General features: G+C 37.5%; 1 protein-coding gene across 1 annotated transcript; it reads left to right on the top strand.

Moving 5' to 3' along the window:
- Positions 1–7369: 7369 nt before the first annotated feature.
- LOC124261213 (retinitis pigmentosa 1-like 1 protein) lies at positions 7370–63451 on the top strand. Its single transcript, XM_046695537.1, has 24 exons — positions 7370–7639; positions 8214–8283; positions 9518–9621; positions 14767–15009; positions 16044–16145; positions 16551–16613; positions 17466–17531; positions 19742–19807; positions 21137–21202; positions 24048–24113; positions 28775–28840; positions 29640–29705; positions 30387–30452; positions 31375–31440; positions 31829–31885; positions 34201–34272; positions 34779–34856; positions 36391–36471; positions 39270–39383; positions 48500–48670; positions 50206–50391; positions 50962–50989; positions 54863–54993; positions 60403–63451. The coding sequence occupies exons 1-23, from the start codon at positions 7370–7372 to the stop codon at positions 54970–54972; spliced, it is 2277 nt and encodes a 758-aa protein (XP_046551493.1). The 3' UTR covers positions 54973–54993; positions 60403–63451.
- The last annotated feature ends 2399 nt before the right edge of the window (positions 63452–65850 follow it).

The following is a 65850-nucleotide window of genomic DNA, read 5'->3' as shown; positions in this document are numbered from 1 at the left end:
TTAGTTGTATAAATCTTGGGGGGCGGTGGGGTAGCCTAGTGGGTAAAGCGTTCACTTGTTATGCCAAAGATCCGGGTTCTATTCCCCACATGGTTACAATGTGTGAAGCCCATTTGTGGTGTCCCCTGCCATGATATTGCTGGAATATTGCTAAAAGCAGCACACAGCCATGCTCACTCACTCACTCACTCACTCACTCACTCACTCACTCACTCACTCACTCACTCACTCACTCACTCACTCACTCACTCACTCACTCACTCACTCACTCACTCACTCACTCACTCACTCACTCACTCACTCACTCACTCACTCACTTATGGTCCCTGTCATGATATTACAGGAATATTGGTTAAAGCAGTGTAAGTCTGAATTCATGCTGTTGTGAAGTAAACAACTGAACTTGTAAAAATGTGAAATCAGTTCACATGGATCGAGGGGACAGTAGAGTAGCCTAGTGATTACAGCATTTGCTTGTCACACTGAAAACCCAGATTTGATTCCCCACATGGGTACAATGTGTGAAGCCCATTTCTGGTGTCAATTTAGAAATTATTTAGAAATTTGAACTACGAAAAATTTCTTTAACCAATAAGTTGAAAACTAATTTGATATATCCTCACAATTTGAACATAACATAGAATAAGCAGGCCCCAGTACCAGGTAATGTGTCAGAAAGAACTCTTTCATATCAGACTGGTGAACTGTTTGCAAGCTAATTATGTTTTTTGTGATTATTAACCCTTTCAACACCACAGGCCGCTTAAGCGGCCACAACGTTATGAGTCCCCAGACACCGGAGGCCGCTTAAGCGGCCAGGCAGTAGTCACGTCAAAATGAGACATAATTTTAGGAACTTACCTGACTTATGATTCATATATTAAATCCATCACATTTCACAATGTCTGGAAACACTTATTAAATTTCAATTGATCATATATTATCGGCAGAATTAAAATTATAAACTATTTTTCGCAATGTAATTGAAAACAACGATTCTCGGACACATGCTTCGGGAGCGGGTCAACAATAACATTGTCAAAGAGCAAAGTAACGATGTTTCGAGGAAATGATTAAATAAATAGAATAAACTAATGAATAAAATCAACAACAGCTTTCATAAAAGTTGTCAAACGTACATATAAAATTACTTTTTCCATCTTTTTGTGCGATCATGTAATACAAGTCAAATCAATGACAAGTGACATCTCGGCTCTCGCCGCCTCAATCTTCATGCTCGGACACGATGTTTAATGTGAAAATATATGCATGAAGCATTTTTGTCACAGGTCATAACCTAGCACGATACGTCCAATAAGTCCCATAATTATGTATATGTAGCGATTTCTTGCTTAATATGTTCAGAATAGCATTATTTTACCCAAAACTTTCGTCTAAATCTAACAGTTTTCGTTTACGAGGACAGTATCCATTGCCGTAATATGATTGGCTGCCTTAGGTCACGTGTCTGATTTTGACCAATCACGACCCTTAAAACAGACTGTAGCGAAAAAGCGTCATTAGAAACCAATTTTTATCCAATAAAATCGCTTCTTACAACTGTGAAAATATACTCGCAAGGGTTCAGTGATGTTGTTGATGTTCAGAGCTTTTCGAACGATACCGGCATCAAACGATTCGCCTCCCATGTTATTCATAATGAAGCTTCAAAACGGAGGTATTTTCCGTTGTTATGTCATGTTACCGAAAGGAAAGCCACAGATATCGGGAAATAGGCGACCATACATATTATTTAAGAAATCTTTTTATAATAATTTTCTGATTACGTAAAAGTGAAAATATAAAAGAAAAAGGCACGGGCATGTTATGACATGTCACAAATGGAAAAAAATCGCCTTAGTTTTTGCTTCTTTCGTGGTTTATCTGGACGTTATAAATGTAAGCTTGCATTTTCATTCAAAATAATTTTATTTAAGTTGTAGTTGTATTATTTGAATAATATTATAAAAATAAACTTCATATTTATCAACAGTAGGATTAGATCTTTTAAATGGTGTATGGGATGTAGTAGCAATAACGTTTTACAAGCTTATAATTTCCTTCATAAACATAGGCTTCATCTATGACCTCAGAGTCTCGGGGAACTCGGTGTCATGGCAGTAAATGCCTCTGGTTGACTGGTGTTGAAAGAGTTAATGATAATTCCAACAGTTTTACTCTTGGATTTCTTATTATGAAATCTGTACAACCACAAAGTAGTTTACGTGGTGTAATTGCAAGAAGCTGCCTCTGATTGAAAATGTGCCTCATTATTGTTATCTAGGGTCAGCATGATGAACTAGAGGCAGAAAATGGCCGTCTGCAGCAGGACATGCAGAAAGCACGAGATGACAATGCCAATGTTGAGGCTCAGCATAGACAGGAATTCAGCCAGATGAAGCAGGAGAAAGAGCTGGAAATTGCCAGCCTGAGGGGTAGGCAATATAGTGTTATCTCCCCTTACTTACTTCAAATGAGATGTGTATGTGCTGGATACTGCCTTCACCAGGGGTAGGGAAATATCGTGTTATTATCTCCCCAGGCATCTACCAGCTCATGTGTACATGTGGTGGATATTACCTGCCTCAGGGGTAGGGAAATATCAAGTTATCTCCCTGACATTGTCCAGCTCAAGTGTACATGTGCTTGATACAAGCTTCCTCAGTGGTTGGGAAAAAGTGTTATCTATCCTGTCATCTTCTGGTTCATGTGAACGTGTGCGGGATATTACCTGCCTCAGGGGTATTGAAATAGTGTTATTCTGTCAAATGGCGTCCTCTTGCTGAAATGTGCATGTGTGGGATATTTCCTGTCTCGGCGATGGGGAAATATGGTATGATCTTCACTGACAGCCTCCAACAGTTGGAACTTAGGGAACAGAGAAAAATTGTGGTCTTGTTACTTACTACAACACCCGTGAAGATCCGGGTTAGAATTGACCTTCAGCAACCCATGATTGTCGTAAGAGGCGACTAACGGGTGTCAGGATACTGATGATGATGTCAATCAATGGGTTGTCTGGTCAAGTCTTGATCATTTACAGACCATATAGTTGAAATATTACTGAGTGTGGTGTTAACCCCCTGGATGCCACAGGGACATATATGTCCTTCCCCTTCAACCCTCAATTTCAAGTCCAATAAAAATCAAAATATCCCACGCACACAAATACACTTCACAGTTTCGAATTCTGTGGGAAATTTCCTGTTTCTTGATACCATCCACTATTATTTTAGACAAAGCTCAAGTGCTGAAAATGACCGGATAAATTTACTGTTTTTTAGCGCATAACAAACTTTGGACAACATTTAGCAGTGTCTATTTCTCAAACCGCCAAGGTAGTTGCACTTATATTTATACCAACGGATAGGAAATTTAATATTCTACATTTCTGTGTACTTTTATAGCCGTATGTAGATCCAGGACCACGCTGATAATTCTCGCTCTCGCACAACGCTTCACTTTTCAAACCGTATGAAAATGTGCGCCTGAAAAAAACTCAGCATCAAGGGGGTTAAACAATAGACACAAAAACCCAACAACAAACTTACCACAGAATAATAATGTTTTCATAGCTGCTCGGGTCAGATCTCACCAATAAATTGACCATCACCATGTTTACTTCTCTTAAAGGGAAACTGGTAAAAATGTTACAGATCAGATTGCCAACATCCAAAGGCAGAATGACAACCTCCAGAACGAGATCTCCACTCTCAAGGCCCAGCTCGAGAACAGCCAGGTAAGGCCTGTGGGGGTCTGGTAAGGGAGGTAAATCTAGGATGTTATCACCCATTCGAGTGCATATCACATCATATGATTTCATAGATTTTTTCTTTGCTACAAGAGCTGAGAGATAACTTATTTGGTAGAATATTGACTGAGTGTTTGAAATGTGTTAACACCGAGCTCAGAAATATATCTATAATTTACTACATGTATCGCTTGCTAACAACAGCTTCAAAAACACCATTCATTCACTCACTCACTCTACTTGCTACAAAGGCCCAAACACATGACTTGTTTCACAGGTTCTTTGGGGGAAATGTTTCAGTGTAGCACAGAAACACAAACAATGATGTTATTTTGTGTTTTTAGTTGTCATCCGAATAATTGAAATAATCAAAGATTGGTCGCAATGACTAAACAACCAATCAATCGATCATGTTTCTCATAATCGAACACAAACAATTTTGGAACACTTATTTGCTTTAACAATATGTTTCACAAGGTTGGTTTTGTCTGTGTCATTAAATTTACATTTCATAAGCACTACCAGCCTGTTCCAAATCAGGATTGAATTTATCTTAAAGACTCCAGGAAATTTATGTTCCTAACATACGAGTCATCCTTTAAAGATGTCAAATTTGCATAGGCATTTTGTTCAGTTTGCAAAAAATTCTAAAGAACTACTTTATTTTTGCTTTATTTTTTGTGCATTAACAAACATAACCAGGAAAATTTCATAAATGAAACTAACCTATTATTTTCGATGATTGATCGGTTGTTATGAACCAATCATCAATTATGAGATTTTAACCAATTCCCAACACTAGTGGTTTTCTCTCCTATTGTGAAACAATGTGTGTTATTTACATCTACTTTGGGTGATTTAGGAAATGATTACAATTTTTGGCAAATTCAAGAAAGGGATCTGTGAAACAAGGACTGGTTATTTGTTTTGCCTGATTAGATAGATTTTGCTGTTAGTTACTCAATATGTGTGTTTTGATTTTGTATTTTGTTGCTTTATTTTATATTGCCTGTTCTATACCCGCCTGTTCTATATTCGATTTCATTCTTTAAGATTATATTTTTCCTTTGTCAATTCAATTCCATTTACACCCAGCTTTCACAATAATTTCTATTTGTTTTATTGTTATGAAATCTTCAAACTTAGCTCCTTCCTTCCCACAGCTTGTACACATATATAGATATTAGTGGTCAGCCAGTTCGTTATGGAAATAGTGTCAGTGTATCGGTTCACCTGGCCTGGTGGTTGGTGTGAACTTTCTGCATGGTATGTTGTCCTCGGGGTTTCCTGGGTTGGAATACTTCTCCACCATCTTGTGTTATAAATTGGGTGGTATGTGGTGGTAACCCAGCAGTTAAAGCTTTTTCTCATCACACAGAGACCAGGGTACCCCACATGGGTACAATGTGTGAAGTCCATTTCTGTTGTCATTTGCTGTGATATTGCTGGAATATTATTAATAGCGGTGTAAAACCCAACTCACTCACAAATGGCATGGTCAGTTGGTTGACAGGGTGTCATATCCCGATAACATACGTCATTGCTTATAAGAGGCAATGCTGTTATTATGCCGGAATGTTGCTGAATGTGCATCTTTACATAAAAGTAATCCATTAACTTTGATTACCTTTTTCGAGACTACTGCAGGATACAAAGCTAAAATATTGTCTGAAAAGGTGTGATTTTAATTCTGGAATGAATCCCTTTGCAATTTTCAGGTTCCCCACATGGGTGCAATGTGTGAAGCCCATTTCTGGTGTCCCCAGTGTGATACTTGGTGGAATATTGTTAAAAGCAACATAAAACTAAACAAACTATACTCACTCACTCACTCATTAATTTTGGGATGATGTAATAAAGCAAATGGAAAACTTCACAACCTACTCAATTTTGAAGTGTTATCTTACACTAAAGAAAAACAATGGCAATATATTGATGATATCTATAAACGTATAATATATATTGGGAAGTGTATGTGTAGTAAAGATTTGAAAGCAATAGTGAGCTACAGTGCTTTGGTGAAACTATCAGTAAATGTTAGCCTTGGCTGATTGGTCCAAATATCCGCCCTCTGTCCCTGACCTTTGAGCTGATTGGGTTTCTCTCTGTGTAGAAACAGTTAATAGTGGACCAGGGTACGGTACGACGCCTGGAGCAGGACATCTTTAGCTACAAGGTGCCAGTTGTCAGTTTATATTTAAAGCAGTTCATCCTTCCTAGGCAATAACAACCTTTCTGACAAATGGCGATTATTTTCTCCTTGTCAAATTAGATTGATTGTTTGTATAACTAAATATGGACACTTTCAACTCAAAACATGTTTCAAAACTAAAATAGATCAGTGGAGAGCATTATTTTGATGGTTTTGTTTGCGTTTCAGAAAGTTTTAGAATGTGTCCATCACATTAGTATAGATACAGCATTTCTTTTAAATATTTCAACCATCCATTGCCCCTTGAAACTTAGCAACCTTTGCCATATGACTGTATTATCGAATAGTATCGAATACACTCTGATTACTTTGAACAGTATGGCCAAGAAAGTATGGAGAATAAGAGTGTAATTTATGTGCTCCCAGTGTCATCAAAATATGAACAAGATCTTGGTAAATGGTCTTGATGATACACATGTATCAATCTTATGTTCAATATTTCCATTTGTTCAGAAATGTTGTCTGTTAAACCCTAAGTGATACATCAGTGTTAAATATGTATTATTGAAGCGAAATGTCTAGGAAGGATACAGCTCCTTGCAATAGAATACAAGCTAATTTTGAAATGTCATTTACATGCAAACATGTTATATATGAATATCACATAGATGGAAATAAGCAGTTGGATTGACATTGGCAAGGGTTGAGAAGTCTGTTGTTTGCCATTTTATCAATGTTGGGGTTGTTTTATTTTCATTAGAAACAACAAAGTGCAGACCAAGGTATGCTTCATCAACTGGAGAAACAACTGGTTGTGCAAAAGGTGCTTGTTATCTCCCTTGAATGTAATTCTTGCCACTGGGTGAACGTAATGGTGGTAGTGTCTTGCTCATAAAAATGATGGAAGGCATGATTGGGTCAGAACAGGTTTTGTGTCACTGAAGTAATATTAATTGGAGCAGTTTGTGATAATGTTGCCTAATTTTCTTGCTGCAAATTAATATCCTGCATCGCTTGATGATTATATTTTTGTTGCTTTTTTTTTTGTTACCTCCAACACCCTTTCACTCTTTAATACTTTTTGTTGTCACTAATATTTCTACTTTTATTTTTTAATATTGGTATTGACTGTTTAACCATGCATATAGATCTGTATGATATGTTGCCCAGTGGCATGAGGGAGTTACCTCCCTTAGCTGTAATGGTCAACTTATTAAAGGGTCAGAATATAATCTTTGGTTCAGATACGTGCTCAGATGGATCATGATCATGACTTCCAGCAAAGTGATAAATGTTTCATATGGCTATGCTACCTGAAATATTGTGAAAATGGTGTATGACCCAATCCACACATGGTCAGTAGCCTAATTCCATCCTTCAATTTGTTCCTCTTCAGCAGAATGCTGCAGTAGCTGCCAATGCACAAAACCAGCAGATGCAACAGCAGAACTTTGTACAACAGCAGAATGGTGCACAGCAACAGCAGAACATTGCACAGCAACAGCAGAACTTGGCACAGCAACAGGCAGCACAACAGGCAGCCCAGCAGGCAGCAGGCAGCCCAGCAGGCAGCCCAACAAGCTGCTCAGATCAACCAACCAGGTGGTGTTCAGCCTAATGACCTTGTTTATCAGGCTCAAGGACAAGGGCAATTTCAAGGACAGGGGCAAGGTCAAGGACAAGAGGCTGTCCAGAACATGAACCAGAATGTTAACCAGGACAATCTCAACATGAATGTAAGTACTGTGAAGAGTCTGGCTTTACTTGATGCTTAGGGGCTTGTAAAACAGTCATTGATGCTCTGTTGTCAATCCCTGGCTCTGATTTGGGCAAGTCTTGTGGATTGTGTCCAGCTGTGTCATACCAAAAGATGGTCTTTGTTGTTACTCTGCCTGGGACGAGGCATTAAAGGTATACAACAAGGACGGATTGGCTCAGTCACTAAACTGTGAAGGCAGAAATCTATATTAAAATCTGTCTTCATGTGTCACTGGCTACTTTTAGACTAGCAATCGTCTGAACTTGTACAAGTAGAAACTCACATGATTTTGAACGCACACTCATGTATGCACAGTATGATAAGATCATCTTGAACAGAGTTAAAGCCCATTTCACCTCACCTCATTCAGTCGTCTTCTTAGGTTTGAATCTAATTCCTTCACTGATCATGTTTCTTGGTTTGTCAGGGTTATACAAATTGGCTCTCTTTGAGAATATTTGAAAGATCCCAGTGATCTTGCCGAAAAGGATTAAATAGTCATGATGTAAACCCAAGCTGATTTCTAGTTTTACTGGCCAATCATATTTCAGGCTAATGTACCAAATGCTGGACAGGATCCCAACAACCAAAACCAGATGGCGGGAGCTGACTTGATGCAAGGTAAACAAATTGGTCTGGTGAAGCTCACTCTGCAGAGTTATGTCCCTTAGTAATTCCAGGATCTGTGAATTATATCATTCCCAGATATGCCATAGTAATGATCTTCAGTTTTTCTTCACCATATCTGTACATGTGGGTTTTCACCAAAGTTTTAAAGGTCTGACACCTGCATTATTTCTGTAGTTACTCAGTCATTAAACTGATATTGACTGAAATACTGTTAAACGTGGCAATAAATGCAATTCTTATCATTACGGCATTTCTCATACAGAAATACCTTGGCACACAAACATAATTTAGTTCGATCCAGGTATTCTTTAAATGTAAATGATGAAATTGGCTCAGACACTGTCAAGTATCAAGTGCAGTATCTCCAGATGAAAGGGCTAACTCCATTGGGATTTTCATGGATTATGCTTCTACCTTTGCCACTGTTGTCACATAGGCGGGCAGTGTTCATGGTGCACAGACAGCCTTGAATATGATGCATGTTCAAGAATACTCATGTGTGGAAGCCTGACACAGGTTTTTACCTGTTGGTTCCTTTGGCTTCAGAAATGCTCCAGGTTCATTCTCTTACATGAGAATTTAATCATTTTTAAGCAGACACAGCTGAATTTGTTAAGTTTCACAAAAGTAAAAGTCAGTCAAAGCCACGGAAACGCCTAATGCCTCCTCTTCCAAAGATGGCAAAGTGTGTTCCATCAGTTGGTAGTGATGACTCCAGTTTTCCAGGGATTAAAAACTTCAGGAATATCATCTTGGTTGACTACCTCCTGAAAGAACAGATCATTTAAAGGTCAATATTATTCAAATCTGCTAAGGCAAATGAATGGGTATGTCAAAGCTTGATGTTGTAGCTGAAAGTTGCTAAATGTATATTTTTTATCTTCACAATGTGCATCACCTGTGCTCTCTGATCAGTGCATGACTGGTTAGAAACTCAAGGAAGAGATTTTGTTCCACCTCTTCCCAGACCTGTAGAAAGAACTGTCATTTCTGTTGTGGAGGACATTTTACACCAGGGGGATCCAGACATCTCAGCATCATTGGCAGTGGGACAATAAAGCAATCAGCTCCCATCAACACTCATCGTACTTGCGCTCAGAACTTTTCAGCCACTCCTCATTTTCCATCTGGCATATTTGTTGAAGTTGTATTGCATGTTAACGGGACACCTTCTCTGTTTACCTGATTATTTGCTCAAAAGTATATCTTGTTAATCATCTTGTAGGACAAGGTCAAGGTCAAGGTCAAGAAGTTGTGAACAATGAACAACATCAAATGCATGCCCCGAACATGGATGGTGCTAACCAAGAAGCAGCCAATCAGAATCAGGTATTGTGAAACAAGTGTAATGCATGGACAGTGCTTCCCTCAAGATGGATTTGTTTTTTCTGATTTTGTCATTTCACACTGGTCTTGTCTTTTCTTGCAAAACTGAGCTACAAAGATGGTTGTATAAATATTGTTAAATGACAAAGGCATGTACATTGAGACCCCGGATATCTGGACACATTCATTTTTGCGTAAATCATCTGGATAACTAAATGTCCGGATATCTGGATTTCTGTCATCCAGGGTTTGGTGTTGAAATGGTAGCATACACTTCTGGATTAAAATCACTTCCAAAACAGCATGGACATTTTTATTTGCCAATTACAATTCATGCTGTGTTAGATAGGCCAACTAATCACCACCGATACCCTGCAGGTTGGTCATTAATCAGGATAAGTAGACCTTGTCTTGTGTCAAAACACGTGGGACATTCGCGCTTCACTTCATAGGCTCAGCGGAAGATCAAAGCTTCGTGTGGATAAGTGAGTCAATTTTGTGTTGTGTTAACCGGTTGGTTTGTAAAATTTACAATCCGGGAATGGAAATTGCATATCTGTTATAAACAGTCAATTTTATAATGTAAGAGATTGTATTTTTATGAAAATTGACCGGAAATCAAGTTTCCCAGATTTTTGGGGTCCAGGTATCTGGGGTTTCACCGTACTATATTCACCTTGGATAAAACATTGGGAGCATGCTTAGATACATGTAGTGAGATTCTATCATTTATGCTTAAAACTATTTATTCATTTCTTCTTTCTGTTTTTATTTGATTCTATTTCCTGCATTTTTGCATTCATCAGTTTTATTCAGACACAATACTTCATCAAACAAAAATGTCTTCCACCATATTTGAAGATAGCATACAGACCACTTTGTTTGTGGCCAGCTGTGATATGATTTGTGTGAAGAAACACCCTGCTTGAGTTGACGTTCATCCAAGTTTACATGAACAATGTATTTTCATCAAAATCAATGGGGTAGTTTTCTTTTTAAAAAATACCTCTCTTGTAGTCTTGCTTACTCTAAATTTGTTACTTTAGTGAATTTGAGCTCTTTTCTTTACTTAGGATCCTTTTACTCTAAAGTAATGGATCCCTTATAAGGACCAGAAATGTTTATATTTATTAAGATAAGAAGGATAAAGATGCATTATGACAGACAGAAAATCAAATTTTAAACAATATATTGATCAGCCCAGTTCATCTTTAACATTATCTTGATCAGTTGCAGGTCTACATAGGTAATTTTAATCTACCGGTAAAGGTAGTATTGTGAAATGAGTAGTCGTCAGGCTGGGTTATTAGTTTATTGCCAGACTTCTCAAAGAATATTGTTCACTGCCGTAATTCCTGCCAAAGACACCTTCAGAGTTTAAAAAAGAAATTGGTATGATTGCATGCCATGATGTGAACAGAATTCTGATCCATGGTGATAGTTAATATGTATACATCAGCGTGGTCAGACTGCCCTGCCCTTGCATTGCTCCATACACCTTCCCTGCTGGTCACACGTTACCCTCACGGTTTTATTGCTGCCACCATCATGGATTGGCCTTCACAAGAGTCTTGACAATGTTGTCTCCAGTCACAATATAGTCCTTTGTGTGTATGTCTTTGGGAATGCCATGATAGTGACTAGAGAATGTGTTCAAGTGACTAACTAGGGATGAATTTACATGTTTCGTTTTATGAGATTGGATCTTGATTGCAGACGGGCAGTAAAGCATGCAATTTCCTTCTTGCATTCTCACTGAGCTACTTATGTGACAGTTATAATGAAATAGAAACACAAATGAACAAAAGATTATATAATAATGTAGGGGGGAGAGTTTTCAGCATGCAAGTTGAATTCCTTGCATGGCTGCAGTGCTTTGCGAATGGGTTGTCACTGTGTGGAGCTTGTCACAAATTAAGGGAGATAATCTTGGATGCTTGGGGTTCCAAACTGACCCAAACAGAAGCAAGAAACAAGAGACTGGAATAAACTAATTCCTTAAATAACAGCCTGCATGAAGTGTATGTCTTTGTTGCCATTGTCGCAATTAACCTCATGTTTTATTATATGTTGTCTTTGTAATTTGATATTGTGAGCAAAGATAAATAGCATTGTGTTGGTTTGGGGGCAAAATATGTTTCGTTTTTCCACTTATCCTGGAAGATGGAAGCTTATATTTCAACTGACAGCTGACAGGTGCCTGGCATATTACACACAGTTCATTGTCATTTATCACATTAAAGACAAGATGTTTCTATTTTTACCATTCTTGTTCATATTCATATCTGTTGTGTGGATATCCTTGTCATGACCTTCACCTTGACTGCACATGACCTTGACCTATATATATTCCATGCTTTGCACTTTTGTTCAAGTAATAAGTGCCAAGTTTGTTCTGTATGGTTTAGGTGAACATATTTCTTGAGGTTCTCAAAAGATAATTCTCTGCCATCCATGACCATGTTAAAATCAAACTAAAGGACGTGAGATAGGATAAGTATTTTAAATATACAATTTATCCTCAAAATTTTCAATTATAGGGAAGGTCAGTATATTTACATGTAAAAAAAACCAAACCAGGTTGTAGTATTGTTTGGCCTTATTCAAATCAGAATTAGCTTTTCAGCATCATCCCAACTGGTTTTATGAAAGTGTCATGTCAAACTCATTCCGGAGACCTTCCTGTCAGGTTATGCTCCAATTAGAGAAAATGCCTCTCATCAGGATATGCTATCTTGCACAAGGGGATTCCCGGTAAAATAGAACAAGGTTATTCGACAGATCAGGCGCTCATACCCTGAAGATATCTTCTCTTGGATTAAGCCAAACCCAACAACATTACATGTTGTACAGAACCAAGGATTGTTTCTTTGAGACTGGATTATTTAGAAGCTGCCATCATGTACTTGCAATGTTTGTTAACCAACAAACATATCTCACCTTCAGAGCCCATCTGTATTATTCTGTTTGACCAAGTAATAACTACATAACTGTCCTTGCTTGGGGATCTAGATCTGCTTGCTTCTGTGTGGTTTGAAATTTGGTTTTTCTTGTCTGCATGCATGCACTTGCTTCACTACATGAGCTTCCTCCAGGTCAAACCAGCGGTCGGGTAGTTGTTCCCAGGAGAGTCTTGTTGATGTTGATGTTGTGTTTTGGACAAATATTATATTGTGATGACTTCTTTGTGGTTGAGGGAAATTTTTCTTTTTTAATGTGGATGCTGTTGAAACGGAGGGAACAGTCATGGCAATGTGGAAAAATTAAACAATTTGTACTCTTACAGGACTTGGGAACTGGTAGTTCATTATGGGATATTGGGAGTGGGGAGTCATCTATTATGGGAAGAGGATGGGCATGAAAAAATGGAACTGTAGAACTATAACCAATCCCACCCTACACTCCTACACCCCAATGATGGATTACTTGTTCCTTTTGTATTTTATCAAATAAATAATAGGTATAAAGTAACATTTATTTATTTATTTATTCTTTATGGTTGATTTTTTATTTATGTGTTACTGATATATCTGTAACCTTAGAAACCTGAATAATTACCCCAGTGAGCACCATATTAGACTGTTGGCCTGACTTACATAGATGTCGACCGCCTCCCAAGGGTAGTGGTTCGAGTGTCCGCCCGGAGAGCGGAAGGTCGCGGGTTCGATCCCCGACCGTCTCATACCAAAAGACGTTAAAATATGATACTTGTTGGCCATTGCCTGGCGCGCTCTGCTGCTTTGGTTTGTAATGTCATTGTGTCATCAGTACTCATAATGACAATCACTGCACTGTTGGGTCCTATCTCGCTATTTGCAGACCACAAAAATATAGCTGGAATATTGCTGGAGTGTGGCATAAAAGAACAAACAAACATAAAGGAACAAACAAACTAAATGGTTCTCCAAACTGACAACCGTCTGCAACAGGCATCACTTCTGGCTTTTCAGTAGACATGCTGTAATGTTTGGTATAGTCCTGCAGACATGGTTACATGTAGTTTCAAGGTTTCAAAGAAATTTAAGGAAGAAGGGAACAGTGTAAAAAATATTTCCATATTAGTGACGCACTGAGGCAAGATTTATACTAATTGTGTTTTTATATTTATTAAATATATTATCCAAGCTGTCAAATTTTCAGTTTCGTCAGTCTCAAACTTGCAGTGATAACATACTTGTGCATTTTGGGAGCCTTAGAAAGAAAAACCTGAAATTTAAATTTTCAGTAAAAAATGTTCCACTAAGGTAAAACTGACTCAACATATTAAACATTAAGAAAGACATTAAACTTTGAGGGACAAAATTGGTGAAGTTAGATAGACAATTTTTATTGTATCTATACAAGCGACTTCAGCTAAATGTATCATGATGCACCTAGATTGCGCTTCCTAAGCTTGACTTTACCATACCCATGCCACGTGCTTTTAGTTCCATCCACTGCATCTCTTCCTTTTAATCAGTTGTCACCACTCGACGCTTTCTATAATTTGTAAGACAATCTAAAAATTATCAGTTGTTTTTCCCAGTATCTGACAATGTTAAAAGTTCTCACAAACCAACCCCATACTGCAGTCGTTCAATCAAAGAAGAAGCGTAGTCAGTGAAAGAGAGCAAAGCATTCAAAAAGTTAAAGTGGGTGGTTCATTATGGAAAAATGCCATCTGATTTACTCTTGGATTATTAATTTTGATCTCTCATAATTAGTTCTGGATTCACCAGTTATGGCTTCCTGTTGTGAGATACATAATGTGAGTGAAATAACTGATTTTATAAGATTGTTTGTGAAAAGACTTGTCCCCCATTCAATTGATGTCGTTGTGAATCCTGATGAGCATATAAGTTCAGTGTGTTAAATAGCTAGCATTTCAATCAAAGAATACATACACTTAAAATTTGTAACCATGATTTATATCTAAAACCATACTAGATATTTCAAAAAGTTAAAATTGGTTGTAAAAAGCTAAAATTGGTTGTAAAAAGCAACCTGTCTCAATAACTCATGTAAACTTACTTTAGAGTTCCTTGGGCTTGTCTGGTTTTACAAAGATGGAACCAAGGCAGTCGGATATCTATGATTGGGGTACAGGTCTAAATGAACTTGTGGTAATGAATGGCTCTTAACTCTTTTCTTCCTACCATACTCTTCAAGTCTGTAGCAAGCAATCTCTCTGGCCAGAACAACAAGACAGCAGTGGGTCAGCACAACCCAGCTGAAGGAAGACAAACTGAAAAGCCCCTTGATGATCTCAAGCCAGTAAAAGACAAGGCAGTAGAAGCCAAACACAAAACTACCTTAGCGCCAAAGTCCAAACTGGACTCCCTCTTTGGGGACGATGCTGCCATTAAGTCTCAGAAAAAGGAATCTTTCAGAGATAAACTGCTTGGCCTGAAGGTACTAAATGGTTCGCTTTTAAGAAATACTTATGTGAAATATAATTATTTTAAATTTTGTGGAAGGTATTTGTTTTGTGGATGTTAATATATTTTATGATTCAACTTTGTCACGTGTCTAGTGTCCTTGTTGTGGTCATGCTTCTAGTCAACTCTTGTAATCTTTTATGCACTATATCCTCCTTATAAAGCAAACTGATAACTCTGTTGGAGTGCAGCTATAGGATTTATAGCTTTCTCTTTGTTCGGGAGTTCCTGTGCATTATCATTATACATTGAGAATCTCACCCAAGTGTCTACTGATATCAATTATATCAACACGAGTTGATAAAGTTACAAATATCCGAGGCTTGCCGAGGATATTTTTACCTTTATCAACGAGTGTTGATATAATTGATATCAGTAGACACGAGGGTGAGATTCTATTTATCATCCAAAATCATTCTTCGTTAATTTTCAATGAAAAATGTACATCTCTGAGCATGGTACTGCCATTAGACTTGCAGTGCAGCGATGTCATAGCATTGTGACGTCATCAAGTACATGACGTCATAGCATTGTCAGGGCATTGTACAAAATCTACTGTCAAAACGATATCTCCTAGGAGATATCGTTTGATCTCACACAAGCGATATCTCCTGTGGAACACAGTTTTGGATGATAAATGTATTTATCATTCAGATGTTACTCCAAAGTATGTATTTCATAGTGGTTGAGGCCATTAATTTCAAGTACAAATGCCGGGTCATTTGATTGGCTAATTGGAGAAGGTAGATATCATGCTGAAGGTGTTACACCATAAACCACATCATTGCTGGTGTTTTGAAGCTGCATAACCTGGTTTGTGGGCTGTTGGGTATGCTTGTGGTTAAAGTGTTGGCTCATCACAAAGAAGACCCAGGTTCAATTCCCTACATGGGCACACTATGTGAAGCCTATTTCTGATGTTCCCCACCAGGATATTGCTGGAAGACAGTTACCTAACTGATTGTGAATTCTGGCCACTAAACTCACATTGAAGATGACTTCTTTCAGCGGAATGTTGATGGTGATGTCATTGACAAAGAGGGTCATGCTGACGATGTCAAAGTGGTAGATGTCTTTGATAACCTCAAAGTTGATCCAGGAAAGCCACAGGTAGAGACCTCTGACATTGACCCTCTTCACCTTTCATAAGTAACTTTGACCTTCCCATATGGATATGCTGTGATGACCCCTATTTAATCCAATACACCTCTCTCACACATTAATGCACTTTTCCTCTCATCAATCCAAGTGTGCTTTTAGTATTTAGCATTCATTATAACAAAATGGTGTTAAATATATCCATGGAAAGAACATTGCAGATTGTGAAACTGTCTTTGCCTTTGAGTCCCTTGATTTAGAAAGGTTTATGTCAAGATTTCATTTAGAAATAAATATTCTTTGGAAAAAAATCATCTTAATATCCAAATGTACGACTTCTGTGAGAAATCAATATATTTGACACATACTCGAAAAGGATATTTATGATTGTTCATGTGGCTTTGCATCAATTAACAGGAAGTGAAGGAAAAGGCTTCTGGGAATAACACAGATCCCATTGCACCAGGTCATGATGAACAGGTAGTAATAACACCAATACAATCAGAAGCTGTTGTGGTAATAAGTTTTAGTGCATTTGAAAGACAAAGTTTGATCCTTAATGTAGAAATAACATTCCAGTCATTAAATGTCAACTGTGGATCCTGAATCATCATAGTACATGTACAGTTCTTGAGCATACACTGTGATACAGTGACTGAATGGTGACAAGTATTTTCAGAAACTACTTAAGTTTACTCTAGACTTAGTTAGTCCAGAGAAGGACCTTTTGAGTGTATTTATTTCACATTTAATAATTTCATAATCTGATGGCATGAAGCCACCTTTGTGCTTATAACCCTTATCTGAACTTGTGACTCTGTGTGTGTGTGTGTGTGTGTGTGTGTTATGTTATATTAGTATATAGGGGTAATAACACTGTTATAGTTGTTATTCTTCTCATAAGCCTTGTTTTGGATAAACGTTGAATTTTAACCTCACGTTAGCCGACCGTTTTGAGAATTATTTATATTGTTATGATGAAGAAGATCAAAAGCATGATTCAGATGATATGTTTGCTTACCAAATCTGAATGACAATGTGCCCGTTCTTCTCAGATGGCTAATAAAATATTATCAGATGCATTTATTGTCAAGCATTGAATCTTTGAAAATGGTTTTGATCTCAACTTGGATGTTGGATTGTGTGTGTAATGTCTGAATGTTTTGTGGGTCTTCTTGTAAATAGCAGTGGATTCATGGTGTCTCATTGTCTATTTTGATGTCAAGAAAATGACACCAGTTTTTGTCTTTAACCATGAGAATGCCTTTAAACACAAGAAAAATACATCTATACTTTCAACAGATTTGATTGTATGTGACTTATTGACTGTAGGCGGTTGGCGTTGCAATGAATTCTACCAAGTCGGATGGAAATGAAGGGAACGTGTCCCAGAAAGAGGTATATTGGTGCTGGAAAATAATTTTTACTCTTCTGTTTCCTGTAGCTTTATTGACTGTCTTTGGTACCAGGGTCCTCTTATTTGTTAACCTTGAGAACAGCTAAGCTTACTTTTTAGGCTTACTTTTTGATGAGAAGGATTCTTATTGGTGAGAATGATGAAAATTCCAAGCATGATCAGGATGTGCCAGCCTACCAAAGTCTCATTAACAATAGCATTGTGTCCTTTTAAACTGTCCGGTGAAAGATAGCTTTGTAGCTTTGTGGGTGTTATTATACAAGTATAATTGTAACCTTCTCTATAGTTCTGAATACATTCCTTCATTGATTCCACCCGACAAGTAATGTCACTGTCCCTGGTTAGCTGCGGTAGTTTTACCATGCCACCCTCAGAACTGTGAATTTGTTTTACAAAGTGGCCAATATTTCCTGAGTATGATTGTTATTGTTATGATGATGAGATTTTTGAGCATGATTAAAATGAAATGTCAGCTTACCAAAAGTCTGAATAACAATGTCATTATGTTGTTTTAAACAGTCCAGTGTAAGATAAATATATCCTTTTTTTAGTGTTGAGCATATCTTCAGCTGTATTCAAATGTTCCTGTATGGTGGGAAACTCTTTGATGTTGATGATATGTATGCTTACCAAATTTGAATAATAATGCTCCTAAGCTTCCTGAAAATAAATGGAACATGTCCCAGAAAGAAGTATATCAGTTCTGGAAACCATATTTTTACTCTTCAGCTCCTTGTGTCTTTCCTGGGTGTTTTCTACCCTTGTACATAGTTCTGAAGCAATTATTTAATTCCTTCCACCCACCTTCACGGACCCCATGTCAGTTTCCTCATTTTTACCTGTCTGATTAACTATGTCATTGTGTCCTTTTATACTGTCCTGTGTAAGATACGCACATCTTTTCTATTTTGTTAACCGCCATATAGCTGAAATATTGCTGTGTGCGGTGTTAAACAACAAACTTACCTCAAATCATTTGACTGTCCTCAGTCCCTGGTCCTCTTATTTGTTTACATGGGTATCACCCTCAGAACAATGCAACTATGAAGAATGCCAGTCTTTTGTTGGGAAGGATTGTTATTGTTATGATGACGAAAATTCCAAGCATGATTAAGATGATATGTATGCTTACCAAATCTGAATGACAATATACCAATTCTTCTCATGTGGCAACAGAAGATGAGATCGATTCATTGTGTCAGCCACCTTATCTTTGCCAAAGCTTTCTATCTCAAGTTGCTCAAAATTTTGAGTGCAGATCAAGTGTGCATGTGGGTCATTTAAAGTCCTAGAAACGGGTATATCAGATCTGGAAATCATGTTTTACTCCTCTGTTGTCTATGAATGCTTTTTAAAACAAAAGGCCACACTATATGGCTGAAATAATGCTGATACGATGTCACTCGCTTATGTAAGAATAGGCCTTGCCTCCAATAGTTCTGAATACATTCTTCCATTGATGCCACATGATAAGTAATGTCACTGTCCGTGGTTTGCTGCGGTAGTTTTACCATGCCACCCTCAGAACTGTGAATTTGTTTTACAACTTGGCCAATTTTTCCTGAGTCTGATTGTTATTGTTATGATGATGAGACTTTTCAGCATGATTAAAATGAAATGTAAGCTTACCAAAAGTCTGAATAACAATGTCATTATGTTGTGTTAGATCCGTCCAGTATAAGATAAACATATCCTGTTTATAGTGTTGAGCATATGACAGAACATCTTCAGCTGTATTCAAATGTTCCTGTATAGTGGGAAACTCTTTGATGTTGATGATATGTAAGCTTACCAAATTTGAATGATAATGCTCCTGAGATTCCTGAAAATAAATGGAATGTGTCCCAGAAAGAGGTATATCGGTACTGGAAACCATTTTGTTACTCTTCAGCTCACTGTGTCTTGCCTGGGTGTTTTCTACCCCTGATGCCATTATCAATTCCTTCCACTCACCTTCACTGTCCCCATGTCAGTTTCCTCAGTGTTATTGTTATGATGATGAAAATTCCAAGCATGATTGAGATGATATGTTTGCTTACCAAATCTGAATGACAATATGCTTATTCTTCTTGACGTCAACAAAATGGCGCAAGCTTGTATCATGAGAATACCTGTAATCACAAGAAGAATACATCTAAACATTCACCATATGTTTGATTCTGTTTTGAATATATGGTTTTGTTGACTGTAGGCAGTTGGCGTGGCAATGAATGCTCCTAAATCTCCTGAGAATGAAGGGAACGCATCCCAGAAAGAGGTATATTGGTGCTGGAAAACAATTTTTACTCTTTTGTTCCCTATAGCTTTATTGGATGTTTCATACAGGTGTAATTATAGCCTCCTCAGTAGTTCTGAATACATTCCTTCATTGAGTTCACTCGACATGTTATGTCCCTGTCCCTGGGTCAGCTGCCATAGTTTTACCTTGCCACCCTCAGAACTATGAATTCGTTTTACAACATAGCGAATCTATCCTGCAAAATGCTGATTGTTATGATGATGAGATTTTTGAGCATGATTAAAATGAAATGTCAGCTTACCAAAAGTCTGAATAACAATCTCTTTATATTCAATGTTAAGCCCAGTGATGGAGCTCATGTCTGAAGATCTTGAATGTTATGACAAAAAGTGTTTCGCTGTTTTAAATAATCTTTATGAAAACCTTTCTTTTGTTGCAACTTATTTGAACTTGTGCCAATCTTTTGCGAGACTGATTGTGATTGTTATGATGATGAGACTTTTCAGCATGATTAAAATGATATGTAAGCTTACCAAAAGTCTGAATAACAATATTACTATGTTCTGTTTTGAATAATCTTTTATGAAAACCTTTCTTTCCTTTGTTGCAACTTATTTGAACTTGTGCACAATCTTTGAAGAACACCAGTCTTTTGCTTTGCGAGACTGATTGTGATTGTTATGATGATGAGACTTTTCAGCATGATTAAAATGATATGTAAGCTTACCAAAAGTCTGAATAACAATATTACTATGTTCTTTTAAACAGTCCAGTGTAAGATAAACATATTCTTTAGGTAGTGTTGAGCATATGACAAAACATTGTCAGCTGTATTCAAATATTCCTTTGTGACATAAGAACTGTTCCTTGCAACCTAATCACAAGTGATTTGACTGTTCCTGAGTCCTCTTCCTGTTCACAAGACAGCATCCTGAGAACAGCAAAGTTTACTTTGAAGAACACCAGTCTTTTGTTGAAAAGGATTGTTATTGTTATGATGATGAAAATTCCAAGCATGATAAAGATGATATGTTTGCTTACCAAATCTGAATGACAACATGCTTATTCTTCTCAGATGGTCAGTTTATGATAGTGAGATCCATATATTTTGTTTGCCACTAAATTAAGTTAATAGTGCATTTTGTTCTAAAGTTTTTTATAAATTTTTGTGGATGTCATTACATAAAAGTACAGGATTCATTGTATGAAGTTGGGGTCGCATCTGTTGATGTCAACAAAATGGCGCAAGCTTGTATCATGAAAATACCTGTAATCACAAGACGAAAACATCTAAACATTCCATATATGTTTGATTCTGTTTTGAATATATGGTTTTGTTGACTGTAGGCAGTTGGCGTGGCAATGAATGCTCCTAAATCTCCTGAGAATGAAGGGAACGCATCCCAGAAAGAGGTATATTGGTGCTGGAAAACAATTTTTACTCTTTTGTTCCCTATAGCTTTATTGGATGTTTCATACAGGTGTAATTATAGCCTCCTCAGTAGTTCTGAATACATTCCTTCATTGATTTCACTCAACATGTTATGTCACTGTCCCTGGGTCAGCTGCCATAGTTTTACCTTGCCACCCTCAGAACTATGAATTCGTTTTACAACATAGCGAATCTATCCTGCAAAATGCTGAATGTTATGATGATGAGATTTTTGAGCATGATTAAAATGAAATGTCAGCTTACCAAAAGTCTGAATAACAATGTCATTGTGTCCTTTTAAACAGTCCTGTGTAAGTTATCTAAATACATCTGTTTTCATAGTGTTAAGCAAATGACAGAATATCTTAAGCTGTATTGAAATCTCCATGTATGGTGAGAAACCCTGTTTCTTAGGGGAGAAAATTTACTACAAATCATTTGACTGTCCTTGGTCCCTGGGTCCTCTTATTTGTTTACATGGCATCACCCTCAGAACAATGCAACTATATAGAATGCCAGTCTGTTGTTGGGAAGAATTCTTTTTGTTATGATGACGAAAATTCCAAGCATGAATAAGATGATATGTTTGCTTACCAAATCTTCCTGAATGGTGGGAAACCCTGTTTTGGGGGGAAAACTTGCCACAAATCATTTGACTGTCCTTCATCCCAGGGTTCTTTTGTTTGTTTACATGACAACCTCAGAACAATGAAACTTTCTATAAAGAATTCTTTTTGTTATGATGACGAAAATTCCAAGCATGAATAAGATGATATGTATGCTTACCAAATCTGAATGACAATAAGCCTATTCTTCTGTGGCCAATAGAAGATGAAGAAATGCGTTTATTCTGTCATCCTCTAAATCTTTGCCAATGACTTTTGATCGCTACTTGGACAAGAGTTTTCGCATAGAATAAGAGTTGTTTGTCTTTTAAAGGGAACAGGTCCCCAAACAGGTGTATCAGGGCTGGGAATCATGATTTATTCCTTTTTTTGTTCCTTATCATTTTCTTGATTGGCTTTTATTAGAATGGTCCTTGCCTCCAATAGTTCTCAAACCATTCCTTAATTGAGATAAAGAAATGAATTCATTTTGTCATCCTCTGAATCTTTGCCTATGACTTTTGACCTTTACTTGGACATCATTTTGTGCATTGAGTGAGTGTTGTTTGTATTATAAAGGGAACCGGTTCCAGAGACAGGAAAATCAGTGCTGGGAATTGTGTTAATTGCTCTGTTGTCTGTGAATACTTTTGATAGAAGAGACCACTATAGGGCTGAAATAATGCTGATATAATGTGAAATATTAATTCACTCACTTATATAAGAACAGTCGTTGCCTCTAATAATTCTGAAGTCATTCTTTAATTGTTTCCACTCCAGAAGTGTTTCCACAGACCTTTGAGTCATCTGCTTCAGTTTTACCATACCACCCTTAGAACTGTGAATCTTACTTGCAAGTTTGCAGTCTTTTGTGAGACTGATTGTTATTGTTATGATGATGAGATTTTTGAGCATGATTAACATGATATGTCAAGCTTACCAAAAGTCTGAATAACAATGTCATAATTTTCATTAAACGGTCATGTGTAAGATAAACATGTCCTTTTTATAGTGTTGAGTATATGACGGTGCACCTTAAGCTGTATTCAAATATTCCTGTATGGTAGGAAAACCCCTTTGGTATGGATGATATGTATACTGACCAAATCTGAATGACAATGCTCTTAGTCTTAAGCTTCTTGAGAATAAATGGAACATGTCCCAGAAAGAAGTATATCAGTTCTGGAAACCATATTTTTACTCTTCAGCTCCTTGTGTCTTTCCTGGGTGTTTTCTACCCTTGTACATAGTTCTGAAGCCATTATTTAATTCCTTCCACTCCCCTTCACGGACCCCATGTCAGTTTCCTCAGTTTTACCTTGCCATCCTCAGAACTGGAATCCTGTTTTTCAACTTTTTAATGTTTTGTGAGACTGATTGTTATGATGATGAGATTTGTGAGCATGATTAAGATGATATGTTAAGCTTACCAAAAGTCTGAATAACAATATCTTTATATTCAATCATAAGCCCAGTGATGGTCTGAAGATCTTGAATGTTATGACAAAAAGTGTTTCGCTGTTTGAATAATTGTTATGAAAACCTTTCTTTTGTTGCAACTTATTTGAACTTGTGCCAGTCTTTTGCGAGACTGATTGTTATGATGATGAGACTTTTCAGCATGATTAAAATGATATGTAAGCTTACCAAAAGTCTGAATAACAAAATTACTATGTTCTTTTAACAGTCCAGTGTAAGATAAACCTATTCTTTTTGTAGTGTTGAGCATATGACAAAACATTGTCAGCTGTATTCAAATATTCCTTTGTGACATAAGATCCAACCTTGCAACCTAATCACAAGTGATTTGACTAACCCTGGGTCCTCTTCCTGTTCACAAGACAGCACCCTGAGAACAACAAAGTTTACTTTGAAGAACACCAGTCTTTAGTTGAGAAGGATTGTTATTGCATGGTTGAGATGATATGTTTGCTTACCAAATCTGAATGACAACATGCTTATTCTTCTCAGATGGTCAATTTATGATAATGAGATCCATATATTTTGTTCGCCACTAAATTATGTTGATAGTGCAGTTTGATCTATTTGCATGAAGAATACTTTTGTGGATGTCATTACATTAATGTACAGGATTCATTGTATGAAGTTGGTCCTCTTGCATCTGTTGATGTCAACAAAATGGCGCAAGCTTTTATCATGAGAATACCTGTAATCACAAGAAGAATACATCTTAACATGTATTTGATTCTGTTGACTGTAGGCAGTTGGTATGGCAATGAATGCTTCCAAGTCTGGTGGGAATGAAGGGAACGTTTCCCAGAAAGAGGTATATTGGTGCTGGAAAACGAGTTTTGCTCTTGTGTTCCCTGTAGCTTTATTGACTGTCTTTGGTACGAGGGTCGTCTTATTTGTTAACCTTGAGAAGCATCTAAGCTTACTTTCAAGGCTTGATGAGAAGGATTCTTATTGGTGAGAATGATGAAAATTCCAAGCATGATTAAGATGTGCCAACTTACCAAAAAGTCTGATTAACAATATCATTGTGTCCTTTTAAACTGTTCCGTGAAAGATATGCACATCTTTTCTATAGTGTTGAGCTTATGACAGAACATATTAAGTTGTATTGAAATACCTGTATGATGGGAAACCCAACTTGTTTTTGCAAACTTACCACAAATCATTTGACTGTCCTTGGTTCTTTGGTCCTCTTATTTGCTTACATGACATCACCCTTTATGTTATGAAAACCCTTATTTTATTGCAACCTAATCACAAATTATTTGACCTGTCCATGGGACCTAGCACCTCTTGCTTGTTGTCAAAACATTGCTCTCCGTGCAATGAAACTATGAAGAATGCCAGTCTTTTGTTGAGAAGGATTGTTATTGTTATGATGACGAAAATTCCAAGCATGATAAAAATGATATGTATGCTTACCAAATCTGAATGACAATGTGCCTATTCTTCTCATGTAGCCAACAGAACATAATGAGATCCATTTACAGTGTCAACAACTGTATTTTCGCCAAAACTTTTCAATCTCAGGTCATACAAAATTTAAGAATTATGTAAGAATAGGCCTTGCCTGAAATTGTTCTGAAGTCATTCTTATTTGCTTCCACTTCACAAGTAGTGCCACTGACCCTTTGGCCAGCTGCCTCAGTTTTACCTTGCCATCCTTAGAACTGTGAATCTTACTTACTTAAACCAATCTCTTTTTGGACTGATTGTTATTGTTATGATGATGAGATTTTTTTGACATGATTTAAATGATATGTCGGCTTACCAAAAGTCTGAATAACAATGTTACTATGGTTTTTTCAACAGTCCACTGAAAGATAAACCTGTCCAAGTGTTGAGAATATAACAGAAGGTCTTAGCTGTATTCAAATATCCCTTTATGATATAAAACCTTTCTTTTATTGCAACCTCGAAGTTTATTTGACTGTTCCTGGGTCTTCTTCCTTGCTTACATGACATCACCCTCAGAACAGCAAATCTTACTCTTATGAGTGCCAGTCTTTTCTTAAGAAGAAATCTTATTGTTATGATGATGAAAATTCCAAGCATGATTAAGATGATATGTTTGCTTACCAAATCTGAATGACAATATGCTTTTTCTTCTCATGAGGCAAATAGGAGATAAGTAATCAGATTATTGTGTTTTCTACTGAATTAATGCCGTTTGATGTGAACTTGGACAAGACTTTGTGCATAGAATAAGTGTTGCTGGTCTTGTGAAGGGTACACATCCCATTAACAGGTATATCAGTGCTGGGAACCATGACTTATTCCTTAGTTCTTAATAATTTTTCTTGATTGGCTTTTATGAGAATAGGCCTTGCCTCCAATAGTTTTGTAGCCATTCTTTAATTGCTTCTACTTCACCAGTATTATTGACCTTTGTATTTCTATGCACACTTTTCCTCAGCTTCAGGTCAGCTGTCTCATTATATTTTATTTTTTTCTACTTTTTTGGTTTTACCATGGCACCCTGGGAACTGTGAATCTTACTTGGAACTTTTGCCAATCTTTTTTAGGACTTCATCCAAAGTGGTCTTTTTAATTTCTTGGACACATATTATGAGAACCATTGAAAATCCATTCCATAATTGAATGCACTTCACAAGTAGTTCCACTGACGTTTGGTGAACTTCCTCAGTTAAGAACTATGAATCTCCCATTCAACTTTGCCAGCCTTGTGTGAGACTGATTGTGACTGTTATGATGATGAGATTTTTGAGCATGATGAAAATGATATGTCAAGCTTACCAAAAGTCTGAATAGCAATAAATGTATATTCTATCATAAGCCCAGTGGTGGACTTACACATCCTTTTGAGCTCATGTCTGAAGATCTTGAATGTCATGTCAAAAAGTGTTTTTGATAATCCTTTATGATATGAAAACCTAATCTCAGGGCCCTCTTTCTTGATTACTTATCATCACCCTCCAAGCAATGAAGCTTAACATAAAGACATCACCCTCCAAGCAACAAAGCTTACTTTTGTTAATGCCAGTCTTTTATTGAGAAGAATTCTTATTGTTAAAATGATGAAAATTCCAAGCATGATTAAGATGATATATTTGCTTACCAAATCTGAATGACAATATGTCTATTCTTCTCATGTGGACAATAGAAGATAGAGAAATCTATTTATTGTGTCACCCACTTTATTTTTGCCAAGGACTTTTGATCTCTACTTGCACCAGATTTTGTGCATAAAATAAGTATTGTTGGTCTTTTAAAGGGAACAGGTCCCATAAACAGGTGTATCAGTGCTGGGAATCATGATTTATTCCTTAGTTCCTAATTATTTTCTTGGATATCATTTTGTTATTGTTATTATTATTGGATATTCATTTAGGAGGATAGGTCTTGCGTTACTAGTTCAGTAGCCATTCTGCAGTTACTTCCACTTCACAAGTTGTTTCACTGGCCCTCGGGTCACCTTCATCAGTTTTACCTTGCCACCCTCACAACAGTAATAAAAAATCAACTTTTTAATCTCTTGTGAGACTGATTGTTATGATGATGAGATTTATGAGCATGATGAAAATGATATGTCAAGCTTACCAAAAGTCTGAGTAACAATATATATGCATTTATATTCTATAATAAGCCCAGTGATGAAGTTACAAATCCTTTTGAGCTCATGTCTGAAGATCTTGAATGTCAAGTTAAAAAGTGTTTTCTTGTTTTGAATAATCCTTTATGATATGGAAACCTAATCTCAAAATATTTAACTGTAATTGGGCCCTGTGCCATCTTGCTTGATTATAAGTCATCACCCTCTGTGCAACAAATCTTACTATGAAGAATGCCAGTCTTTTATTGAGAAGAATTCTTATTGTTAAAATGATGAAAATTCCAAGCATGATAAAGATGATATGTATGCTTACCAAATCTGAATGACAATATGCCTATTCTTCTCATGAGACCAAGAAAAGAGAGAGAAATCAATTTATTGTGTCATCTACTGAATCTTGGCCGAGGACTTTTAATCTCTACATGGACAAGATTTTGTGTATAGAATATGTATTGTTTGTCTCATGAAGGGAACAGGTCCCAGAAACAAGTATATCAGTGCTGGGAACCATGATATATCCCTTAGTTCCTAATTATTTTCTTGGATATCATTTAGGAGAATAGGTCTTGCGGGCAATAGTTCTGTAGTTATTCTTCAGTTGCATCCACTTCACAAGGTGCTATGGGATACTTAGTGGCTAAAGTGTTCGCTCATCACGCCAAAGACCCGGGTTCGATTCCCCACATGGGCACAATATGTGAAGCCAATTTCTGGTGTCCCCAACCGTGATATTGCTTGAATATTGGTAAAAGTGTCGTAAAACCATACTCACTCACTCACTCCACTACACAAGTTTCATTAGTTTTACCTTGCCACCCTCTGAATTGGAATCCTGTTTTTCAACTTTTCAATCTTTTGTGAGACTGATTGTTATGATGATGAGATTTTTGAGCATGATTAAAATGATATGTCAAGCTTACCAAAAGTCTGAATAACAATATCTTTATATTCAATGTTAAGCCCAGTGATGAAGCTCATGTCTGAAGATCTTGAATGTTATGACAAAAAGTGTTTCGCTATTCGAATAATCTTTATGAAAACCTTTCTTTTGTTGCAATCTAATTACAAGTCATTTGTTCCTAGTCACTGGTCCCTTGGTTCATCTCCTTCAGAACAATGAAGTTTACATTGAAGTAGCCAGTCTTTTGTTGAGAGGAATTGTTATTGTAATGGTGATGAAAATTACAGTCATGATCAGAATGGTATATGTGTTTACCAAATCTGATTAACGTTATGCCTATTCTCCTCAGGGGGGAAAGAAAAGGATGAGATCAATTGATTTTGTCAGCCATTGAATCTTTACCAATGTCTGTTCATTTCTTCTTGACATCGTAAGAGGCGACTAACGGGATCAGGTGGTCAGATTTGCTGGTTTGGTTGACAGATGTCATCGGTACCCAATTACGCAGATGTCGATGCTTATGCTGTTGATCACTGGATTGTCTGGTCCAGACTCGATTATTTACAGACCGGCGCCATATAGCTGGAATATTGCTGAGTGCGGCGTAAAATTAAACTCACTCTTCTTGACAAGATTTTTGTGTAGAATAAGTGTGATAGTACAGGATTCATTGTATCAAGTGGGTCTAATTGTCTCTGTTGGTGTCAACATATTGATACCAACCTTGGTCATGAGGATGCCTATAGTAATAATAGGGGCGGTGGGGTAGCCTAGTGGTTAAAGCGTTGGCTCGTCACGCCGAAGACCCGGGTTCGATTCCCCACATGGGCACAATGTGTGAAGCCCATTTCTGATGTCCCTCGCCGTGGTATTGCTGGAATATTGCTAAAAGCGGCGTAAAACTATAGTAATAATAATTTTCAAGAATACAAGGATACAAGCCTAATACATCCAAACATTCAACAGATTTTATTGTATATGATTTTGTTGACTGTAGGCAGGTGGTGTGGCAGTGAATGATACCAAACCTGATGGACATGAAGGGAACGTGTCCCAGAACCAGGTATATCGGTGCTGGAAAACAATTTTTACTTTTCTGTTCCCTGTAGCTTTATTGGTTGTTTTATACAAGTCTCATCAAAAGTTCTGAATACATTCCTTCGTTGATTCCACCCAACAATCAATGTCACTGTCCATGATTAGCTGCTGTAGTTTTGCCTTGCCACCCTCAAAACTGTGAATCTTGATTTTTACTTTGGCGGTCTAGTTTACTTTTTGTCATTAGTCTGATTGTTTTGTTATGATGATGAGACTTTTCAGCATGATTAAGATGATATCTCAGCTTACCAAAAGTCTGAATAACAATATCTTTGTTTTTTTCATAAACCAGTGTAGGATCAACCAATCCTTCTGATCACAAGTTACTTCACTGTCCCTGGTCACTGGGTCCTCTTCCTTGCTTACATAACATTACCCTCAAAACAACAAATTTTACTTTTCCAAATGATGTTCTGTTATTGAGAAGGATTTGTATTGTTGTGATGATGAAAAAACCCAAGCATGAATAAGATGATATATATGCTTACCAAATCTGAATGACAATATGCTTATTCTTCTCAAAGGGCCAAGGAAGATTAACAAATACATACTGATTTTTCACCAGTTCATATGGATCTAGACTTGGACAAGATTTTGTGTGTAAAATAAGTCTGAATATACAGGAAAAGAAGGATCATCTTGGTCTCCTTGTCTATTTTGATAGCAATAAAATGACATCAGCCTTTGTCTTGAGGATAACTATACTAATAAGAACAAGCCGTATAAACATTCAACAGTTTAATATATGATATTGTTGACTATAGGCAGTTGGCCTGGCAGTGAATCCTCCTAAGTCTCCCGAGAGTGAAGAAAGCGAGTCCCAGAAACAGGTACATCGGTGCTGGAGACCATTTTTAATCCTCTTTCCAAAGTGACCTTGATCCTCATATTTTCTTGGATATCTTTTATGAGATTAGGCCTGGCTTCCTCAATAGTTCTGGGTCCTGATCCACAAAGCGTCGGTAGCCCTACGACATTCGTAAGCCTATGATAAACTACGGAGTTATGACTGGTCGTTATGTTAAGAAGGCTCTGTGGATCAGGACACTGAATCCATTCTGTAACTGCATCCAGTTCACAAGTAGTTTCATTGACCATTGATAAGCGTCCTGAGTTCTTTCTTTGTGACCTTCGCAATGTGAATCTTTCATTCAACTTTGCCAGACTTTTTTGAGATTGTTATTGTTATGATGATGAGATTTTTGAGCATGATTAAAATGAAATGTCAGCTTACCAAAAGTCTGAATAACAATGTCATTATATTCTTTTCATGAGCCCAGAGTAAAAAAGTAGACATTTATATAATATTCAGCACAATTAACTGACCCTTCTAGAATCTTTTAAAGTCATAATGTCTTGAATGTCAAGTCAAAATAGTTGATGTGGATCCCATTGTGTCAGTTGATAACAACAAATTGACACCTGCCCTTATGATTGTAAGTGTAATGGCAAGAATAATACACCTGAAGATGTAACAGTGAAATACAGGTACATGACTTTGTTGACTGTAGGCAGTTGGCGTGGCAATGAATGCTCCTAAGTCTGCTGAGAATGAAGGAAATGTGTCCCAGAAAGAGGTATATTGGTGAAGGAAACCATTTTGTACTCTTTTGTTCCCTTTATCTTTCTCTGATGTTAGCCTGGACATTAGATCTGAAGCCATTCTTTAAGTGCTTCCACTCCAACTCATGGATCATTAAAATTCCAAGCATGATTAGGATGATATGTATTCTTACCAAATCTGAAGAAAGTGGAACTGTCAATGTTTTTATGAACTCTGCCTTTTTTGAGAATGATGATTTGTTATGATGATGAGATTTTTGAGCATGATTAAAATGATATGTCAGCTTACCAAAAGTCTGAGTAACAATGTCATTGTGTTCTTTTGGTGTCTAAATGTTCCTGCCCAGTGTAAAATAAGTCAGTCAGTCTCTTTCTGTGTGTAAAATCATGTCAGAAGATCTCCAATTGGTTCTAAAAATGGTCATGTTGGATCTGAAACCATTTCTTTTATTTGAAAATTGATCACAAGGTATTTCAATGTTCCTGGTTCCTGATCTCAGAATTCTCTTCCTTGTTTACATGACCATCCAACGAACAATGAAAATTACTTTTAAGAATGCTTTTTGTTGAGAAGGATTGTTATTGTTATGATGACGAAAATCCCAAGCATGATTAAGATGATATGTTTGCTTACCAAATCTGAATGACAATATGCTTTTCCTCTGATGTGGTCAAATTAAGATAATGAGATCCAGTTATTTTAACAGCCACTAAATCATTTTGATAATGCATTTTGATCACAACTGGGACAAGAATTTGCATGTAGAATAATGCTGAATATATCTCATTACACGATTCATTGTGTCAAGTTGGTCTCCCTGCCTTTGTTGATGTCAAAAAAGTGATGCACCCTTCATCGTGAGAATTTCTTGAATCACAACAATAATACATCTAAACATTCAACAGATTTTTTATAAATAATTATGTTGACTGTAGGCAGTTGGCTTGGCACTGAATGCTCCTAAATCTCCTGATAATGAAGGAAACAAATCCCAGAAAGAGGTATATCGGTGCTGGAAACCATAATTGTTACTCTTCAGCTCCCTGTCTCGTTCCTGTTTCACAGAAGTATAGTTCTGCCCTAGTAAATAATTATAAGGCCATTACTCAATTCCTCCTTAATTCACTCCAGAAGTGTAGTTTCCTTTTTCCCATGTCAGCTGCCTCAGTTTTACTTGCCACCATCAGACATTTGAAACTTACTTTCAACTTTTCCAATCTTTTGCAAGGCCAATTGTTATTGTTATGATGATGAGATTTTTGAGCATGATAAAAATGATATCTCAAGCTTACCAAAAGTCTGAATAACAATGTCATTATATCCTTTTCATGAGGCAGGTGTAAAAAAGAATTACAATATCCAAATGGTATATGATTTTGTTGACTATAGGCAGTTGGCCTGGAAGTGAATCCTCCGGAGAATGATGAAAGCAAGTCTCAGAAACAGGTATATCAGTGCTGGAGACCATGTAGTACTTCTACCAAAGTGACCCACCTAATCTCTTTGGATACATTTTATGAGAATTGTTGTGAATCCATTCTATCATTGCATGCTCTTCACAAGTAGTTTCACTGACGTTAGGTGAGCTTCCTCAGTTTTTGCTTTGCTGCCATAAGAACTGTGAATCTCCCATTCAACTTTGCCAGCCTTGTGTGAGACTGATTGTGATTGTTATGATGGCATGAGATTTTTGAGCATGAATGAAATGATATGTCAAGCTTACCAAAAGTCTGAATAACAATGTCATTATATCCTTTTCATGAGCCAGGTGTAAAGAAGTAGACCTTTTTATGGTATTGAGTACAATAAACAGACCCTTTTTTAATTTTACACACAAGTGATAATGTCTTGGATGTCAAGTCAAAATAGTTGATGAAGGTCCCTGTGTGTCAGTTGATGTCAACAAATTGACACCTGCCCTTATTCTGAGAGTAAGTGTAGTGACAATAATACTTCATTATAGATGTAACAGAAATACAGGTGTATGATTTTGTTGACTGTAGGCAGTTGGCGTGGCAATGAATGCTCCTAAGTCTCCTGAGAATGAAGGAAACGTGATCCCAGAAAGAAGTATGTTGGTGATGGAAACTATTTTATACTCTTCTGTTCCCTTTGTCTTTCTCGGATGCTAGTCTTGACAATAGTTCTGAAGTCATAGTTTAAGTTCTTCCACTCCAACTCATGGATCATGAAAATTCCAAGCATGATTAGGATGATATGCGTGCTTACCAAATCTGAATGACGAAGCGGGAGGGGACCTGTGCATCTTTTTGTCAACTCTGCCAGCCTTTTCGGAGAATGGTGATTTGTTATGATGATGAGAATTTTGAGCATGATTAAAATGAAATGTCAGCTTACCAAAAGTCTGAATAACAATATCTTTATATTCTTTATTTGGCCCAGTGTAGGATCAACCGATCTTTTTGATAATGTTGAGCACTTGTCAGAATATCATGAATATCATGTCAGAACATCTTGAACTGTTTTCAAATATTCCTATCTGATTTGAAAACCTTTCCTTTGCTGCAACCTTATCACAACTAATTTTTCACTGTCCATGGACCTTGGTTCCTCTTCCTTGTTAAACTGACATTTCCTTCAGAACAAGAAATCAAACTGTCCCTGGGTCTTCTTCCTTGCTTACATAACATCACCCTCAGAACAACAGATCTTACTTTTATGAATGCCAGTCTTTTGTTGAGAAGGATTCTTATTGTTATGATGACGAAAATTCCAAGCATGATAAAGATGATATGTATGCTTACCAAATCTGAATGACAATATGCCAATTCTTCTCAGATGGCCAAGGGGATACTTATATGTGCAGATATTTTGTCAACCACTGAATATTTGCCTGATCAATTTTGATCTGTACTTGGACAATATGTTGTGTGTAGAATAAGTCTGAATGTTTTATTATCCATTTTAATGTCCTTAAAATGACACCAACCTTTATCTTGAGGATCCTATAATAACAAAAATACAACATCCAAACGTTCAAGAGTTGAATACCGGTATATGTTTTTGTTGACGAAGCGGATATATGTTGACGAAGCGGAAGGGGACCTGTGCATCGTTTTGTCAACTCTGCCAGCCTTTTTTGAGAATGATTTGTTATGATGATGGGATTTTTAGCATGATTAAAATGAAATGTCAGCTTACCAAAAGTCTGAATATCAGTATCATTGTGTTCTTTACATGAACAATGGGTAGACTAAACAGACCCTACTTTATGTTGAGCACAAGTTGGAATATGTTGAATGTGATGTCAAAATAGCTTTAGCTGTATTCATTTGTATTTTGAGAATGAAGGGTATATGTTTCAGAAAGGTATATCTGTGATGGAAACCATTTTGTTCCCTGTCAATTTCTCAGAGGGTCGGTGGGGTGTCACAATGAATTGTTTCCACTGCAGAAGTAGTTTCAGTGTTCCTGGTTCAGGGTCCTCAATTTTTCCTTGCCACCACCAGAGCTGTCAATGTTATTTTGTTTTCACTAGGGTGAACTACTTTCTTGTAAAAAGATTGGCACTGTTGGCAAGGAAGCCTCCACCGCCCCTGATGGTGATGAAAATGGTGATGATCATTATCATCATGATGGACATGATGGTGATCCTTAAATTGTATTGAAGTTGGAAATGGTGCTAATGATGATGAGTTTGTAAATGCTGATGATCTGTTATATGTTTTGTTGGGTTTTTTTATGATGATGAATGTGGGACTGAACACTTCATTAACTGTTTGTAATCATCCTGTTGTTAGGCTGTTGAGGAGAAGCCCAAGATAGACACCCATCAGGAAGCCATACAACAACCAGCTCAGGGACAAGATCAGGTATATGCTCAGACTGGATACACTTATTCTCAAAGCATGAACTGCTGGTCCACTTGACCATGGCCCCATAAAAGCTGGGTTGTCCCTTACCTGCCAGGATCCGTTGATCACTGACTGACTACTTTAGCTGCATGGATGGACGATGAGATTTATGGAATATGAGCAAGGATGTGGTTTCTGATATTCTTAATTTGTTGGTCTATATTTATGCGTAGGGCCTAGTCCACAGACCAAAGATGTTGATAAATAAGACAATGCTCTTGAATGACAATGCCCTTGAATAACAATGCCCATGGCTCTTAGATCATTTTGCAGCATGGATGCCAACCTAGTTATTCCACAATCATTCCAGGTGCTGTGGCAATTGTAAATGTTGTGGTGTTGCAGTTGCGATAATTATATTGCAAAAATCACTGTGGAATAAGGTCATGACCTTGAGGTAAATTTGAACAGTGAATGAAGAATGTGGGTCTGTTGTGACATATGGCTGTCAATATTTAATATAGGTAGCTGATGTCGTGATGCAAGCCAAGGCTCCCCAGGCTCCTCAGGCTCCTCAGAATGAAGGCGAGGCCCAGAAACAGGTATATATCGGTGCTGGGATTTTGTGGTGCAATTTATGTTCATGGTCCATGTTTGCTCTCACCTCGCTTGATCCTTGCAAGTTTAATTTGTCTCAAGTTGTTTGCACTTTTCATGATTGGACCCTTCTGTTGTAGAGACACATGTTATGATTTCTCCGTTACCAATATCAGAGTTTGGGTCATGGTTGCCCTGTACAAAGAGTTGTGACCCTTAGCTCTGCTTGGATCTGCTGCAGAAAGTTTCAAATCATAAAACCCACCTGACAAATGCCCATGGTTAATTAGCTCCAAATACCTACTTATTGGTTTCTTATAGGTGTTAAATATCTACAACCTTTATTACTTTTTGTCTTTTTGCAACACACAGCTGACATACACATGATTTTAGTGCAGTACTGTTCACATCAACACAATTACAAAGGCCACTGAGTCAGTACTGTCTCGAAATCTTGTATTATGAATGAAAGTCTTTGCCTTCCCACCTTTCACTCACATAATGTAACATCTGTGTACTTTCATAAATGTCAAACATTCACTTTTAGATTGTTCACAAAGTGATTCCTGCCCTTGGGCATGTTTAAACCTTCAATATTTTTCTGTGTGTCATCACAAACTTCATTCATTTTGAGAATGTACTGGAAAAAATCTCCTACAAGTTTTTATCAACGCAGACTCCTCCCCTCCCTTCCCTTCCCTCCCTCTCCTTCCTCCCTCCCTCCCTCCTCTATGCTCTCTCCTCGCTTCCCTCCATTCCAATCGCACATTTTCCTTCATGGTTATTTCCCCTGCTGGTGTAAGGTTTATACTGTCTCCTTCTGGGCACAACATGGATAATCTTTTACTATGCATGGGTAATCCCCTATTGAGTAATACATGGTTATTTCCCAGCTGGTATAACATGAATAATCCCATACTGGGTATATCATTGATAATCTCAAACTGGGTATCACATGAATTAGGCTCCTATTGGGTATTACATGGTTATTTCCCACCTTGTGTAACATGCATAATCCTTTGTTGGGTATAACATGAATAATCAAATGCTCTGTATAGCATAAGTAATCTCATTCTGTGTGTAACATGGATACTCCCCTATTGGGTAATACATGGTTATTTCCCAGCTGGTATTACATGAATAATCCCATGCTGGGTATAACATGAATAATATCATACTGGGTATGACAAGGATAATCCACTATTTTGTATTACATGGCTACTTCCCAGCTGGTAGTACATGAATAATCTTTTGCTGGGTATAACATAAATAATCTGATACTGGGTATGACATGGACAGTTGACTACTGGTTTTCATCATGAATGATTGTACATATTGTTTTCAGTTTTATGGCATGGGCACACTTATATGGTACAAATTTATAAATGTATTTTATGTAGTTTAACACGAATGGTATATGTGGTATTCTGTGTTGGAAATGATTTATTTTTGTGTTTTTTTAACATGGGTCTTCTATTCAGATGGTATAAGTCTATTCATGAGCTGTTCAGTGAATCACAAGTTGAACTGATATTTCAGAATGAAGGTGATGTGGATGTTGACAAAATCCATCCTCCAGGTTTACCTGATGATATAGCTGATGATAAAGAAATTCAGGAGGTACAACATATCTTTTAAAACATTTCTTCCTCTTAGATAGCTTTTATGTTTCACATGTAGAACATTTTTTTATGTCATCTAACATCTGATCTCTGAAATATATTTCTTTTCCACGAGTTTCAATCCTAATTTGGATTTATAGATTTCTAAATGCGTAGGATTTTGCCTCATTGACTTTTGAGCCAATTATAGGTCACAAGAAACTAGATTTCATGTGACCTTACACTCTTGTTTTGGCATTATTGCTTTTTAGCTATTTGTAAAATCAGTTAAAACTTATTTATTAGTTAGGGGCGGTGGGGTAGCCCAATGGTTAAAGCGTTCACTCGTCACGACGAAGACCCGGGATCGATTCCCCACAAGGGTACAATGTGTGAAGCCCATTTCTGGTGTCCCCCGCCGTGATATTGCTTGAATATTTCTTAAAGCGGTGCAAAACCATACTCACTCACTACTTGTTAGTGAATTATAATTCTTTTGCAATCATTTATGTTTAGTTTTGTTGATCCTCAAACCCATTCATGCAAAGGGTACATGGATCATGTTTTTCCCATGCTGCTCTTTCATTTTATAATATACATGCCTTATTGCTAACCGGAAACAATTTACAAGACATGAAAATACATTTGTTTTATCAAACTGAATATTGGTGAAAGGATTTCATGGAAGAAATTAAATGATGCATGAAATATTTAGAATGTGGGATGTGTTCTTCATATTGCTCTGTTTACATGGGAAGTTATGATTGGTACTTTCTTGTAATTGCAGGTTAGTTGGAATTTCCTTCTAACAAATTCTTTCCCCATGGTCCCTACCTAGTAGACCGCCTCCGTGGTGTAGTGGTTAGCGTGTCCGCCCGGAGAGTGGAAGGTCGCTGGTTCGATCCCCGACCGCGTCATACCAAAAGACGTTAAAATATGGTACTTGTTGGTCCCTGCCTGGCGCTCGGCATTAAAGGGTACAACAAGGACTGGTTGGCTTTGGAGTCAGTATAATGTGTCTGAGTGGTGTATCCATGCTTCACTGCGGCGTAGTATCTCAGTGGGCTAGCACTATACAACCAGCTTCAGTCAGGGCTAGTACAAGCAGCCGCATATACAGATACACAGGCATGCATGCACGTCATATGAGCGAAATATTCTCAAGCACGACGTTAAACCCAATTTCACCTCACCTCACCCTACCAAGTATGGTGATCTACCTTCAGTTGTTGGCAATGTATAGCCTGTTTTTATATTATGTATTGTCCAAATAGTGCTATTAGTTTAACTTTACATGCCAATTTCTATTCTAACTGTGATACTCTAGTTGTTTTATTGTCCTTTGATGTGAAATTTGTTCTCATATCGATATGGCTGAAATATTGCTGATGTAACATTAGGTATTAACTCACTCAAACAAATTCTAAAATAAATTTGCTTCTTTTCTCTATTTTTCCAGTCATCACATTGAGACAACTGAAATGCTTACTAGATATTTTATTAGATTCAACCATTTATATTGCCACCTGTTGTTTCTAATTTCAAACTTTTTAAGTGTTGTACAAGTTTCTTTTCTATAACACATTCATCAATGCATAGTTGTTTTGTTGAGTGATACTATTTTACAGACAGATTCACTTCATTTTCGATGTACTGAGTACAAAAATAATGACTGAAGAATATACACTGTATTAACCGTGATTAATTTTATGAGAATATGATGAGTAGCATAGTCTTATAAGACTGTGAAGTCCTTGTGAGCTCTGAAGTTACAAATTACAGCTCAGGGTAGAAAAGAAAAGTGGTTATGACGTAACAGAGTACCATCAGGTCATACTGGTAATATGCAAATCTGATCATGTGAATAATTTCATAGAGTTCCCTACCTTGTAGTGCATATGGACTGTTATACCCTTGGTATGCATGTGTATGCTGAGAAAGTCTCGACACTTTTATGGCAAGGAGGGGTGGTGGGGTAGCCTAGTGGTTAAAGTGTTCGCTCCTCACGCTGAAGGCCCGGGTTAGATTTCCCACTTGGGTACAATGTGTGGAGCCCATTTCTGGTGTCCCCCGTCTGTGATATTGCTAGAATATTGCTTAAATTGGCTTAAAAGCAAATAACTCACTGTATGTCAAGGACACCTATTTGATATGTTGACAAGGTATTGACAGTAACAGTACCAATGTTGTAAAATGATGGAACAAGGTCATGAATGTGATATGTGTGGTACATTAGTGTTGATCTTATTTATATCAGCACGGATGTGGTATATTGACATTTTGTTTTCCCATGTCATTATCACACTGCTGTGGTATTGAAGTTGATTCGGCTCTTGACAACAAATACAGATTTGTTATATTGACAAGGAAGACTGACCCGCTTGTACAACAATGTAGGTGCATTTATGGACAAGCTGATCTTTTCATATGACAGGGATATATCCACTGTATTTTAACTTTAAGTACATGTCATCGTATCCCAATTGCATAGATCAATGCTCATGCTGTTAACGTTGATCACTGGATTGTCTGGTCCGACTCGATAATTTACAGACCACCACTATATAGCTTGAATATTGCTGATTGCGGCGTTAAAGAACAACCAAACCAAACTAAACTATGTGCTAATGTCTTGTGTCAGACTATGGTATATATTAGTATATCAACCCTGCTGTTACAAATGGGGAATATTGACAATTATTGGTATCTTGTTCAGAAAAAGTATACATGTTGCAGTCTGACTTCTAACCTGAGAACACTCAAAAATTTTCAATGAAATGATCAAGTGCATTGACAAAGTGTTGACCTCTTGTATAGCAACGTCTCCAGCTGGATGAGAATAAGGGTGGCGAGGTGAAGGTAGACTTGGAGCAGCCTGTCAATGTGGATGTGCCTGGAGGCAAGGACTCGGTTGAAGTGGTTGGCAACCAGGTACATACAAGCATTTACATGTGCTGTCTTCCTCAAGACACTTTCTGTCCTGCTTCAACCCGGCTACCTTCCTTTCATTTATGGCTTTCTTCTGCCTGTATATGGGACAAATTCTTATCACCTTAACTTGGTTTCGGTTTCTCGTTGGTATTTTCTAAATAAGCTGTGAAACAAGAAATATGCAGTTCATTTTATGTGTGTGGGTATTTGACATTGATTTGGGTCCAGAATCTGTGATAGACATCTCCCATTGTCCTGTCATATATGGAAGATGTCTCCCATTGTCCTCTTTTCTGTGGTAGATGCTTCTCATTGTCCTCTCATCTGTGGAAGATGTCTCCCATTGTCCTCTTTTCTGTGGTAGATGCTTCCCATTGTCCTCTTTTCTGTGGTAGATGCTTCTCATTGTCCTCTCATATGTATGGAAGATGTCTTTCATTGTTCACCAATCTGTGGTTGTCAAGATGTCACCCATTGTCCTCCCATCTCTGGTAGATGTCTGTCATTATCCTGTCTGTGGTAGATAGCTCTTGTTCCCCCATCTGAAGTAGCCTCTCCCATTGTCTTTTCTATGGTAGAGGCTACTTTTTTTCTGTTAGTTGCAGTTTTTGTGATATTTTTCTTAGCTTTTCAGTTTTGTTTCAATATTTTGCAAACTTTTAGTATTATTGCCATTGATTTGCTCACATTCTAGAACTGAATAACACTTCTTAGATACAAAGCCCATAGTTTGAATCAGCTTTATACCATTGCATAGCAAAAGCAAATCTAAGATATCACCTATTTGCAAAATGTCTAGGCATTGTCTCAGTTTGGCCGAACTTCAGATGTAATTTACCAAGCAGATGGAAAAAGTAGTAAGGGGTTGAACTTGAATTTGAATGTTAAACACAATGATGCTGGGGACCTATCAACTGATGATGTATTCAGAAACTATGGGATGTCACTGTCCCAGATCAGATCATACCAGAAGATGTTCAAATATGGTACTTATTATTGCCCTGCCTGGTGCTTGGCATTAATTGGATACAACCAGGACCAGCAGGCACGATGTCAGTATAATGTATCTGGTTGTTAAACCGTGGTATGGTATCAATGAACTCATTTGACATAAGCCTGGTCAAGTACATGCACACATGATCATGGACACGCACATGCCCATGCACACACACACATGCTCATGCACACACACACACGCTCATGCACTCATACACGTTTATGTACAAACACACACATAATAATCTGAAACTAAGGTCACTGAAATTGTTTCTGGTAACGGATACTTGGTGGCAGCTATGCACAAGCTGATCATGTCTTAATGCTTAATTAGTTAGGCTTTAATTAATATAGTAGTTTGGTGTGTAGCCCGATTTGGTGAAAACAGTCATAAGGGACTGTTTGTGAATATGCTTGCATGCAAAGGGAGACAACTGCATGAGGTGCAGGTCAGTGGTTTCCAGTAGTCATCTCTTTTGTGCTTATTTCTTTAGAATTTTTTGTTTTGTTTTGTACTTCCTTTGGGTTTCTCTCTGGTCACCTGGTGATGGACATTGTCTCCATGTACATCTGTGATGCTAATTCCATTGTTCTGTTGTTCTCCACAGGGTGTGCCCGGTGCTTAATGTGATCTCCATGTGTTGTGTCGTACACTGTGAAACTGTCTGCCTTGTGTCACTGCCTCTGTGATTCTCTGTGGACTCTCCAATGTTAATATGCAGTGAAGTTTCTGTAGAAGGATAGCAGATTGGATCTCAAAAGGATGGATACAAATTAGCACCAGATTTACAAATCAAACAATATAAAGAATACACCGAAGTGGAATGCTGTGTGTTGCAATGCATTCAAAGCAGATTAACTAAATTCCTCTGAAGAAATCAGATCATATTTAGTCTCTTAATTGTTGTACTTAATAGATAAATGGTAATCTTAAATTAACAATAAAACACAGACCTATGAAGATCTATGCATACACGTGTTTGGAATTATCTCCATCACGACCCATGAAGATCTGGGTTAGAATTGGTCTAAAGCAACCTATGCTTGCCGTAAGAGGCGACTAACAGAATCGGGTGGTCAGGCTTGCTGACTTGGTTGACACATGTCATCGTATCCCAATTGAGTGGATTGATGCTCGTGCTGTTGATCACTGGAAGTCTGGTCGAGACTCAATTCTTTACAGGCTGCAACCATATAGCTGGAATATTGCTGAGTGTTATGTTAAACAACAAACAAACAATACTACACAATCAACATGAAGAGAGTACCAGTACATTAGGTGACCCATATCTAGCAATCCTGTCTTTCTGTTTGTATAACAGTAGTGCAAATGTTTCTGTCCCGATCAAAGAAACAATGCTTATCACTTGGCATAAATATGATTGAGTTGGAGGGTAGTGTTTGTGTCTGGTTAAAACACTGACTGGTCCCCATATGGGTACAATGTGTGAAGCTCATTTCTGGTATCCCCCGTCGTGATATTGCTGGAAGATTGCTAAAAGCGACATAAAACTCAACTCACTCACTCACTGGTCTTATTGAATTGCTCCCAGTGATATAATCTGCAGAGCCAATTATTACATCACCCAACAATATACAAACACAATGTGATATTCTGTAACAATTCCTTAAGTGGGATCAAACTCTTTATACAGTTCATATTTTAAAAATCTTTCATTTATGTTCCTATTTCATATACAACCAAAACTTAATTGTTACTCACTCTAAAGTCATTTGAAGTGGTCTTTATTGATTGTGTATAAAAATGTTCTTTTCAAATGTTTATCCTCTTTAAATCAATTCATAATAACGTCATCAGTGAATACAATTTAGAAAATTTCAAATCATTATGTAACAGGTACTTGCTTTGTAATAGCTATTAATAGAAACATCTGTAACTACTCATAAATGATAAGTAATGCCATAGATACTTATTTCTAGCTGTTTTACAGTTTTCGTTGGCATTTAGTCCTGAAACAGTTCAGTGAGGAGCCTGTTGCATTATGGGTTAGGATTCGTCGTCAATATCATATACATGTACTTGCAGTTGAAGGTGACTAAATTGGTGGTGGCTAGGCTAGGTGGTGAATAGCATGTCAACAAACCGTGATACTGGATACAGTTGGTGATAATATCAATCAATGGATCATCTTAGCACAGGATTTACAGGACGCGAATTCTTGCGTCCTATTCGCATAAAACTGACGACCGCAATGAAATTTATTAGTGTCGACAGGGACGTAGAAAAAGTCAAATGCTTTTTGTAAAAATTCCGATCAAGTAACAATGAGTTATCACTGAGTCTGCAACTAGCCGGGTATAATTTGCAATTTAATTACTGTAACGATGTGATGAACATGATACACAATACAATAACAGTAACTGAATTAAAACATTATGACAACATAGTATTAATAATAATATTTAAGTGTCTGGGACCCTATTTTGTAGACCAGCACCCCTGAAAATTAAAGAGTATGAGTCCCAGGGACCCTCAAATACAGGACTCAATATAAATCCCTGATGATAATATAGTCAATGGATCATCCTATAGCTCTGCTTAGCAGATGCTGTCACTTAGATATTACTGAGAGGGTCATTACAAGACAAACATATCACAAAACTGTTCAATACATTTAGACTGTGTGGTCTGTAACAGTGGTACTTAGTACATCCACTTGGAGTTAAATTAAAAAGTAAGGGAAACAGGTGTGTCTCAGTTGGTCAGTGGAAGTTGGAAATATCGCATAATCTTTTAGAAGTGTCTAAAGTGCAACCAAATTTCAGTTTGTCCCTGAATCTTTTGAATTATTTCCTACTCAGCAAATGTTAAATGTAATTATTCACTGGAAATTTTGAACAGCATGTCTTAACAATTAGTTTTGAGGAATATATTACTATGATTTTTAAACTTCCATAAATGTTATTGCAAAATAATTCAGTGTGAAATAACAAGGAAATGTACATTGTGTATTAAAATTAAGTTTACAAATCAATACACATTTCTGTAATGTAATTAAAATGGCTGATTGGCAAAATTCAATGGCTGTATAAAAAACAATGGCAATGATAATATAATTGCAGTCTGTGATTATAATAGTCAACTGGCAGCTGCAGTGATAACATTTCTTACACAGGTATTGACTGGATAGCCAGCTGGAAAACATAATCTTCACATGATCTCTAATTTTGGGTCTGTGTGAGGTGCAAGAGGCATGCACTTACCTACACCTAAACTGCAGATTTATACCTGACCCCCAAAGCATAAAAATATATTCCACACCACTGATTACAAAACTAATTGCTAATACATGAAGTTCAAAATTTCTACTGAATCATGAGAGGAACAGTGTTATACAATTACAACATTGTTTAACTCTGCCATATAAATATACAGACCACTAGACTTCCAGAAATACTCTTTTTTCAATTGTGACTTTCCACGAAGGATCTGAACTGCTTATGGTGAAAAGTATTATTTCCCATGAAGCAAGAGAAATTTTACATTGAGGGTCATTATTGAAAATATATCATTAGGATATATGAGGGACTTTTAGCAAGAAATGTGTGGATTCATGTTTCCTTGATTGGGTGAAAAATTTTTAGGTGATTATTCATGTGTAGATTATATATATGCCATTGATTTCATTTTACGTCCATTTTCATGTGTAAATTGTGTCACTCTTCTGAAAATGTGGATCTCATTATTTTGGTTTGTTTTTAAAATGGATAGTACATAAAACACTGATATTGTTTGAAATCGTATTTATTGTTTTACTCAATTTGTCTCACTCTTTACTTTTTGAGGAATGGACTGTACAGAAGAAAATAAAATATATTTCATTGACAAAAGTAGCTTTGTTTGTACTGTAGCTTTTAAACATGCCACCATTACCAGATCAGTAGTACAACAAGTAGTACAACAGTGGTGCAAGGAGCATGATCATGTTTTTGATCTCAATATGTTTATAGCACCTCATTCTTGTCCCTAATTGGGACATAGCTGTCTCCAGTACCTAATGCTTTGGGGCATTATGGCTGAATAGATACCCTTGGGGGCATTCTGCCAGAGCAGGTTCCTAGTACCTAATGATTGTCTCCCTGTGGGGATTCTGGGCAGAGTTGTCCCCGGTACCTAATGCTTGTCTCCTTAGGGGCATACTGGCAGAATAGGTACCCCGTACCTAATACCTGTCTCTTTTGGGGCATTCTGGCAGAATAGGTACCCAGTACCTAATGCTTGTCTCCCTGTGGGGATTCTGACAGAATAGGCACTCTGTCCTGAATGTGCTTGTCTTCCGATTCTGCATTCTGGCCATAATGAATTTGTGATACCTTTATGCCTGTTCATGTTGTGAGAGCTTATTAGAATGAGGGAAGGTGGTGGCAATATGTACTTCCTGTGCTCTTTCCTGGTACTCTTGCTGTCACTCATCAATATCAAGGATTTTGCAAGTTATATCATGGAATACATTGAAGGAAATGTATTTTTTACCTTCATGTTCATTATTCATTGGTTTGTATTAAAGGAAGTCCTATAAATTTTGGGGCGGTGGGGTAACCTAATGGTTAAAGTGTTGGCTCGTCACGCTGAAGACCCGGGTTCGAATCCCCACATGGGCACAATGTGTGAAGCCCATTTCTGGTGTACCCTGCCGTGATGTTGCTGGAATATTGCTAAAAGCGGCGTAAAACCAAACTCAGTCAGTCAGTCCTATCAATTTGGGGGCTATGGGGTAGCGTTCAAGTGTTGGCTCGTCACGCCGAAGGCCTGGGTTCGATTCCTCACATGGGTACAATATGTGAAGCCCATTTCTGGTGTTCCCTGCCATAATATTGCTGGAATATTGCTAAAAGTGGCATAAAACCATACTCACTCACATACTCACTCCTATAAATTTGTGTGTTTGAAGGAACAGTGCATAAAATCCAAGTGCGTTTAGAGGACGCAAGGATTGGTTACGTTGCTTGACCTGTTTTTGTCCACACACCCTGATGGAATGGGGGGATGGTGGGATAACCTACTGGTTAAAGCATTCACTCATCACGATGAAGACCCGGGTTCGATTCCCCAATTGGGTGAAATATGTGAAGCCCATTTCTGGTGTCCCCTGTTGTGATATTGATGGAATATTGCTATAAGCTGCGAAAAACTAAACTCACTCACTGATGGCCTGCTTGGCTGGTCCTGCTGTTGTCAGGCCAGATTAGATTATTACAGGCTACACGACAAGATTAATGGTATGGACTGATATTAAAAATCATACACTCACTCACTCAGGTTTCTTAATGTACATAATATTTCTTGTATATTTCATGATTGTTTTATTTTTCTTGTATTACTTTCTGTTGGTTATGTCTATAGATTTATACTACTAAACTCAGGCCTGACTTTTTATCTGTGTTTTTGTTTCTTGAAATGTTTGATAGGTAAATTAAACAATTGAATATGGCAGGCATTGTACATGAGTTTGTAATTATCCAAGAGCTTGATATGGATTGGGAGGTGCGAAGAAAATATGGATTGGTTTGGCTACTTATAATATGCAGGTATTCATGATTTTTATGACCATTTTTTACCACATTTTCTCAGAATATTGTATTTTCAGATCAGTAATCCTAACAAAACAAATGTAAGGCCTCACATAGTAGGCTTTTCACTCGTGCCTGCACCATTTGAGAAATATGTCATCTTGTATCTAAAATATACCTTCCATATGAATTGGTGGGGCATTTCACTGCCCATTGTTATCAAGACAGTGGCTCATTATGTCAAACACTATGTAGACTCTGTATGTGAGACCAATGATTTGTCAGAATTAATATTTTTAGCTTGTTTAGAACTGTTTTTCCACTAGAAATATGAGATCACATGTGTTTTCATTAATCTGACATATGGTAAGTTCACTATGGGTTATTTGAATGGGATAGATTTAAATTATCCTTACCTATTTCTTCCTGGGGTTTGGGACTGATACATACAGGTGGTCTAGTATCTTGGATTTTAGTATAGGTTTGCTCCTTAGCCTTGATAAGAGTCCAATGGTTTTGGTTTTAATCCCAGTATCTTTGATTATGATCCTTTACCAGTGGGTTCACCAAAGGTGTAAATATGAGAAAACTAGGCCCTGTTGCACAAAGGAATCTTAACGCTACGATCTGTCTGTCATTAAACTATGCGAGTCATGCTTCACTTCTAGCTTTCCCCCAGTCTTATTAAGCTGAACTTCTTTCAGAGCTGCATGCAAACCCAACCCTCCTGGGCCCCGTTTCACAAAGCTCCTGTAAGCCTAAGATCTCGTAGCATTCACACCTCCTATACTGTAAAATAGACTTACGACAGTCGTAACGCTCTACGATAGCTTTGTGAAACAGGGCCCAGAAACACAACCTTCCTTCAGAGTAGCTCTCATCCTCTTTGCCTTGTAAATATACTGAGCAGAAGAAGTTAGACATCTTGAATATGTTGGAGAATTTTTTCTTCAGCGAAATCGTCATTTATCAAGATGTTCCCCAAAATATTCAGTATCCTCTACGTTTTTGTCCAGTATATATTGCATGATTACATCCACAATAATAAATCCTGTATCATTCACTGTAACTTTTGTAGGTTAAGCTGCATAAAAACAATGTTTCTCTGGCACATTTTCATAAGCAATCACAATTGAATGTGGACATTTTTATGTTGAAGACTATACTGATGAGGGAACTACACGTTTTTGCAGCAAAAACAAAAAATACATCCAAAAATACAATAAGTGGATGTCTGTGTCAAAATACCTGAAAATGTATGTTTTAAATTTATTGAATTTGCCTCACTTGATGTGGGAAGGTAGAAAACAAGTACATAAAGGATTTGAAGTGATGGAAGACATATGCCCGGGAAACACATGTTTCTTAGAGAGTCCAGTTAGATTCTTCTTTGTATTCATGTTTTAACAAGAATTGATTTAAAGAGTGATTCAGAGGGAAGTGGTTGAATTTGCAAGGAACAAGTATATTTTTGAAAATGGGTATTTTCAAGTGAGTCCAATGCAAGAAATATTACTGATTTCTTTGATGTTATAGGTTCAATAGCAAATTAACTTTCATACCATCTTATTCTTCTTTTAAAGTGTATTTTTGGTACTTTTATTATCTTCCAAACCTCTTTTCAAAATGAGATATTTGAAAAAAGAGTTTTTGAATGTTTCGATCTATGTTCAGAAAACTAGAGACATCTATTTGGAAGTGTGAAAGCATATCAGCCATTCACTGTATATACTTCCATATTTCTTACTGTTGCAATCTGGAAATGTGAAATGATATTTAACTGCACTTGAACAAAGCTGAAAATATTGCAGTTCATTGGCAGTATGGAATACCATCATACCCTTTCTAAGCAATCAATCACACACAGTTTTCCTGGTCTGGTGTGTCTATATCAAGGGCAGGTGAAATTAGAAAGGTTAAAAGGGATTTACTAAAATAACAACAATTTAAGGATGACAACAGAAGTTTGTGGTGCCATTTCTGGTGTTCTGAAAATGGACAACGTTTTTTATACTCAGGTGCTTGTCACATAACAAATAGCATCAAAGTTTATACAATCAGGTTATGCCTTGTCAAAAACAATATCAATCTACATCTAGATTGATATATATATATATACATAGTTCTATGACTCATGCACCCGTGAAGGTCCGGGTTAGAATGCACCTCCAGTAACCCATGCTTGTCGTAAGAGGCGACTAACGGGATCGGTTTGTCAGGCTCGCTGGCTTGGTTGACACATGTCATCAGTTCCCAAATGCGCAGATCAATGCTCATGTTGTTGATCACTGGATTGTCTGGCCTAAACTTGAATATTTACAGACCGCCACCATATGGCCGGAATATTGCTGAGTGAGGCATAAAACTCAACTCACTCACTCATTCACTCACTCTGACCCATGACCCTGGTATTGACAACATTTACATTGATGCTATGTCCTTTGTGACAGCTCCTGTGGTATTGTAGGTGTTCCTCTGCTGCCAGGCCAGGTATGTTGCCTCCAGCACTGGCGTGATTGTTGTTTTGTATAGATCATGTGAGGTATCTAATATATCTGCCCTGTTTAACAAGTATTTGGTTTGTGTAGGGCTTTCAGGATGTTCATCCGGATGTGATGGCAAACCAGGGTCAAATCTTCAAACCTGATTTCAACAACCAGGTTATGGGAGACAACAAGCCCCAGGTAGACGCTCAAGACAACCAGCTGGGCCTCAACCATGACAACAGGATACAGAACGAGGGGCCAGTTAATCTACAGGTAGGTGGTGGAGAAATAGTATCAGCTGCAACAACTTAAACTGTCACAGCATAAAATACTCTGGAGTATTCCAGTTACAGGAGCCATTAAATTATCAAGTCTGAACCAGACAATCCAGTGATTAATATTAAGGAGGTCTTCCCATCCAGAGTTAAGATGACATGCAGTACAACAAGGCCTATCTAACTGGTTGCTACATTTACCACTCAGATGTCACCAGGGCCTATTTCAATCAGCATCAGGGGCGGTGGGGTAGCCTAGTGGTTAAAGCGTTGGCTCGTCACGCCGAAGACCCGGGTTCGAATCCCCACATGGGTACAATGTGTGAAGCCCATTTCTGGTGTCCCCCGCCGTGATGTTGCTGGAATATTGCTAAAAGCGGCGTAAAACCAAACTCAGTCAGTCAGTCAGTCAATCAGCATCAGATGTAACATACATGGATATCAGATCTTTTGTCCCCTATAGATGTGTTTAAAGACATTTTGTATGTTGTATGAACATTTCATTTACAAAGGGGTGGTGGTGGGGTAGCCTAGTGGTTAAAATCATAGTGTCCACTTGTCACACTGATGACACGGGTTCGATTCCCCACATGGGTACAGTGTGTGAAGCCCATTTCTGGTGTCCTCCGCTGTGATGTTGCTGGAATATTGCTAAAAGCGGCATAAAACTCACTCCTGTGGTAATTAAGTCACTCATTTACAAAGAGTTGCAAGGAAGGTAAATATAAAGAATTCCTTTGTCAAGTATTTTGAAATGAACTTTATCAACACTGGTCGATAAAATATAGCCACTAAGTGGCAAACCTTTATTGACAAGTGTTGATATATTGTATATCAAAGGAGTGTATGAAATAAGCCAAAACCACAGCCAGACATCAGGGCTGGTAACTCCAAAATGGATTCAACCAGACCAGACCCCAAGATATGACTAAATCTAGACTGTTCGACTGAAAGCTAACCCGTCTCAGGCTGTCGGACGGGCCTTATTTCATACACTGTTCAAAGGTCTTGGTGATATGTACACTGGTGAATAAAAGGTAGTAACTATATATGTGAGGCAAGTCGATATTGACAAGTGTAGTATATTTATTCGATATCAATGGACACCAGGATGAGATTCTATTTATCATCCAAAATAATTCTCAACTTTTTCAGTCACTTTTTCAGACATGCCAGTATTAAATGAAATACTGCTCAAATCAGTATTCAACCAAACTCACTTACAGGAACCCTAATTTCAACTTAAAAGTCCTACGGATCTGGTAAAAACTTAAATTAAGGTCTAATATTTTTCTTTTCCTGTTGGGAAATTCAGTTTCATTCAAATTTGGGGGCAGTGGGGTAGCCTTGTGGTTAAAGCGTTTGCTCGTCACACCGAAGATCCAGGTTGATTCCCCACATGGGTACAATGTTTGAAGCCCATTTCTGGTGTCCCCCGCTGTGATATTGCTGGAATATTGCTAAAAGCGGCGGCATAAAACTAAACTAACTCACTCTTTGCCTGTCTTATCCTTTCTTATCCTGTGTTGGTAGGTCCAAGAGCCACTGCTTCCCAATAGGAACTTTGATGAGGACAAACACATCCCACAACAACAGCTTCCCCCACGGAATGATGCTGACCAGGTTGGGAATGAGGCTCCACCTCTCCAGCCTCAGGGTCAAGGGCAAATGATGATCCCAAACTTTGGTCTTGGAAAGAACATGGGCAAGGTATTTATGGTATATACATTTTTTACAAGCTTTTGTTTCATTAATTAATGCAGGATATTCCATTTCTAATGCATACACGTCACCTACCCCACGTTCCACCACGCCACTTCTCACCATAACACGGCACACCACATCATGTCACCACACCACCCTACGGCACACCACACAAATGCATCAATCTCCGCATATACCTGTGACAGTGGGTTTTGCTTGAGTGTTAAACATCCCCAACCTGCTTTCATACCACATTTGGAGCAGTGGGGTAGCCTAGAGGTTAAAGCGTTGGCTCGTCATGCCGAAGACCCGGGTTCGATTCCCCACATGGGTACAATGTGTGAAGCCCATTTCTTGTGATCCCTGCCGGGATAAGTGGTGTAAAACCATACTCACTCACTCACTTCATACCACATTAAGCAAGCATGCCATGATGAAATGGAAATTTTGTTTAATGTTTCCAAGAAAACTGAATGACAATTCTATTTGACACATTACATCATTGCATTACGCATGGTGGCCCAATGATCCTATGCATGTCAGGGTTTAAATGTGAGAAATGATGTACTGTCCTTGTTGTTTCAGGATGGTGATGTGCAGGTGGAAGGAGAAGGTGGGTGATGATGATGTTGCTGTAGTTGTAGTTGCTGCTTATGTAATATGGTGTAAGAATATACAGTAATCCCTATATTGCTGCCATTATTGTCACTATAAGTTATGGTCTTCTCACAAGATCAAATAGTGTTTTTTGTCTTTGTTTTAGGAGTTTTTCAGCAAATTTAATGCCATGCTATGTTAAATCTTTTATACTCTTTAGTTCTTTTGTTTTAAATATAGACAGCAAGTCAGTGTATTTTGTTTGTCATTGACATCTCTTGTCCCTTTGATGAAAGCAGAGTTATCTACCCTTGTGAGAATTGACTGGTAGGATAAAATTAACCCATACAGAAACCAGCAGTGTAGTTTCCCTTATGAGCAGCAAGTGCCCTTAAATGTATGTTCAGACTCTATCAGTAGGTCAAAGTAGATAGAAATTAGGTATTCATGTTCAGTGTGTTTTTTGGCTATTTTACATTACCTGCCATAACATGGACAGGAACTGGAGTGCTTTTTGTTTCGCTGGCAAGGTATCTTCTTAACATGTTACATTGAGTGAAGATAATTTCTGTTTTCCACCAATGTAATAATGCTGGAACATTGCTAAAAATGGCATGAAACTATACTAAAGTGTCAGGTAATTTTTGCCAGCCAACAACAGCTACTTTCCGATGAATATCCAACCAGGCTTTATGGTTTATGGTTAGGGTGTGAGGTATTGCTTTTTTAACTGGGTGTAGAGGAAGGCTAAATTTGTGCATATGTTTCTGCTGTTTCGCTAGTCAACTATCTCACTCTGTAGTAAACCAGAAATCTGTGCACCTGGGAATCTTTGTTTCATATCAGACTTCCTTTCAGTGAACCAAGTAAGACACATCTTTTTGACCAAAAGGGAATGTGGAACATAGCTATGCCAGAGTCACTATTCTCAGGTCTAACTCCCAATCCCATGAATCTGATCCAGATGTCTCCAACTTGTGAGAGTGTGTGATATTCCTCTCATGTCTTGCAAATGAAAAACTGTTAATAAGAATAAAAGAGAACACCTTGGATGAATCAAAAGGACTGGGTCAATCTGAACATGGCCTTAGGTCTTATCCATTTGACTCATGAAGATCCGGATAAGATTTGATCTTCAGTAACCCATGCTTGTCGCAAGAGACGACTAACGGGATCGGGTTGTCAGGCTCACTGACTACGTTGACCCATGTCATCGTATCCCAATTGCGTAGATCGATGCTAATGCTGTTGATCACTGGATTGTCTTGTCCAGACTTGATTATTTACAGACCGCCGCCATATAGCTGAAGTATTGCTGAGTGCGTCATAAGACTAAAATCACTCACTCAGTGTTATCCATATATTAAGGGTACATTGGTCACATGGTGTAACCCACCACAAAGCACCTGTCAGAATCTAATAGTCGTGAGTTTGAATCCCACACTTACATTCAGTGTGTCGGCACCATGATGCAGGTGAGCTAGCCTCCCGTGTTGGCATCTCACCAGAAATTGAGGAGATACTGATCAGCATTAATCCCTTGATGTTTTTGGGAAGTAACAGCGGTTATTTTAATTACATCTCAAGGGATCAGACATTTTGCTGGAGGTTGTGGAATTGTGAGGGTCAACAAAAAATTTGACAAACTTGAGAATTCATGCACATTTTTGGGGGAGGGTCATGCAAAAAGTGACATATGATAATGAATAATGACATAATATAAGTGCTTTTGAATTATGTCTTTCAGGGAGGGCACGAAAAATGTACTCTGACACGGGAAGGGTAATATATATATATATGACAAGCATTAAGGGGAGGGTCATTACTTTCTGTTTCTCAGTGCATTAAAAACCTGTTGGACATGCATGCACACCATGGAATCGATGACTGGTCCTAAATGTTTTGATCATAATGATTATTAATAAGATTCCTCGACTTTCATGCTTCACAGCTGTACGTCAGTGATGTTGTGGAGAAATGTCTGTGATATTAATGAAGTATTCCCAGTGGTCCTTTGGAACTGTCTAGACCTGTGCTTCTCTTTTTTGTAAAAATGCTTCAGATGTTTTTGCTTGAGCTTCACCAGGCACTTGTTTTTACAAGAGAATTTGTACCAAGTTTCCAAAATCTTAACCAATAACCCAGATGCATTGTGATGTGTGAAGACATACTGTCACTATCACGAATCCATGAACTTCCTTGCAAGAGAAAAACCCCACAGTAACTGTACCCATAATTGTTTGAGTCGAAGATGGATGTGTAAGTAGGAGGGGGTGGGGTAGGCTACGATGGACTAGCTTTGTGGTTTAAGCATTCGCTTATGATTGCCAGGTTCAATTCCTCACATGGGCTAATGTGTAAAGCCCATTTTGATGCCCCAGACCATGATATTGCTGGAATATTGCTGAAAGTGGTGTATAGTTTTAACTCATTCACTGACTAGATGTGCAGGATGACAGTGATATGAAACATCACTGAGAATTTCAGTACTGTGTTGCATTTAAAAGTGTTGAGCATTTGTGCTGTGGTGGTTCAGGGCTTTAAATATCAACAATGTGTGAAACTAATCACTGTGTATGGTAATGTTGTGTTTGATCTCAACTACAGTGTGTGAAAGTGTGGCAGTTTTGTGTCAGGCCTGGTAGGACTAGGATATATCAGTGTTTTATGTCAGAGACACAGTGTATAATTGTGTATGATATGACTATATTGTGTCAGGGATGCAGTGTAAAAGTGTGTATGCTATATTGTGTTGGGAGTGTATACAAATGAGCAAGGGTGTAATTGTGTGTGTGTACTATATGACTGTAAGAGTGTGTGTAAGGACTATGGCAATATTGTTTCAGGACTACAATGTGCAAGGGTGTATGGCTATATTGTTTCAGGACTACAATGTGTAAGAGTGTATTGTTTAAGGACTACAATGAGCAAGGGTGTATGGCTTATTGTTTCATTGTTATCTTGAATACAATGAGCAATGGCTATATTGTTTCAGGAGTACAATGAGCAAGAATCTATGGCTATATTGTTTTGGTACAGGGCTACACTGTGTGTGAGTGTGTGACTGTATTGTCGGGCCAGGTAGGGCTACAATTTATCAATGTTACATTGTGTAAGTGTGGATTGCAATATTGTATCAGGGTTATTATTTATCAAGCTGAATATTTATATTGTAGTAGGGTAGACTACAAAAGGACATTATGTACGGCAATGTATTGTCTTGGCCACAATGTGTAAGCATGTCCGCTATATTCTGCCAGTCAGGTAGGTATAATGTATGTATGGCTGTATACATGTGGCAGCATTATTATGTCCTGCTAAATGGCTGCATTGTATCATATCATGCAACAACATATCAGAGTATATGGCTTAATCTGCCATTATGCATGTATGTGTTCACAGCGATGATTTGTCAGTGCTTCAGTGTGTAAGTGTGTAAGTGTGTGACTCTGTTACGTCAGGCAACAATACTGCAGCACTCAGCATTATTCCAGCTATATTCCAGCAGTCTGTAAATAATCAAATCTGGACCAGACAATCCAGTGATCATTGATCATATTAGAATATGACATGCATCACCAAGCCTAACCACACAATCCCATACATCACCTCTGACAACAAGCCTGGGTTGCTGAAGATTATTTCTAGCCGGAATGTGTGTGTCCAAAGGGCTACAATATGGCAGTGTGTATGTGTGTAATGGGTGGGGGCAGGGTAATTATATATTGATGCATACAGGAATCAGTGAAGATAGTTGAACCCTTTGTGCTGGAAGTGAGATGAGTACAAGTATAAGAAGAGGTATAGGTTTTAAGTAACAGAAGGTGGATGTTAATTACACAGCCGCTGTGTGTTCTGGTACTAACCAGGTGTGGGGGTGTTATTTCAGAGGAGGAGGAGGAGGAAGATGAGGAACAATATAATGATGACAATGTAGATAAGTATGAGATGGATGACACAGCAGACAAGGACACACTGCAGGAGCAAATGGACGTCTGATGTCAGTCGTCTCTGCTACAGGTGCTCCCACGCTCACAAGGGACACACTCTGTTGTCTTGTTCTCTTTTGTGCATACTCACAGTCTCAAAAGGATTTCACATTTGTGTTTCATTATCATTTATTTTCTATTCTAAATAATGAGCTATGTTTTTAAGTGTTTGATTTAGGTCTTGTCTGATGTGTACTGTAATATTCAGTTAATATGCTTTCTACATTTTTGAAAATACAGAACTAATGTTTCCTATCATATGCTATAAGAAACTTTCAATCCCAGAATGTTGCTTTTAGTATTTAAGAACCAGTATATCTGCTTACACAGCCGTTACATTGCTACCCCTCATTTTCCACAGCTGCCCATTTCAATGATACCAAAAATATTTAAATGATTTACATGAGCTCCCTACATTGACCTGATCCAGTAATACATGGAATTATTAGAGGACGAGTGATTCAGGTCAAAGCTATATCTGTTGATTGTTTAGAGTTGTATCCCTTAGTTGTGGCAGTACACAGTTCATCCTGATTAAGGGCTGTGGGGTAGCCTAGAGGTGAAAGTGTTTGCAAGTCATGCCAAAGACCCGGGTTCGATTCCCCACATGGGTACAATGTGTGAAGCCCATTTCTGGTGTCCCCGCCGTGATATTGCTGGAATATTGCTAAAAGCGGCATAAAATTCAAATCACTATCTTAATCATCCAGATTATGATCACGAACACGTTTCGAGTGACCTGCACTATGTTGAGCCTTACTCATGCATTAAGATAAGTGGACTAAGAGCCCTCTGTGACACAACTGAAATCCAGTTCAGAGTTGTTTTAAACTTTAATTTTTAAACTTATTTTAGTGGTAACTTACTATCCTTAGTTCAGGCTCATTCATTTATTTGTCAGCATAAACATCAGACAAGGCCTAAAAGAAACTGTACTATACCACAGTGTTAACAAACTGAGGTTAATTACAGCAGCTGCTGACCAAGTGAATGCAAAAGATTTTTCAAAAGTACAAAAGATTTTTCTGAGTAGGCAAGACGCAGTGAGCAAGACAAGCATGAGTATGACTACCTGTTTTCTGACGCATGTTGTAAACATATTGTGCTCGCTCCATGTCTAACTGTTGTCTTGCAAATAACAGCGTCTCCAAGTATTTAACCATCTCTACTAACACTCGCTAGTTTGTGCTTCTGGTAACTGTATCTGCTGTGTAACTTCCATTACTCAACGGACATCTCAATAGTTCAGGCAACTGCAAGATTAAGCTGATTTCATCTTCGTTTTACCACTCACATGATAAATGCAGTGAATAGTAAGATGGTCTTTCTCCGATTTAGATGTGAAGCCCATTTCTGGTGTCCCCCGCCACGATATTGCTGTAATATTGCTAAAAGCGGCTTAAAACCATACCCACTCACTCACTTCTCACACATTCTCCGATTAAGAGCAATACAATTCAGCAGTTTGACAGGAGAAAAACTACACACGGCAGCGTTTGTGTTTGAAGTCCTTCCTTTAATTACAATTTGGTCTCATTGTCATTTATAAACATTTGACATTTGATTTTTAAATTTGTGCAGGAAGGAGTAGAAACTGGAGACACAAAAATGGTTGCTTCGACATAAGTTTTTATGACACACATTACTGCCTTGAGCATGTAATATCGCCATGATATATGTTTAAAGAAATTAGAAATCAAACAATGTAATTGAGACTTCATCTATTGCTGGAATATTGATAAAAGCGTCGTAAAACTAAACTCACTCACTCATCCACCTAATATGAAAGAACTTAAGTCTGGCAGTTTACTGAAGACATTTGAGATGATCCCCATATAAAAGCTGGTTAAACCGTCTGGACCATTGTGTTGTGCATTATTTGAGTTTATTTGAGTTCATTTATTTTCATTATAGGTGTTGCTGGGCATGTATGTTGTGTGGTAGTCCCAATTCAGTGATTATTTACAAATTGTAATTAATTGGTTTAATTAACCAGAAGGAATCTGTTAAGATTTCAGGGTGTTCATGTACATTTGAAACTTTTAAGAAATATCTCACCATTTCAGTTGTTTATCAGCAAAGAGTGCATGGGTTACAGTTGTCTCCCTTTGCTACCAGGATTCCTTAGATACTAGTTCAAATCACGTCAATTTTGATCCTGGCGATGAACATCTATCCACCTATGTCAAAACCATAAAATCAGTACAACTGAATACTCGGAAGATGGATGCTGTCTGCACTGTCACAGGCAGGGCTTGATTTTCGAAGGCCTCTTAGAGCTAAGATAGTCGTAAGTGCCATACATTAACAGTAACTTACGACTATCTTAGCTCTAAGAAAGCTTAGAAAATCTAGGCCCAGGATTCTAGCGTCTTGTGGTACCCTGTAATCAGTGTAACCAAGCTCTTTGGTATCACCAAAGTCGTGATTGTCCTCCATGACTGTGTGTTTTCTTCCCAAGTCAAGTTTACAAGCAGTGAAATAACCAAATCAGGGCACTTGTTCACTTTCGTCACAACATGTCTCTTTATCATCCACATCCCCAGTCCCAACATGGTTAAAATAATGCCAACGTGATTTTAAATTTTAACTCACTCACTCATCCATACCCTTTTATCATATCATCACACCACGACTGTTCTTGAGGTCCTGTCATGACACCATGACATATTATCATCATATTCTACCCTGTCATATCCCTTCTCACCGTATCACAGCCTAATGCTATGCCATACCATACCCTGTCATAATTTTTCACCCGACCTCTACACCATATCATATCCTGTCATGTCATCTCATCACCAAACCTCATCACCATTTCATATCCTTTCGTATGTCATCACCATACCATACCATACCATGGGGTATTCATGCTTCACTGCGGCATGGTATCTCAGTGGGATAGCACTATAAAACCAGCTTAAGTCTGGGCTTGTACAAGCAGCCGCACATACACATACACACGCATGCACATCGTCATATGAGCAAAATATTCTTAAGCACGACGTTAAACCCAATTTCACCTCACCTCACCATACCATACCATACCATACCATACCATCTCCACACCTTATTGGACCAACTCCGTGGTATAGTGGAGGCCCGGAGAGCGGAATGTTGCCGGTTTGATCCCCGACCGTGTTATGCCAAAAGATGTTAAAATATGGTACTTGTTAGTCCCTGCCTGGCTCTCGGCATTAATGGGTATAACAAGGACTGGTCGGCTCGGAGTCAGTATAATGTGTCTGACTGGGGTATTCATACTTCACTGCGGCATGATATCTCAGTGAGCTAGCACTATAAAACCAGCTTGAGTCTGGGCTAGTAGAAGCAGCCACACATACACATGCATGCATGTCGTCATATGAGTGAAATATTCTTAAGTACGACGTTAAACCCCGTTAAACCCCATTTCACCTCACCTCACCTCACCTCACCCCATACCTCACTTCACCATATGCTGTCACATGTCATACCATGGAAGTTTGTTTAGTTTTGAGAACTAAACACCCCCAGTGATATAGGGTTTTACTCCTATGATTTGACCTTGTGGTTAAAGCATTTACTTGACATGTCAAAGGTCTTGAATCAGATGGGTATGGTACAGTGTGCTTGAGGCCCTATCAGCAACTAGAATAAAGCATGGGTTGCCTTAGAGCAGAGTTGTGGATCTTAGATAACTGTTAGGATTTATTGAGCAAGGTTCTAATCCCAGATTTATCATGACCCTAGGTTTGTCAACATTACCTAACTTTCATATTGTTGGTCATTGTCCACAATCTGCATTCCTTTGGACTCGAAGCTGAAATGCTTTGAATGACCAACTTGTTCAAAAAAATGCTCAACCCAACTCATTGAAGTGGCACATTTCCGCTAGCTATTTTGCATAATGTGACTCAACTTTTCTCAAGTGTTGTAATTAGCATGATAAGTTCCAAGAAAAACGCTCCTGGTCAGAAAATCCGTCTTCCAGATCAGGTGGTTTTGCTGTGTGTTTTGGTAGAAAGCATGCTGTTGTTCTCTAACAGTGTGGAATATAGCTCATGATAAGGGTAACAGAATTGTTCGGCTCAACTAAGAATTCAGTGGATTTAAGAACCCTACTGTCAAAAATTAGAAGGGAATCATTCTACTTCATAAAACACAAAGGTTCAGGAATACATGTAGTGAAATATTTGGTGTTTATAGGATGTGTTTAACTTTAAGATATACATAGCATCAATGTATTTATTGCATGCTTAGTTCTGTCAGTATATATTCATATATCACCTGCAGTTCTTCTTCGACTGGATCAAGCTTATTTACTTTTTGCCAGCAGAAGATACATAATTATGAAATATGAAATAAAGTTTTAGCTGTTAGGAGATTAATGTTTTTGAGTAAACAGGTCATGATAACACACAACTCGATCCATAGCTTTCTGTGTCATTATACAAAACAATGGTATTTAAATGTTTGGGCAGTGCAGAATATAGTTCAGGAAACGTGTCTTGATCCAGTCAATTGAATTAACATGCAGCTATATCCACCTTGTAATCATGGCCACTTGCTGAAGCTGAAATCTAGTTCAGTGTCAGTTTTCGTTAGTTTTTGGGAATATTTTAAGTTTTTTAGAATTGGTTTGTGATTTAGATGTGATAGTTGTGAACATGTGATTTTGCTCTGTTTGTGAATCGTACATAATCACTACTGATCATGCACCCAATAGCTGTTTTCTATGGCCTGGTGTTTACTCTTTTGTTGAGTAAAATCTGGCTTCACTGGCTTACTTACTTTATTTGTGTCACTAGTTGTGTAATGTTTTATTATTTATAAGTTTTTCAATAGTCATCATCATCTCCTATGGGGATGTTATGAAAGATTGAACCCGTGAAGATCAGGGTTAGAATTGATGTTCAGTAACCCATGCTTGTTGTAAGATGCGACTAATGGAATTGGGTGGTCAAGCTCCCTGACTTGGTTGACACATGTCACTGTATCAAAATTGCGTCAATCGATGCTCATACTGTTGATCACTGGATTGTCTGGTCCAGATTCTATTATTTACAGACTGTCACCATATAGCTGGAATATTGCTGAGTCAGGTGTATACGAAGGATTGCTTGTAACAGATACTGAATTGGAGATCTGTGTTCAGATCCTGTGACCAAAAGCATGTCATCGTATCATGTTGGTGTGACTCGATGCTTTTGCTTGCATGACAAGTTTTACTGGTGCAGACTTTAATTTGCAGTGAGATAGCTGGAATATTGCTGACATGTTCTTCCACATAAGGAGCAAAACATCTTTTAGAGAAATTTAATAAAAACAAACTTGAACAACCATCAGAAACACCAATCAAAGTTGTGTTTAGTTAACAGTGATTTCAACGTGTCATTTCATCAGGATTTTATCAGCATCTTCTGAGACAGATAGTAATTTGTTGAAATTTGATTTTCAGGAAGAAGAAAAGAAGCTCCTATGCCGCACGTTGATATGTAAATCCATTGGCAGCCTTGTGGGAATTGTTGACAGCCATATTGGATTTGGAGGGCACTATGTTGGTTTTTGAGGCAGCCATTTTAGATTTGCTGGTAGATACCGTGGAAGATTTGGCTGTTTCATCGTTTGGGAGCTCTGGTGGAGTGTTGACAGAGGTTAATTCCATTATCTCAGGTTGTTTTACAGAAAGTTGTATGCTACCATGTTTATAAGGTCTGTCAACAGCAACAGGTTAACCTGCGTTGTTGATATACAAATGTCCATTTTAATATGCACTGTATTATCTTAGTGGGAAAATGGTATAACATGTGGGAATCATTGACCAAAGGCATTTTGGTAATTAACAGATACATAGACATTTGAGTATCTATTTGTTTGGGAAACATATTTTCTGTGATTGGGTATTCAGGTGATTACAGAATAAGATACAATGGTGGGTTTTAATGCTGGAATATTTAGTCAACCTTTTGTGATATGTAATAGTGCACAGGCTGTGGTGAAAGTAATATTCATTGAGGATTTTTATCAGTTTGGTTAATATGGTTACAATTTCTTTTCTGAAACCGTCCAGTCATCAATTCAGAAAGTAAGTACAAATATAATGCTACTTTCCTTTCTTCTAAAACACATTTTAAGGGTAAAACAATCACATGGTAAATTGCCTGTGTGCAAAAATTGCCTTTGGATTTGAACATAGTGAATGAATCTCAGAGCTTGGTATGAATCATTAAGAATGTGTTGTTGTTGTATAAATACTTACACCAAGAAAATAATAGTTACCTAATTTGTCACAGATGTCTGACATTCCTTCAAGATGAACTGTGTGTCATCGATTGGTAGAAGCTGAAGTGTTGAAAATATTTGCATTTCTGGAACAGTTTAATTTTTATTGGTTTTGGTCTTGTCTTAGTTTCAGGTTTGGAAACATCATAAATGTGAAACATTTTTAGAAATTACCCATCTCTTAGGGGAATTATTGAGCAAGTCTTTGTCATCATTTTTATGTATCTTTGTCAGACAAATGGCATCAATGTGATGCATGCAAATGTGTTGCGTATATCTTTGGTATATGCTGTTCATAATTAATGATACTGCCATTTCTCTGTTTCCTTCTGGAATTGTGGAGGACTGAGATTTAAAAATTTATTCATGTTTGCAAACTTTCAATATTTCAGCTATATGCAGCGGCCTGTAAATGATCGAGTCTGAACCAGACAATCCAGTGATCAACATCATAAACATCAATTAACTTGTGGATAAGTTTGAATGCAACATGTAATTCAAATCCTTTTGACATATCTTTGTTTTAGTTTAAACAAAATCACTAAATGTGGTAGTGTCACTGGATATTCTGGTCCATCACTTGATTGTCTCATGGCAGGTGTACTCCTGTTGGGAATCAGGCAACAATCAATCACCTTTCAATACAAATTGTGTTTGTGGTTGGTGCTTCAAGTTGACTTGGACATGCTTACCCATGGTAGTCGGGTAGTCCGCTCGTCACGCCTCACGCCGAAGCCCCGGGGTCAATTCCCCACAAGGGCACAATGTGTGAAGCCCATTTCTGATGTGCTCTGCCGTGATATTGCTGGAATATTGCTTAAAAGTGACATAAAACCCAACTTACTCGCATGCTTACCTTTTTAGCTAACACCGGGTGTCATCAATCTGTTACGTTTTTGTGTTATCTCCCCTTCCAGGTAAAAAAAAGTGAAATGGTAACACTAGAGGTCACTTGGTAATAATTCTGACTTATCTACATGTTCAAGGCATTTATATTTTTTTAGTTGCATTAGTTATAGGTAATACTTGTCATCAATCAGAATAATGTGTCACCACATGAAGTATGACACTGTATGACAGAGACATTTGCTGTAATATATTTGTTTGACAAGCACCCTGAAGCACTTTTGTACAGATTTAACATAAGCACGAGAGATTCGTTTGGAAAATGAATATTTCTATTGTACATCAGCATGATTGGATTCTTGTTCACCAAAGTAATATTCTTTTCTTCAGTTGGCAGACATCTACTGAGAGAAACAAATATAGGAACACAGGAGAATTCAAGGGTTCCTGTATATTTTTCAGTTTTCATCAGCTGCTTAGAATAGTGCTGTGGGAGGAAATCTGAGAATAAATAAAGTAACACTGGCATGAAGTGGTGTTCCCTTACTTGTTTCCCTCAGTATATAATGGAAATACTACTTCTGTTGTCATTCTATGTGTAGTGATGAAATTGCTCTGTACACTCAGTATCTAAAAGGTCAAAACATTTTGGGGGAAATCAGTTATTCAATGGAAATACTACCAACTGGTTGTGATATTTTGTTTTCTTTGGCTGAGAGTTTGATGAGTTTGGGTCTCTTCCCACATTAAGTTTACAGCTGTACACTGAAATACCGTTCAGAGCAGAATAATCAAATGTTTTGATGAAGACAATTTCTATTTTGTTCTGTTGTCAAGGTGACAATTTATTACTCAAAACAGATTGGAACCAAATATGACAATAGATTTTATTTTCAAGCTTCAAATCAAAATAATATTACTTTTATCTTATTTTTAGAGTAGATCTTCATCTACATGACAGAAACATAATGTATAATTTGCTACATGAATGCAAATTGATATGAATATGTGTTTGAAATATTAATATATGTTCTTTCAAGAATGTCTTAAGCACATGACACTGCTGATAATTTAGTTTGATGTTGTTTTTCAAAATCTGGCTCTTTGGACAGTTGTTTTCATGCCAGTAGACCAGTAGAAATTAACAAGAAATATTTACTGCTGGCATGAATAGTAAAACCAAGGCTAGCTACGGTTGTTGACATATCAATCCCTTCTTTGTCAATTATCAGTTCTGGTTTATCCTAATCTGTTCAACTCACTTTTCCCCACTGCTATAAAAGTTAAACAGTACATATTTTATCATTGTTAGCACACATTGGTGAGACTAAAACATGATTGGTTCTCTTGCTAAAATTTGTTAAGAATTGGTTGGCAAATGTGAAAATTCACCCTGTATTTTCATGTTTTGTCACTATAAAAGTAAGCCATGCAGATATGGAACTAATTAAACAACCTGTGAACTGATACCTTGTTTTAGCCTTAGCTCAAGTTGTATAATTTGTACAGCAATTGTTTCGGTACCTGATGCTGCTTAAGGTCGATTGCTTTGTAACTGTTTTTAATTCATTATAACATTTTTGTATTTTCATATGCATTGTAAATAAGCACATAATATATTAGTTGTATATCTTGATATGAAGGGTTCAGTTTTGTTATGGAGACTGAGATCAGTTGTGTTGTAATGTTGTTAAAAGGCATTGATATTTGATTCGGTTTATACATGGTTTGCCAAGTGCTATGGTGATTCAAATATATTGAAGGATTTTAGGAAATTATGCAAACATAGACAGGCTTGTTCGCCTTTAAAAACTGACCAGTCACTCTGCTTGTGGGTTTGTACTTACAGTTTGTGTGTTGTCATGACATCTCAGATATCTGTTTCTCAAACATTTACAGAAGATTGTCAATCCTTTACATAAAGACCATGACAAACAGAAATCTTATTTTGTGACAAATGGCTGTCAGCAATATTCCTGCTATTTCATGACTTGCAATATATAAAGGGCCATCTCATCTGTGTTGTTTGGCATAATGACTCAGCATTCAAGTAGTCCTGTCCACACATAGCATATAAATGCTCCCATAGCTATTATTTTGCCCTGTAGACAGATCTGCAAAGATATTTCAGCACTTTGACACAAAAGTAACATACAGTCTGACTTGCAAGTCATTGGATCCAAATTAATATTGTAGTGGGGCACAAAGATCATTTTGTGGGGAAAGGGCTGTAAACATTTGAATTTTTGTTTACAGACAAGCAAGATGGTCTTCAAATGACTTGAGGGTAGAATAGGTCTTCAGCAACCCATGCTTGCCACAAAAGGCGACTATTCTTGTCGTAAGAGACTAACGGGATCGGGTGGTCAGGTTCGCAGACTTGGTTGACACGTGTCATCGGTTCCCAATTGGGCAGATCGATGTTCATGATGTTGATCACTGGATTGTCTAGTCCAGACTTGATTATTTACAGACCGCCGCCATATAGCTGGAATATTGCTGAGTGCGGCATAAAACTAAACTCACTCAAATGACTTGACTCCAACTTGCTGGGACAGCACAATGAACTCAGCCAAGCTAATGATTTGTTTGAGTGGTATTCTAGAAGTTGGTGGTATAGAGATGACAAAACTTTATGGATGATCGTCCATAAAGAAATAAATTAGTTGATCATCCATAACGTTTTGTCATAGCCATGCTAATGTTAAGACAACTAATTGTGATTGTTTTTAGGACACATGGTCAACTACAGTCTAAAAAATGTGACAGTCTAAATTAATGTTTGTTGTTCATTTGAGGAAAAATCTATTATGAAGTCGTTTAAGTTTTAGTCATAACCAGTAGGTGCCTTATCTTAGTAACTACCAGAGTGACTCTAGACTTCTGTGATAATCTATCCAGTAATAACTTATTACTGATATTTTTGTCCATTATCAGTTTCATATTTTGGTGATAATGTTTTACTTTTGCTGGATTTTTTTTTATCGTAAATTCTTGTTTGTTTTGGGGTTTATTTCATCTCTTAGGATTCAGAGTGTCATTTCAATTGATGATTTAGTAAATTTTCCTTGTACTCAAGATTGTATATAAGGAATTTTGAACCTTATCGTTGTTGAAATATTGTTGATGAAATGTATATATTGTAGATAAATGTCCTTTCAGTGTTTTGATTCTGTGTGCTTGAATTCTTCCTGAACCAAGATAAATGTGGAGACAATTGAGGCTTTCTAAAATGGCCCAAGATCTTAGTAGATCTGGTTATTTTGGTTGACTGAGTTTTGTTTTCTTTGTTTGATTTTTTGTTATGGCAAAAATATACTTGCACAGTTTGTTTTGTTTGTTTGCCTCTTGTTCAGAAGGACTAGACTTTCAGATGGCATGAAGTTACTGCATCACCTGAAAAACACATACTTAGGGTTATTTCTGTGCATTGAACTTCATCATAAGAACTTATGATGTAAGACTGTTTGTTCTAACATGTAAGACTGCAATTGTTGTCAAGATTGTTTAAGTTTGGGATAAGAAAGTCCTGTATTAATCCCTGATCTACACCAAAGCGACTTAAATCACAATTATGTCATTACCATAGATTTGTTTCCATTTCTTCTTTACACAGGTTGACTTTGTGACTCAATGAGCTTGAATGCTTAACATGTTGAGCAGAGTTAAGTCCCTTTGAGCTGGTTGTAGGTTCCATTCAGATTTGTGATGATTCTTAAGTTATCATGCTATGTAAACCAGCAACAAGACATGTGACACTTCCCCTTTCATGATGACA

Source organism: Haliotis rubra, unplaced genomic scaffold (genome assembly GCF_003918875.1).
Source record: "Haliotis rubra isolate DU_JTF1 unplaced genomic scaffold, ASM391887v1 Scf791, whole genome shotgun sequence".
Lineage (NCBI taxonomy): Eukaryota > Metazoa > Mollusca > Gastropoda > Lepetellida > Haliotidae > Haliotis > Haliotis rubra.
Note: the sequence above shows the minus strand (reverse complement) of the source record. Positions and strands in the feature narration are given on the sequence as shown.

What these genes read in the sequence shown, in the direction of transcription:
- LOC124261213 (XM_046695537.1), top strand. Translation starts at nt 7,370, where the DNA reads ATGGTGCACAGCAACAGCAGAACATTGCACAGCAACAGCAGAACTTGG. An exon ending in AAAGCAAGTCTCAGAAACAG is followed by an intron (nt 31,886 to 34,200) that starts GTATATCAGTGC and finishes TCCTGTTGTTAG; the next exon opens with GCTGTTGAGGAGAAGCCCAA. An exon ending in ACATGGGCAAGGTATTTATG is followed by an intron (nt 50,392 to 50,961) that starts GTATATACATTT and finishes TTGTTGTTTCAG; the next exon opens with GATGGTGATGTGCAGGTGGA.